Here is a 72089-nt window from a genome sequence, read left to right on the forward strand (position 1 = left end):
GTTGAGCTTGGCTTCTCAAGCTATAGCATAGTGCTCTTGCTTATGGCTCTCCCCTTTTGTGCTAGCTACACCCTCCTTTTATAGCAATTTTGAAGGCTAGGGTTACTCCTCTAACCATGGTTGGGTTAGATTTTCAACAATTTATCTAATTCTTTTGCTTGGAATTATCAAGAAGTTGGTGGGGAAAGAGAGAGGAGAGAAATGGAGGTGATAGGACTTTTCATAGTGGAGTGTTAGTAGAGTTAGTATTAATTTACAATTGGAATTGGATATTTACCATGGGAGTATCCATGTAGGATACAAATAAGGAAGAAAAACTCTTAAGAGGTAAGAAAAGGTGGATTTCTTACAAGGTTGATGCTCCAAGTGTTTTGAGTAGGGCCAATTTTGACGCTTGTTGACGGTCCACTAGCTTTGACGGTACATTTTTTCTCCACTCTTGACCTTCCTTGAGAGACAAGGTAATTGAAGCTGAGTAATCAACCACCATGATGCTGTCTTTTAAGAGAAGAGGCTGAATTTTGTGGTTTTTTTTATAGATATGGGTAATTTGGAGGAGGAAAAATGAGACTAGGTGGTCAATTTTGGAATGGAATTGTGTGTGGGAGGTATGAGTTCACCATGGCTTCTCTTATTCTTCAAGGTTGAGGAGAAGGTGAGTAGGGTGCAGAGAGGAGTGGTGAGAGAGGTGGGGATGATGAGTGGAGAAGTGTGTGTGAAAGAGGAAAATGATAAAGTGGAAGAGAGAGTGTGGCTGCATAACATGGGAAAACTGGGGTCCGCTAATAAAATCATAGCTCACAGCTCGTAGCTCAAAAAAATATGAAAAAATTTGAGGCAAAAGTTCAGCCCACGAGCTACAACTTTTGTTTGTATCACCTTTTCAAATTCGGAGACCAAGTGAACTTTAAAAATTCAGCAAAACCGACCGTTTTTTTCCACTGCACAAGATCCTTGTGGGGTCCTTCTTTGGATGATTCCTTTGAATACCTCCAAAAGTGAGCCCTCCATAGTGCATGTATGCATGCCACCTACCCTTGACCTTATTTGGTAGATCTATAATTGAAGATATTGTTGAGATCATGATATAAGTGAATAGTACAACTAAGAAAATCAAATATTGAGGGGTCTAAAAAATATGTACATGTCAAATATAAATAATATAAGTGGAAAAAATATAAAGGGGTCAAAAGAAATCTCTCTCATTATGATGCTATCATGAAAAGATAAATATTTTTGGTGTTCTAATTTTTTAGAAAAAAAACAAAATAGATGTAGGAAGGGAAAAATCACAATAGTGAAAAAATATACACATAAATAAAACTAGTTTTTTTGGATTTTTGTTGGGGTGGAGTTACACCAAATATAAGAGAAGCTTACATGAAAATATTTCTATATGGAATAAAGAGTATGAAAAATGGTAAGAAAAATTGTGGTAATGGTGAGGCAATGTACAGAGCATAAATAACACACACCTAGGTAGAAATATTTAAATAAATACCAAAATAATTATGAAAAAATGTTTTATTTAGGCCCTATATACAAAGAAATATTTACATATGCATGGGCCATAATATACTTATATTTTTTATTTTTTTGGCTCAACTAGCCCAATGACTAGCTAATTGAGGGTTTTTTATTTCAGTAAGGAGATATGGGAAAAGTCCCCTAACTCACACGCACCTATATACAGTGAAATGGTAGGGATAGCCATAGCGTTTGGGTGAATTTGGTAGGGTGGAGTAACTTACTATGGCAATTATGGAGAGCCGAAAAACGGCTATCACCATCTGTGTAAGAGAAGGTGCCTCCTTTTCCTCATGTTGTTTTATCTTCTCCTCAGCTTCGGTAAGCTTCTCAGCTAGGGATTTTTGCTCTCCTTCCCTGCGTGCTTTCATCCTAGTCTTTCTAGCTTTCCAACTATTTCGTTTGCCCTTGGTTTTTTGACTAGGTGCGCCGGTCTTTGGTCCATCATCTGTCTTTGGACTCGTGTCACTTTCCGTGTTCTTTGTCTCTGGATTCTCATTAGCTTTCTTTTGAGCTTGTGCTCTCGTAACTACTTGAACTGGTACGACATTTTCATCTTCTGAGCTACTAGGTAGCTGAACAATCCCTGATTCATTTGTCGTGATTTTCCTGATTTGGTTTGGTTTTTTCGGGCAATCGGGGATCAAGTGAGTGATGCCACACTCAAGACAATAGGCATTTACTTCAGTGATCTCCGTATGAGGACATTGTTTGACCAAGTGGTTGTCACGACTTTTGTGACAATTTGTCTCTGGTTGAGGAGATTCTTTTAGCATTTCCTCTTGGCTATAAGCAAGCTTTGACCTAGATAAGCCGCTATTTGCAATGAATCGCAATGTCCTTTCGTCCATTTCATACCTTCTTTCTGAAACCCAGGAGGTGGAGGTTGTACCGGCCTCATCACTCCCTGTTTTTCTCTCACATTTTGTTGCTCTGAAGGGTAGTACTCACTTTGGTTGCTATACCACATTGTAGCTGGTACTGGCGTTGGTTTATTTGATGCTTTCATCATTGGAATTTATCTCATGTCTACCGGAATTCTAGCAGCTGGCAGTGGAGGTTGTTGTCCTAAGACAAGCTGTGGCCTTAAAACTCCTACTGGTCTTGGCGCATTCCCCGTAATGTATCTAGGTGGAGTAGGTGCTTCTGGAACAGGTTGTACATACCTCTCCCTAGCATTTTCCATGCTATAATAGCACTCTTCCCCCGTATGGTTCGTCCATTTTCTCTCAATTTCACACCACTTTGGCTCTCCCGAATCAGACCTTACAAGAGGAATCAACCTCTTGACCAAGTCGTCGATAAGCTTTTCTTGATCAATAGGTGCCGTTGGCTTGGCAATGGACTCACTTATCTGTGAAACAATGTGCTGAGAGGATGTGTCATCTCCTTGACTCTTTAAGTCCTTTTCTTTGTATGCCTCACAATTATCCACTAGATAAAGAGCTTCTTTGATCAACTCGTTTAGCGTCATTCTCCTTATCATATGCAGATCCTTCTGAAGGCCCGCATGTCTCATTCCCTGGATAAAGATCAGCATTAGTCGTGCTTGCGTAGGTAATTCCGCTCTCGGACAGAGCTTAACATATCTCTTTGCGTACTGATTCATTCTCTTTCTGTTTGAATCTATGGATTTGCGAGACCGTGTTGTGAGCAATGCCTTTTGGCAAGAATTCTTCAATAAACTCCTCAAACAGCTCATCTAGGGTCTCAAAATCCCATTTTTCCACCGAGTCGAACCATGTAGCTACATCATCTTCTAGAGTCGATCCAAATCCCGCAAACTGTGTTGCAAAATCTGAAACTTCCTCTGCTCTAATCACTCTTCTAAAGCCGCTACGTGACCTCTCGGATCTTTATCTCCGGAGTATTTTCTGTTTACCCATTTCTAGACTTGGGATGGTCTAACTCGTCGATTGTCTACAAGTCTAACCAGAGACTCTCCCAATCCTTCTCTCGTTATCGCTCTTGAAGGGAATCCTGGTGGCTCTCTTCTTGGAACTCCTATAGGAATTCTCGTGTTTGGTGGAGGCATTTGTGGTCCTTCATTGACCAAATATCCACCCCTTTCTAGTACAGTCTGTGGATTTGTGCTTTCTACAACTCTATATTCTCGTCCATACTTGTTGACAACTATAGATCTCCATTGACAGTCCACTCCGTATGTGTAGACATATAAGAGCTTGTAATCCGTTATCTCTTCTAGGTATGGATCTGAGCACCTATAAAGATTGACCTCATTGTCGTCAATGTATCTATATAGTCCTTCACTCTCATGACCAATCATCCAAACCCTCTCAACAAGATGGGTCTTTATCAATTGCAAGTTTGGAAGATCCATTGTGGGAGGATATTCCTCTATCGTCGGGATCTCCACGCTTGTGTAAGCTGTGTTTGAATCTATGGTAGACATGATTTCTAGGCTTAAGAGCTTTTGCTTGGTTCAAGTAGACTTATTCCACTGTGTTCAAGTGCTTTGGTTAGGGAAAATCGAAACTATGTCCAAAACCGCAACCGTTTCGTCACAATTCTTGCAAATTGTTGCTTTTAGACACCCCTGACTTCCAGATGAATTTTGAGGCCTCAAACGATGTTTTTTTTCAAAGTTGAACCAAATGGTTGCCGTTAGCATACATTTAGTTCAAGTTTTGCTCTAAGATCTGTAGAGCCGCTCTCAGGCTACGTTTTGATATAAAAACTTTTCCGATCCGATACCGTTTGTGAAAGTTATGGCCAAAACAGTGAAATGCAGTTTGGACTGGTCAAAATGAGTCCAAATTCAATTTTGAAAAAGGATTTGGGATCTCTGTGACACTGTGAACACTCCTGTATGGTCAAAAGTATAGTTGGACCCTAAAACTGGCCTGGAGACATCCTACGCGTAGGATGTCTATATGCTCAGAATTTAACAAAATTTGGTCCAGAGACTCCCCTTGAGTCCAGCAACACAATGGTATGCTCAAAATTTCAATTGGACCTAAAAATGGCCTTGAGACATCCTATGCGTAGGATGTCTTTTTGCTCAGAATGACTTGAAATTTTCACCCCAGCTTCTCCTTGATGTGATGATCACAGTGGTGTGCTCATAGGTTGGTTTAGAGTCCTAAATCAAGCTTGAGACATCCTACACGTAGGATGTCTTTTTGCTCTGTTTCAACTCAAACTTGCACTGTAGCTTCCCCTTGATGTGCTTAACTCACAGCTATTTTTACTTTTTGATTCTGACACCTATAGGTTGGTCAAATGATCAAGAATCTGTTCCAAAAGCTTGATGTCTGTTCTGATGAATTCCCAAGTCAACTCAACTCCAAATTGGACCAAAATTGACTAGGAGGCTTGCCTAAGGCTATATGACAGCATGGTATGGTCAAAGTAGAATTTTGGTCTCAGAATTATGCCTTAGACATCCTACACGTAGGATGTCTAACTGCTCTGAATTGCCCCAAATTTGAACCACAGATCTCCTTATGGTGCTGATCACAGTGGTATGCTCAAAATTAAGTTTGGAGTGCAAAATCACACATATGACATCCTACGCGTAGGATGTCTCTTTGGCCTGTTTGACCCTAGACTTGTCCCACAGCTTCCCCTTGATGTCAGTAACCCAGTGGTATGCTTAGATTTGAGTTTGGATCTCAAAAGACCCCAAAACTAGCTATTCTTGCCTTTTTCAGTCAAAATGCTAAAGTCCGCTCAATCTTCCCTTTCACTGACCCAAATGAGATGAAATTTATCACATGCACTCAAAACATCATGTATAACATACACATGAAGTCACCCTATGGTTTGGTCTCAAAATTAGGCTTTGGACACAATTTGGGTAGGATGTCTGGCAATTCTCGTCTTTTGTCTTTGATCTGTCAAAATTTGGTCAAATTTCCACTTTCCATGTGAAAATAGGATAAAACCTACCTTCTGAACACACTGGTCAACTCAGAATTTCAAAATTTCCACCAGATCACCCTGTAGACATCCTACGCGTAGGATGTCTACTGCTGATTTTTTGAGACTAAAGTGTCCCTGATGCTTCCTTATGCTCTCAGCAAGTGCAAGTATGCTTCACAATTGCAAAAACATGCAAAAAACACTCAATTTAAGCCTTTTCTGAAATTTTACGTTTTCTGACTCCGCCTTTTGGCTTTTGGTCAACAAAAATAGGGAAAAACACCCAAGTCAATATGTTACTAGGGTAAAACCTACCCTCTGAACCCACTGGTGCACTCAAAATTTTCAAATTTGGTCTCCAGAACCCCCTTGAGACATCCTACGCGTAGGATGTCTATGTTTACAGAATTGCAGGTTTTCTTCACAGAACCCTTGCATATGCTGTTTTATATGCACAGCATCAGTCAGTCATACAAAAATATCCACAAAAGCTTGTTTAATGCATTTTTACCCTCAAAAGCACACTTTTCCGTGATTTCAAATGCAATCAAGCACTTTAGCAAATAATTCAATGATGAATAGCTCTAGATCAGAATCGGATCACTTACCTAAAGCTACTCCTACAAATCATATGGGGTTTTGCATCTATGAGTAGAAAAACGCTTCACTGTCACACACGGACTAGTAAACGCTTTTATCACCTCACAAATCACTCGACCACCAACAACTACTCTAATCCACATATCCTAACTAAACATATCTAGTCGCAGACCCTCGGCAAGACACACGCTTCCTGGCTATCCACTTGATCGCGGAATATCCTCTTCCGGATCCACTTAAGAAAAACGCTTTCTTTAGCCGAAACTAAATCAAGCAACCATCACACGAGTGTTAGTAGGAAACCTACTTAGGTCCTTGTGTCCCCGGCAACGGCGCCAATGTTGGACGGGAAGCGACTCACACACCCATGAAGTGCATGCAAACACTACCTAGATCAACATAATGTCAATCGAGGACACAGATGACACGATAGGCACACGGAGGAAATATCTTAAGCTTGTCAGGCTGAGACCATCCTACACATACAACACTCTGGAAGGCCAACTAAACCACAATCAAGAACCTCACTGCTCTCAACTACACCACCTAGCCACATACACACATACTAAAGGTAACTCGCCTAATCATGCCAGATTCGTACGAAACATAAGGAACACCATCCCCTCACTAGGATACACCTGTCCCTAAGCTTCTACACTCAAAACCCATCTGCGGAAAACGCGTAGGATGACAGAGCCGAATTTTGAAAGTGCCCGAAACTGAAATTTATGAGTACCTATGCGTAGCTTATGTCGCCACGATTCTATAAACTACTAGCACGCAGAAAACAGACATCGTTTGATACACTTACGACCACAATTAGCTCGTAGATGCGTGGGCGTGTGCGCTTCGTCTCGCGTGGAATGCTTGGCGTTGTCGCGTAGCTCTCCTCGAGACTACCGCAATGGTGCAGTCGGATCTCCAATGTGTTGAGCGAGCCGGGCGTAGCGAGAGGATGAAGCTCACGCTCACTCTCTTTCTCTCTCACACACAGTAGACGGCAGCGCTAAAACTTGATTATGAAAAAGTCTTCTTTACAAAATGACCTAGGTACCTTATATACTAAGGCTACCTTAGGTTTAACCAAAAATGGGGTTGAAAGGGTCAAATGGCTTTGTATTTACAATCAGGAAGTGCCATTGCACCCCGGCTTCTGAAACTAGAATAACTACTCATTACAAATGACGTTTATAGCCATAATCCACAGCATTTCATAACTCGCAAAAGATAAGACTTTGGTACGAAACTTGAGTTATGTTGTGTTGTTGACCCAGCGGTCAACATAACCATTGGTGAAACAACACTCGGATCCACACACCCAATCTCACTCGGCTCAAAAGTGAAAGCTTTACCATGTTTTTTGAGCATAACTTGAAAACATTTGATCTCCTCTTCATTGAGGAAACCATCTTCTCCAACCTTCTGCTGCTGTAGTGTCTCCTTAGTAAACTTATGGCCTATATTCTTTGGATCTCTGAGTATAGGCTGTCGAGAAGCCTCCTTGATCATCCCATCACTTCATTCTGGCAGCGATGTAGCCACTGGCCTCACTTTCTTTGCAACAGTCTTGTATTTTGTCTCTACCTACGCTTCAACAGTTTCACCTGAATCATCTTCAATATGCATGAGTGCTCCATATAAACTTAACTCATCATACATGTCCATTGAATGGACCTTGACCACTTCAGTTCCGCTTTGTAACCTGTTTTGCCTGATCTCTTCAAGCTTTGACATAGTATCTACATAAGATACCTCTTCAAAGACTCCTGAAATCGCATCATTAGATTCAAGCACTTCACAACCCTGCAATTCACTTTGGATACCTGAAACATACTGTTTTCCCCACTTTTGCAATCATTAAATTTTTTGAAAGAGACTCAACCTTTAGATGTTAACCCCGAAGAGAAAGCTTCTCTTTGCGAGAACTTCTCCTCACTTGTACCACCATAGTCCCGCTTTATAATGGCACTCCGAGAAAATCCTGTGCAAACCCTACGCCTTGTGTATCTTCGGCATTGGATGATCACGTAGACTGTCCTTATTCCTCGCATGGTCAACACATACAGTCAAGAATTGCACTGCTTTCTTACCATCTCGGCTTCAAACCCTGGCATAGGCCGAGCCATCATCCAGCACTTTGGTTTCCATTCGCACAGCCGTAATGTATGGTTTCCCTAGAATTAAAGAATAAGAGGAGTGCTCCTGTATAAAGAAGTTTTGCTCATAACAGACATCCCCTATAGTTACCTTAACATTGGCACATGCACCATAGAGGTCGCCTGGAAGCATATTGGCAGCTCGAATCCGCCAACCATGGTCCACATCAATAGGCCATTTCCCCTTTTTGTGCAAGCTTTTAGCCATCAAATTGATCTCCGATCCATGATCTATGAGTGCTAAGACTGGTTCTTCGATGTCGCCAAGCTTTACAACAGTTTCGGTCGTTGCTCTTGCCCAATGATTCCTTGAAAAGTGACTCCTTCATATGCTTTCACTATCTTCATCTTCATTGAAATGAACCCCTTACCTCAAGTACAGTTGGATTTGACACCACCACAGACCTCGACTCTTCTTCTTCTTCAAGATTCGCCAAATACTCTTCATAGTCGTCTAAAATTGCTTCAATGTGGCGTACCACCTGGCTCTTCACTGACTTCGACTCCTGTTCACTTGGTATCTGCCGCTTTCTTTTGATGATATCTATTATCTCCTCGTGAAACTCACGTTTGGCAATGCCCAAAATATCACCCAATGTGAGCTCCACTTTGCTATTCAGAATTCGCTCTTCAAAAAACTTCTTTAAATCTATAGCTAATTCAAGGTCAGACTTAAGCTTATATGAGGGTCCCCTGGGTTTACCTTGCTTTTTGTCCTTAGGTGCATCCTCCATCACCACTTCAGGAGCGGGCTTAGGAGCGGGACCTTCTTCATTTTTGCTATTGAATCTCGTTGTCCTTTTCAATGTCCCAAGAGCTTCTTCATCTCTTTTCCGCTTTTCCTCCACCATAGCCTCATTAGCTTGAGACTTTGCAATGAATGCATACACCGAGAGGGAATCCACTGGATCAGTCCACCCTGTGGTTTCTCAAATTGAATTCCCTACTTGCCGCAACTTCCCATAAGTTACTGTCATGTTTTTGTTGTCTTCAAAGCATAAGGCCATAATTGACCCTTGGTACGTGCACCATCATCATCACCCTTCCGCAGACTTGCAGCCCATATGTAGCTGCTTCCACAAGAGCAACATTATGCTAAATCTCTTCAACTATCTTCTTCATGCCACCTCTACCGAAGTTCAGGTGGAGCATCTCACCTGTTGCCCTAAGGTGTATCTTCTTGTCCTTCCAGAACACCACGTTCCTTTTATATGCTTCGTCAAAATCATCACATTCTTTAACGTACTTGTGGTCTTCATTATCACACCACATGCATCGGTCCCAGCCTTTGCGTGGTGGCTGTGTCTAGGCTCATATGTAGACCCCTTTGTAGCCAGTCCATCAAATTTAACAACTTTAACATTCAAATTCAATTCTTGAGTACCTTTCACCAATTCATCAAGAACTGGCTCCTCCACTCTGGGTATTGCCGAGGTTGTTTTCTCTTTAGGTTCCTCCTCTGCAACATCCATGATGTCAGCCACGATCAACTTATCGACTCTCATCTGTCGTTTCACGATCATGTTGACTGCTTCAGTGACTACCTTCCAGTCGGATGTTAAGCTTAATTCTCCTCTTGGATCCTCCAACAACTGCACTAAACTCTTCTGAAGTCGAGGATCAGCAGCCTGAATGAATAGCTCAACCTTCTGATCCCTCATTGAACGTTGCTCTGTTGAGGATAGTTGCTCGAATTTCTTCTCAAATTCTCACAATAACTCTCGTGCAGACAGATTTTTATTGTTCTTCTGCACCCACTTCAAAAACTTTGTCTGGTTACTCTTTGCGAATCCTCCAGAAGTATTCCTCCTGAAGCGCCTTCTTAAAATCCTGCCAATTCGGGCCTTGAACCACCTGAATTTCTTTAATTCGACTCCTAAGTTCCGGCTCTGCAATCAAATGGAACCCTTCCACTGCATTCTGATCATCAATTCCATTCTCTTCCATTGCCTGCTCATAGATACTATAAAATTTGCTAATATCCCAGCCTTCAAATCGATGCAATTTCTCAATAACCGTGTGCCGAGCTTTACAGATCCTCTCTTGCAAATTGTACTGCTGTTGAGCAACCTGTTGTTGTTGCATGTAAACAGCAAATTGCTGCATCATTTGCTGCATGGCAGCCTCTTGCGGTGTCGACATCCTTCTTCACCACACTGCTCACCCCGACTGGTTTCGCGATCGGGTTCACCAAGAATGTCGGGGGATAATTGTGCGAAAGGTGAGCCGGGAAGGCATTGGGCCCCTGGCTGTGAGAGGTGTGGGGAAAAAAGGTGTAGCAGACACAATTAACCACAACAGAGTTTAAAACAAGCAGTTTGCCTAATTCCAGTTAATCGACAGAATCCATGGTTAAACAATCACTATGGAGGCTTAAATGCTCTTTACCAGAAGAAACCTGGCTTACTCCAGGTGCTAAACAAGAAAGTGATGATGTTTTGCTTACTCTGCCTTCTGCTTCCCGATTCAAATGGTTAATGAGCTTCGAGTAGGCTTAGGATGGCTAATGGAAGTTAAGTTGCAGATTTTAATGGCTAATCAAGCTTGAAAGCTTTGTCTTGGCTTAAGTATTAGGATTCACTCGACTTATGAGAGCTTAAGACTCGGGTAATGAGAGCTTAGAAGCTTAGGCTTGGTTTACGTATTAGAATTAGCTTGATTAAGGACGAGGTTAGGCTATGAAGCTTGGCTTAAAAGGTTAAGAATCAAAGCTTGGGCTAAAGCAAGATTAATGGTCAAGCTTGGTTTTTAATACCTTCGATTAGGCTTGGCTTATGGAGATATAAACTCGATTAGGCTTGGCTTAGAGTAGGTTAAGAGAGGTTAAAGAGAGTTTATGAGCTTAAGCTTGAGGTTAATGAGAGCTCATGAGGTTAAGAGCCGTTTAAGAGAGCCTAAGAGCTTTTTCCTTCTTCTCCCGGATAGAGATAGCTTAATGAAAAATGAGGAGGAGAGAGCTTAATCATACGATTCCAATTTTTGTAGTGCCCCTCCTTTCCTTGCATGGCTTTCCCTTGCTAAAAAAGGCTAGGCACCCATTAGCAACGTCGCTAATGGGTCCTCCCTCTTGGTGACGTGGCAGGGCCGGATTTGACCAACACGAAAGCTCACGGGAGTAGCTCCGAAAATGATCGCAAGGCTGACCTGAGCATCTTTTGCTTCTGCAGCGGGCTCGTCCGAGCACCATAGCCCCCAGCGCAGCCTTTCTTCTTTTCCTGCGCCATCTACCTGCTGTTGAACGCCATGGACCCTTCTTCTTTTTTTCCTCTTCACACTAAAACCTCTTTTTTTTACCCTCATTGGGCGGGCGCCCTTTAGATGTATTGGGCGGGCGCCCTTTAGATGTATTGGGCGGCTTTTTTTTAATGGCCCTTAGGCTATGGCCTTTGGCCTTTGGGCGACCGGTTGAAATTGGTGGGCGGCCTTAATGGGCACCACATTTAGCACTCATATTGGCAAAGCATTGCCAGGCACCGCATTGCCGAGCACGACAACTTCCTTCAGCAGCATTGCCAAGCACGACAACTTTTTCAGTAGTCCTTGACTAATATTATTGACTTTGACGCCCGTATTATCTTCTCATATAATGCCACATGCCCTCAAGATGCTAGTTTCATTGATTATATTCGTGGAAAGTCATCTCCTTTGCAATCGAAAAAAAAACCAGTTCCTTGCCGAGCCGTCCGTAAAGATAGGCATGTAGAGATTTTTGAGTACTTCAACTTGGATTAATAAAACCCCAGCTATGACCACATTAAGCACACTCACTGTTTGGCATTACCAAGACATCTGTTGGTCCTTAGAGCCCCATCTGATACACTTTTAGCTTAAAAATTGGCTTGTTAGCAAGCCCTTATAACTGTTGAACAATCATACAGGATTCAAATACACCTGACCGGCATTCCTTTGCTTATTTTCTCGTCATGGGAGCGAAGCAGCACGACACCGGTCAGCTGCACTAAACAATAAAATATCAATTCCATTACATACCTCTCCATTAGCAAGCAACTATCCTCAGTTGCGAAGATAAAAAATCTGCAAACCATACTTGTCAAAAATAGTGATTAGTATTCTCTGTCAGAAATAGCACAATGAAAAGTTTATGAAACAAAACAACATTGCCTATGCCTGCCGTCATCCACATACTACCTATTATAGTGTCCGATACCACTAGAATAAGCAGTATATGTCATACCCTGATGAATCAGGATATCATTGATCACACTCATCATTCAATAATCAATCCTCATCAATCTCAAATTCAACACTATCGAGGTAGAGAAGCATCATATATCCATTCTAAATCCAAATCCAAACATCTACCAACATGTACCCATTTCAAATCCAAAATCCAAATATCCTTTATTCAGTATCCCTAGGGACAAAATCATACCAGTTACAGTGGTCGCCAACCACTGTAGCATGATTTTGTGATCAGTGTTGCCTAAACCGATGAATCTACACCTGACGTGCTACCTAAATCGACGAATCTGCACTAATGCTGCCTAAATAGGTGAATCTGTATTTGGTATTGTGTAAAAATCATGAATCTGTAATTTATCAATGTGTTGCCTAAATTAGCGAATCTACACCAAGATGAGCATTGACACACTGCCTAAATCGGCGAATCTGTGTGCCTGTGACCAATGGACTAGACATGGCATAAAAACATAAAAAATATACTACCTGGTTCATACCACATTGGAGTAAGGTTGAGTAACAAAATACTAAAAAATTGTTATTCATTAACTGAAGGTACCTCGGCTCATGTGAGTAGCCGCATAGCTCAACATGAAATGATCGCAATAGCAATTTCATGTAATACAAGTATTGGCACCATGTTAGATAATGTAGGTAAGTAAAAGAGCCATGCCTTCTTTCAAAAAAATAGATGGTAATCAAGCTAATAAGTAAGCCAGATGTGTTGAATTTATGTAACCGTGTTGTTCTTTGTGGAATGGTATTAGTAGATATGTGTAGGACTATAAGTATCATATATAAAATTTGAGAGAGTGCTATCAGTGTATGATTACTTGTGTTTTCGAGAAGATTTTTCAAAATAAAAAATAAAAAAATACGAAGAGAACTTACCTGTTTGCTCTCTGTAAATCATTAGACTCTGGATGATGTACTGCATCTGAAATATGTACCAGTTTGTGCGTGGGGAGAGAGGTACAAGTAGGAGACAAATATAACTAGCAAAAGTCGTTTACAATGATTAGCCTTGGATCGATTGGAAAGTGAGATGTAATTAATATATTGTTAATTTTTTTTGTTTGAATAAATGGAGCGGCCCCTTGATATCACAAATTTGTTATCTCTAAAGTGCTTAATACTGTATTAAAAAATGCAAATAAAATAAAATAAAATAAATTGTGTAAAGGGCATTGACTAGTGTTTAGTCATGATATCCCGAGCATACTAATGTTTAGTCATGGTATCACGAGCATACATCATGCAAAGGCCATACTATAAATAGTAGATTGATCCAATAAATAAAGAAAACAACGCGAAATTAATTTGACCGTAGCTGCTCTATCAAACATTTCCAGTTAGACGTCAAAGTATGTAAAAAGAATATGCATCAAGAAAATGCCTGGCAAGACCAAAAACTTAAGCTTCTCTTTTAAACTTGTACTAGGTACGTAGTATGAGAGTCTGCAGCGTGAACAAATTACGTAAACTAGGCTAAATAACTCCTTAAAAGTCAGATAATGCAAACCACACGAGGTAGAGCCTTGTTAGTCAAAATTAACGGAAGTAAATGTGTAATTAGTTGGAATAGAAGAATAAGGATCGCACAAGGAGGGATGCCAGTTTGCGCATTAACGAGACACTCATACAATAGGTGTGTTTGTGCGGTCACAAGTTATGGCCATGCATAGTGTGCCAAAAATACAATCAGGATAGATGGGACGCACTGTCAGTGCCGAGCTCGAAGGATGAATATGGTAAGATCATTGCTATTGACAAACCTTTATTGAGCATGGAATGGCCACAACCCGATGTTTGGTCACTCTTGTCTGTGAAGGAGAAGATGATTTTTTATATTTTCTCTTCATTAAAATTTGGGAAGGCTTCCAAATTAGTAGGGCTCATTTGGTGTTGCCCCGTGCGTGTTTTTGTACACTTGTTTAAGACATTGCCATTTAGTGTCACACTTACTATGTTTTGTAGCAAGAATGTTGTATATGAAGCACTAAAACTTGTATTTGGAGATAATTGGGGAATGGTTGGAGTGCACCAATGATATAAATACAAAATGTAAGGTGGGGGCTTCAAGTATCGGGATACAATATCTGAAAGTGCGCACTACTTTGTACTTACGCTTCCACTATGAGCGTTGGATGTGTAAGAGTAGAAAGTGGATACCCTTACAAACCAGTGTTGCTGATTTTGTGACATTTGACATGCCCATTACTTTGTTAAATGGTGTTTCTGAGATTGTGCAAGTCAGTACCACTGGACTCCCAAACGTACGAGAACACTTGATTATCTTGGGCTACGAAGATATCAAAGATGCTTACTTTCGTTTCAATCAGCATAAGGTCGGTTCAATTTTTGTGTTGTCTACATGTGTCCAATGTTAGTCTTATTAAAAGCTTTTATTTTGTTTTAGATTGGTCGACGGATGAAGCCAACCATGAAAGTGCAAGAGGAGCGGAGAGTTGCAACGCATTGTCTTTAAGGTGATCTGATAGAGCAATGTAACCGACTCTAATGCCATGTTGTAAAGCATTTTGTTTAATGGAAATTCAAAAAAAAATTGTCATTATAGTATCACCATCATTGATTAGGTTTTTTAAATTTTGTTTGGGTATTTGTGTGCGCATCCATGTGTGGTTGTGTGTATCTCAAAGAGCTTTGGGTTGGTATCTTTTTTGGTAACGGGTAGGGGGTGGAGGGGTATGTACAGGGGAGGGGGCTTCTTATTTGTCGATCAACACTAGAGAGAGACAGAGAGAAAGACACACATACACACACACATAGAGAGAGAGAGAGAGAGGGATCGCCATGGCAATTGCTAGCACATCCACCTCCCACACAGTAGCAACATCGAAAGAGTCACACATCCCCCTTTCACGGTTCCTTCTTTTTCTAGAGTACACCAAATATGTTGGACGCGATGATCTTCACGGCTTCTTCACCCGCACAATCGATTACAGAAAACCATACAACTCCACAATGACACTTTTCACGACATCATACAATATTTGCATGCGCATATACTCAAGTATGCAGTGAGCTTTGAAGACAACGCCATGCTGTGGTTGCCATCTGATCTGCTTTGCTACATCCACAAGGGGAACAATGCATTTTCAAAGAGATTAGCTCGCTTTGAGAAAATTGCAAAAGAGGCAAACCACTTCTACCAAGTGACAAAGGAAGTTACACTCCTTCAAGAAGCGCAAAATTGGGCAATAATTATTGTCCAACATTGCCACTCTCTATTTCCTTGTCAATGAGGAGCCCTCCTTGGAGGAGATGGAGATCCCGCATCTGGCAGTGGGTGGGGTGCTGTCGGATTGTAAAGATCCCAAACCCGTCCCTATAGATGTCCAAAGTGAGAAGACTGCAAAGCACCGAATATCCCCATGGCTTGGAAGAGGCAATTGTAGTGAGAGCAAATTGCGGACACCTCCGAGGTATCCGACCCCGACAATCGTGACCCAACTGCAATACCCGAAGTGGAGATCGGCCGCCTCAGCAACATAATTTTTGAAGATGGAGAGTATGTATTCTTGCACGATTTAGAAAAGGCTTTTGGTGTTCAGCTAGATGAGTGTCTTAGCCTCATATGCACCAAGATGGAGTTCCCCCTCGATCCTACACCAGAACCTACATATGACAACCTGCTTCCATTGGGGGAGTTTGTTGTTGACACAATTTCACTAGTGACAACAAACATTCTCGATGCAGAGCAGAGTCAAGTCACAGACGAGGAGTTTGTTGCAACACAAGCAAGGGTTGTTGCCAACCAATCTCCTATCCGTCTAGACTCGCCAAGTTCGCACATCCCCCGCAAAGTTGATGAAAGAAAATCCTCTATCAACCTTGAAGCTACACCTTCTTGACATCAAACCATATGAACAAATCCAACTGCTCTGAAAAACATCACATTATGAAACAATTGGAAATATTTACTCAGATTCACATACAAAGGTCCTATAAAGATTTAATAAGTGCTTTGAAGCTCTACAAAATACAAAACTTCAAATCAAAAGACTCAAAACTCTCTAGAATTGGTTTAATGAATCGCATTAACAAGTGTCCACATTGGAGTCTAACTGATTGCACAATCACGCAACATCGAATATCAAATGGTAACTCCATCAAGTTACTCATCCAAGTAAACCCACTTGCAAAACATCTCTAAGAGCCAATTTCCACCTCTTGCATATGCCATTGTGTACATGCAACTTGTGACCTTAAGTTATATATATTATATATATATACATATTATACATATATACATATATATATGTGTGTGTGTGTGTGTGTGTGTGTGTGTGTATATGGGCTTTATGTTCGTAGTTCCAATAAGGGCACCCATAGGACTTACAATTGGATAGCTTCTAAGTGCATAACTGATTGCTATGATATTCTAAAAAATTAAGGCAATAGCACAAAAAATAGCTATCCATATCTATCATTATAAACTAGACAACAATTTCAGTCCTTTGCCAGTTTGCAGCAATGTATGTCACATGACTAATCACTGTCGGTTGCATTCATATGAAAGAGTTGAATTGAGTAAGTCTAGTAAGCGCATTAGTGTGGTAGATGAGAAGATACTGAGAAAATTGTACTATGAACAATTATTGGATTAGAGAAGTGTACAAGTGCCCTTACTTATAAAAGGCAGTTCCTTATAATCCATTCTGCTGCTAATTTCCAGAACAATGAGATAGGTAATCTCTAAATATGTTGGCCTTCTGCGAGGAAAGTTCCTCGGTTCAATTAGAGATGTAGAAGGTCGAGAGTGTTCCCCATATTGAAGATATGTTATCGTTAATCTACTACTAATTCTGTTATAAATTCAAATCAAGTTATGGAGCTATCTCAGAGAGTTCACCATACGCATGCCTGATTACTTCGTTAGCAGATAGCTCCATAACTTGAATGATTTCGCTCATCAAAACTTATTGTGGGGCATTGCAATAGATGGCTTTTAAGGTCTCTTGCGATTGTTCCTCCGATGTTAAAGATATTGCCTTTACATACCATACGCAAGCTGATTGGCACCTCCTCGATGATTAGACAGTGACAGTCAGCTGGCCAAGAGATGTAACTCTAACAAACGACTCAATTAACAAAAATGCTTCAAATTGAGAAGTCAGTGTAATTTCCTCTACCGAAAAAGGGCTCCCAACTGTACAAGGTCAGCCAGTGAACTGACCTCAAGTCCATAACAAAAAACGAGTACGATCCTACATGAGCAACATCTCTTCTACTGACGACCATAATGGTGTTCAAATGTACTTGTCTGACATTAAGGGCCATAGATACCTACAGAGCGGCAATCAAACGGCGGTAGGATCCTCTTTCGCTATGGCAACAAAATTCACAGGAGCAGTTGGCCTTGTCTTATCCTTCTTATCCTTCCCTACACGGCCAGGAGTCAGGCCATTCTTTCTAGGTGCCTCAGACTGCAGCAATCCTCCTCCCAGTGACGCACGACGAATAGGTGTTCCATTCCCATTTGCACGCACACTCAACCCCTTCTTGGCACTTACCGGCTTAAGAGGACTTGGCTTTGCTCCAAACACTGCCTCCTGTTCTGTTGCCATCTGCTCTTGTAGCTTTCTCTGGTCCTGAAACCAACATAACAAACAGTAATTTCAATATAAAGCACAAAAGCCTGCCCTTCTCACTGGAAAAGGAAAGGTGATTTACACATCACACTTGCATACCCTCATTCTCTTCTTCTCGTGGTCTTTCTCTTTTCGTGCAATGTTTTGCTCTTCTAAAACATCTAAGAGACGCATCTGATGATCACCCACTGGTAGATGATTAGAAATTGACCATTTCTGAACTTCCTGTGTTAATAAGCATACCATTCTCAAAGATGCAAAGCCATACACTCCTCTAGGGCTCACCCCATTGAAAAGAAAGGTGCTCTTATGCTCCTCTTCCCAAGTCTTTGTCTTCTGTATCAGATTCTCAAGCATACCTATCATAACACTTCAGATTACATCATAATCTTCACGTATGAAATTGCAAACGAACAATCTTCAAAAACTAAAGCCTACTTGGCAGTTTCTGTATAGTGATTCTAGCTTTCTCAGCACGCTTCAAATTGATGTGTGCTCCCCTGCTTGCATTATACCTGTTTTCATCCTGGAATGCACACTTTGTTTAGCATAATACGGCACACATGAAGACTCCTTAGTGAATGCCATAATGCTCAGACAAACATAGAATCACAATTTTACCCTGTTATATTCTTCAAGCCAACATTCTTCCTCGCAAGCTGCAACCCATCTATCCATCTTCTCCATAATCTCTTTCCTACTGAGTGCTTCTTCCTTGGCAATAGCGATCTGCTGGTCAAAGCTTCCTAAGAGTTCCGATGCATCAAATACACCTGCAATTTGGACCAAATTTAACTATACGCAAACCTCTCAAAGTCCTCGTGGACCTTTGTAGCTGAAGTGGACTCCTCACCAGAATCAATTATAGCCAATATCTTTTCCTGAGAAGCATCTGGATCTGGCTCCATGTGTGCAGCCATAAGAATACTATTAAGCTCTGTTTGCTTTTTCACAACAAGCTCTTTCACTTTGGTCACTTTGAGCTTTTCCAACCTTTGCACTTCAGTCTCTGCCTGGTTATTGTTTGAGAGCTCACATTCAGAAAATAATGAATCAACTGTTACAAGAACTAAGAGCCTTGAATTCAGCATACCTGCTGGATGTATTTGAGAGAGAGATCCCCATGAGAGATCATGTCAGCCTCTGTGGTGCCGACCATATTCATAATGTGCAGATAATCATTTTGTTCTGCTTTTGGAGAATCCATTAGGTTCCAAAGTTCGATCAACGATGTTGCCAACTCTTGAAGCTGCCACCACTATGCTATTTAACTCTTCACTGAGGTGAGCAGCATATGACCGCTTCTAGAGATCCAAATTAAATAGTTTAACTAGGATTTACCTTATGCAGCCGTTTTGTCTTCTCAAGTCTCAAGGATTCAATGGTGCGCTTCAAAATATCCAAAATAGAGTCACTAATGACATCAGAACTTCCTACAGCTCCCATACATAAGCTTGGATTCACTTCCTTAACAATCTTCATTGAATCCATGGCCAAAATAGAGCAAAGCTCATGAATAACACTGACAGACTCTGACACTTTTTGAAGTCGTTCTTCCTGTCATACAATGTCTAACCCTTAACTCCTGAACAGAAAAATGCTAGCAATGTCTTTTTTTAGGAGTGGAATTCGACCAAATACCTTTTCTTTTTGCAGTGCCTGAAGATGCACTAGATATTCATCAAGTCTACCCAAAGACAAGTCTTTGTCTACAGATGAAGAAAAACTTGCAGCACTGCCAAGATCAGACGAACCTGAAATCGCTACCAAGATCTTCTGGATATGCTCTTTTGCCTCTGCAAACTGCTTCAAACGCTCTTCTTTTTTCTTCCTCAGCTCCTCCAACAGAGGATGAAGAGCTACAAGCTGCTCCTTGAGTGTGGGACCTCTTTTATCATCCTGCAAACAACAATTGATCAAGTTTTAGGTCAGAACAGAAATAGCTCACTGCTAGGAATAAGAATGACTGTAAATGACAATGCCCTCGCCAAGAATGACTGTAAATGACAATGCCCTCGCCAAATAAAGTTTTAGTTGACTTCTTGAATTGGAATGTTCCCAAATCTTGACAAGACGTAGGTTCTTACCCATAAAATGTCAGTAAAATTTAGCAATGAGGATATTTAGGAATCTTGACAGGACGTGGGTTCTTACCCATAAAACGTCAGTAAAATTTAGGAACTCTGATATTTGTTGTCCTGTGCATTAACACTATATTATGCCCAAACACCCTGCAGCCCTCTTTTCTATCAACATATGATTCACAAGATACATTTAAACAAATTCTGATTTGTTCAATAACAACCTCTGATCTTGCTCTCAAAGTCACACTATTTGAGAAAAAGGTAATTACCGTGCAGTACCAGGGCAAGGTATCTACAATGTGCGTGAAAAGGAGTGCAAGTATGAGAAGACAATAGCCTCATTGACAGAGGCACAATTTCTTCTCTGGAAGCTTTTGAATATTACTCTTATTGCACAGGTGAAACGTAGCTGAGAGCAACTTGTGCTGTTGCTAGACTTTTTAAACATTCACACCTTTCTACACAACCACAGAATTCTCATTCGAAATACCAGCACCTCCCTCACATTCAAGCATTGAAAAATGAGGTATCCCAATGCAGAGCATCTCTGCAGAACAGTCATAAAGGAGAATCCTCTTACCCTTACAACGATCCCATGTTCACCTAGCGCCGAAATAAGCAAAGCAATTTCTGCTTCAGCATCTGCAATTGCTTGATGCAGACGAGCCCTGGAATGGCTTGCTTGGTCAACTTTCTTTCGATATACCTCAAGGCATTCCTGTTCAAGCTGCAGCAACATCTTGTCTCTCTCCCCATCGCTTTCCCCAACTTCATCCCATATGTGCTGTCAAGGAGGCAATCCACAGCCTTAAATGTGTTGACATGATAGCAAGTAGTAAGCAGAAGGGAAGAGAGCCTTGCTGGAGTCATAACAGCATACTTGTTGCATGTGTGAGCATGTCAGATCACCCTACACTGGCATTGGGCTAAAACAACATTCAGCGTCAGGAAACAAAAGAGCATGTACCTGCAGCTCACGAAGCAGAGAGCCACACGTGGTATCAACGGGAATTTCCACAGAGTTCATGGCATTGACTAAGCTGGAACCAGATTAGCTGCGTTCAGAATTCTCTATTGCGGTAACACATGAGAGAAACCCTGGTGAAGGGTGACTGAAGCATTGGTAACGTTAACCAAAGGAGGTACCTAGCTGCGAGAAGAAGTAGACTATCTTCTAGAATCGAATACCTGGTGGTACAATCGCTCCTGCAGCAAAGCTTTTCGAGAAGGGAAGTCTGTTTAGCTGGCCATATCCTGACGATTGCAAGTTTTTGGAGAGCATGGGAGAAGGCAAAGAAAGGCCGCTGCGGGTTCTGCAGGCAGGCAGCTAAGACGTCTTCTAACTCTAGTAGATTCACTTGACCCTGGACTAATACGCCAACAGTTGAGGAGAAAAGGAAGAGCTTGGCTATGGAGACCTTGGTGAAGACAGTTGAAATGCTCCTAGCTCCTATCCCTGCTTTCTTTCTTAACTGCAAACTCAGATTTCAAAAATCAAGGGGTCTCATGAGAGCCAGACGCGGGACCGCAGTTCGAGAGGCAATTCAACTACCTTTTGATTTCAAAGCAACTGACCTCAAACGGTCCAATGAGATTTAAGAATGACGTGGCTTTCACGCTGGCATTTCCCTCCCTTTCTTTCAAATCCCCACTTCTAACTAAAGTGCTATTCTCGTAACATGGATCTAGAAAATTATAACACGGTAGAAAATCCTTGTGTGGGTGCGTAAAGACTCAGGTTCAATACCCAACAGCAACTTCCAAATTTCAAATGTACCTTTTGTCTGCTTAAGTGGAGAAGTTCATCTGCAAAATCTTTTCCTTTCAATTAAGTCCATGCAGGGTGCAAACACATTATGGGTGACACCCACGTATATCTGCCATGTTTGGATTGATATGTGAGTTGGGCTTTGATTAGTGTTGAAGCAATTTTGCATTTTGTTGCGTATTCTCCTTGTCGTCGCTACTTTTGGCAGCGAATATGGCTATTGGTGTTGCCTGTCTTTTTGGGAACTGAGCCTCTTTGGGTTGTTGACCTGTGATCTTGTCCTCAAGTTCCACTTCGATGCAAGTCCTTTGCAATATATCACCAAATTTGAAGCATTGTGTGAGTTCCTTACGATTGATGTTGAGAGATCTCTTGTTGAATTTGTCAGTGCTTTCAGTTGTTTTTGTATGCCTTCTTTGACTTGCCTTTGTTTTATGGAGCTTTGTTGTTGTCCTTGAAGATAAGAGTTGCTCTCGACAAGCATAGTTGAGACTTGCAATTGTTGCTCTTATTCTTTGACGAATAAATTGGGTAGCCGTTTCCTTATTGTTGGTGTAGAGGGAACATATCCAAGAGGATAGTGATAAGTGTTTCTAGATTCGGGTCTAAAACCTCGATGACCAAAGGAAAAAAATCCAGTGGGAAAAAAGTGCCTTTGGTATACGCTCTTAATGGGTAGTTGGACTTGAAGTACCTGCTCATGCAAGGTGAGTGCTTGGGAAAAACAAAGGAAGAGTGTCAATTAATGGGACACTCTATATGCGTACGAGAAGATTGACAAAAGAAAAGCATGCACTGTGAAAGATGGAGTTGATGCGTCGGGACAAGGGTAGGACCAGGCACGGCCAAGGGCCAGGATGCTCATGCAGTCAAGGGGGTCCCTATATTTAGCAGGCCAAGGGCCTATATAGGGCATGGCTAGGTGGAGATTAGCATGTTCCAGTCCCCTTGCCCTTTCATTGGTATCAAAGCAAGGTGGAGAGAAAGGAGAAGGTGGAGCCATGGCGGAGGAGAAGGCATGGATTTCTCTCCCTCTAAGCATGTATTTCTCTCTCTCTCTCCCTCTCTCGCGGAATCTCTCTCCCAAGGAGGAGGGCGTGTTTTTTGTTTCTTCGGTTTTTGGGCAACACAACCCAAGAGGACGCAAGACGGCAGGCAAGGAGGATTGCATGGAAGCATGCATGGCTTACATGGCTTCTTGGATGAAAGACAACGTATGTGCTACTGCACCAAGTTGGGGAGGAAGACCGAAGCCCACAGACCGAGGAAGATCGAAGCCCACAGGTCGCGGGTAGCCACCCAAAGTCGGGGAAAAGGGCGACTTTGGATAGGAGCAAAACTGAACCAGATCGGGCTCATTGGGTTCGCAGCACGAAGCTAGGACACGTTTGACACTGTAGCGCCCTCTGATTCGACTCATAGCTCACATGGCGATCACTTCTTGCCTGGCGCAGAATCACCACCGCAGGTCTGAGTTTTTTTAGGTTTTTTTTTTTTGGTTTTAATTTACACCAACGTTTCTTGGCCGCCAAGTGGCCGCCCATGGGGTGCCAAAGGGGAATTCCCTAGGGTCTTGCCCCACCAAGGGCCGACTGCCGGGCAAGCCAAGGATGCATGCGAGGCTTGAAGGGGCGGCATGGCCACTCAAGGACGCCCTGTCCAATTTTCCAGGATGCATGCGAGCCTCGAAGAAAGGCAAATGTTATTTTTCCAAAGTATGCATGTTGGGCCATGCATGCTCATGCACGAGCTTGGGCAAAGGAGCCATGGCTGCACGGCATGCTCAGCACAATCGAGAGGAAGTGAAGCAAAGTGCTTCGCATCTTTGGAAAGCGATTTCCCAGGGTGTTTTTGTCCCAAAATCACCGATGATTTCACTTCGATCAAGGATTGCCCTCGTGGCTAAAAGCTTTCGAGAGCAAAAGCAATGCCAGCAAGGATTGATGAAGGCAGTCAAGATGTTTGGCATGCTCGTCTAAGAGCAGGAACCTTTCAGTATTGTGCTGACTTCGCGGATTTTTGACATGATTACAGGTATGGGCAAGGCAATGATATGATCTCAGTATTCAAGCAAGGCTTTGACTCAAGATTCGACATGGTTCGAGGTACAAGGATGCTCGAAAATGCAGGCACTCTGGCCAATACGACAAAGTGCTCGAGGGCATTTAGCAGGTAAACAATAAGAGGTAAATAAATGTTTTCAATACCGCTTTGTTTTCCTCAAGAACATGTTGCATCAATACACGAGAAAGAATTGTGCAAAGTGTGTATTTGCTTGCACGCATAGCTTATCCAAGGCATAAAAACCCCGCACGGTTGGATCATGCCAAAGACCAATGACTGGTTTGACGACCAAACTCAAGCAAGGCTTGAGTAGGTGTGCGCTCCTTGCCGCACTGTCGAAGCAAGGGACTTGCCTAACACTATGTGCGAGCCACAGACGGCTCCAAGCACACAACTAGCTTAACTAGTAAGCTCAAAAGAGGGCAATGGTGTGTCACTCACCGCTCTATGCTCCTGCCGTGGAGGATTCCTCGCCGCGAAGAAGAAGGAGACGCCGCTACGTCGCGCTCAACCTCTTCACCGCCTTCGTGCCGCCGCAATGCTCGATCACACACGCACACTCTCTCTCTCAAGTACACACACACACACACACACTAGTACACAAGGAGATGGAGAAGAAGATGGAGCAAGAGTACTCTTCTTACATTGCAAAAATGAGAGAATAAGTGAATTTTAGGTTTAGTTGGCTTTTATATGAGCTCACCCCATTCACACTTGGGCGCCCATGCTTAGCCAACTAATCCCTTGAATGTCCCAGTTAGAGTGCGCCTCTCATCGGCGATCACTCTTACCCATTTCCTATTGGATCGACAAGCCCGGTACCTGACTCTACCAAATAAATAATACAATGTCCACCGTAGGTTACAACGTCCGTCTCGTAGGTGATAGGGTGTCCGTGAGCCGTGAGGGTTAACAGTAGGACATGCTCTCGTTTCACAGCAAGGCTTCCATCCATGCCTGCCAAAAGTTAGGGCATGGTAGTGCTAGAGAATCTTATGGAGATCGGCACGGTCTGTTGCTAATCTAGATGAAGGCGGCAGCAGGTGCTCGATAGGACCAACCATTAACGACCATTTCAAGAAACTGTCACGCAAATTGTTAGGGCTTGTTTTCTCGACATCACTGGAGCAAGGCTTCGTCTCCGTGATCAAGCCGAGCAGGACATTTGTCTATGAGCAAGAGTATTTGTAACTCTGAGGCATGGTAGCATCCAAAAAGTGGGTCTACTGAAAAGTATCATGCAAAGACAAGACTTCCATGTTCGGCCTATGCTATGAGCATACACACATAGAATGGGCTTGACAATATGCCAGTAGGTTATTTCATGAGAAACAGACGGGCGTATATGATACAAGGGACAGATCCCACTCATGCAGCAGATATGGCTATGCGCCATTTTCAAGCGAGTTTTCTTCCACGCAATATCGGACCAACTGGTTACAGCAACGACCAGGTTTGCCAAGTTTAAGTTTTTCTTGTTTTTTCCTATTTACACTTTACTTAGCAATTACTGTCATTGTGCAAAGCAAAGTGCTTAGCAATCTTAGGAAGCACGGCTTCAGGGAACTGGCAAAATAGGGAATATCAGCTCACAGAATCCCTACCAGTCTAAATTGTGCAAGGTACTTATAGTTTTGGTTCTCACGGTTGAGGCCATCACTCTCCGCAAGGGATTACAAATTTGCATGCAAGGCATGCTAGCGAGCATGATTCAATTCTACCGCTTCATGCATTATGCTTCCACTAACACACTCGCAACTTTGTCAAGGATAGACTCAGGATGGATTGTTTAATATGATTGTTGGTTGCTATCACTACACAACACCACTAAAAAGAACCTAAAATTTTGACTAAATTCACCGGCAAAGTGGCCTATTCAAGTCATCCTCATACAGTCACGACCCATACACGGTAGATGGCCAAGATTTGACTTGTGTTTTTTGTTGCCTCTCTCGAGGAGAGCGTCATACAAACAGATTGTTGTATGCTTATATGATAAGCTGTAAATCAGGCATAAGATGCCTAAGAGCACACATTCTAGGCACACACTCTACAAATTTAAGGAAAGTTCCTCAGCCCAGCATGCTCTTCTTCTCTCTCTTTTTCTTATTTCTCTCAAGAATAATGAAAACTTTCTAAGAAGCTTTTGATACATGTTTTGTTTGGGAGTCAGCATGAGCCAAGGTGCTCTAACTCTCATCTAGAAATGGGCCAAGATTCCATTCACATTAGTTTTCATCGGTTTATCAATTGAACACTAATTCTCGTAAGAGATAGGAGCCACACACAGGCTAGCTAAGAACCATTGTCAGATTTTGGGTAGGACCCAATTATTGGCATTCCTTGGGTGATTGTTCTTATGATCGAACAGATCTGCCCAGTGGAGTACACATCGAATACATCGACGTTAATGGACGAGCAAGAGCCTTGTCATTTTGGAGGATTAGGGTGTCCTTTTTGCACTATATGTTTCTAGTGCGACGCTCAAGTTGAGTTTTTGATACTCTTGCACTTACATCAGCTGATCTATACCATGGAGTCTAGAGGCAACAAACAGTTGAGACAGCATGGCTGTTGATACGAGCTAGGCATCTCACTTGTGTGGATTTCTTGCTCTCTCTATAGCACTACGAGTGTCTATGGACGCACTGTTCTGGGGTAAGACCCCGTGGGTGCTTACTAAATCACCCCATAGGCACTGAGGATCACAGTTTGATCTATTCCCATTGTACTTTCAAGGAAATAATTCCGCAATCTACCACGCGATAGCGGAAAAATTTATCTTTTTAAGTTGACTCTCATCATTCTGCACATGGTTAACTATGTTGGTTACCGTTACCTACTAGTTGAGCAGTTTCTACAAAGGGTCTTACCAAGCGGTTTGACTACGTAGATTCTAACCAATGGGTTTGGATTGTGAAGGCAACACCCAGGGTTTCTAGTGCAATACTGCTTGGTTTTTTTTCACAGGTGGGAGATGTACTCCTGTGCATTTGAATATGGGTAACTGAACTTTCAGTTCAATCCCAAGGGCCATGCCAAGGGCATGTTGACGCAAGTATTCTCGGACGTAGTGTCCAAAGTACATTATGCTGTATGAATCCACTTGTCGGATTCGATTTGGCACATGTTGTCACATGGGATACAACATGGTCTAGGAACTCAAGGAGTTTGGTTTAGCCAGTGTGGAGCAATGAATGAGGGTCCTCTCACTCTTGTCGTAGAGTGTTTAGAGTGACCACCACACACAAGTACATCTTGTACTTGAAGGATGTTATTTTTTCAGATATCCTTAGTTGAGACATATTCCACATGTGGCGAATATGAGTCTGTGGGACTCACACTGGCGCCCCCTATTTCAAATATGTGTCACAACAAAGTCCCTAGGTGCTGATCAAATCTGTTTTCTATACCATTTTCAGCACGACGTATCAGGAGCAATTTCAGTGGCCAGAAATTGTCGGATACTTCAAATGACTTGTTCAGCTACAAGTATTGCTAAACAACATTACAGATGGTTGTTTATACATATAGCAATACTTGTTCAGCTACAAGTATTGCTAAACAACATTACAGATGGTTGTTTATACATATAGCAAGGCTATAAGTTGTTAATGAAAAAGTTTCATTGTCTATACCTAGAAGTGATCAATGTTTCACCTTCTATTGTGATTCAGACGTTTCAGCAAGGCTTGCAAAAAATTGCAACTGAAAGTATTTAGTTTTTTTCTAGAACTATTTACATTCCTTTTTAATGTGTGCTAGGCACATCACATTTGCCATAAGTATTGGCAAGGATCACCATGGATATACAGATTCGGGTCCGTTTTTTGCTAAATGCATGCACACTAGGTGTTATGGGCCCTAGTGTTTAGCAAAGGCTGATTTGGAACGGCATGCATATTCCTCAAGTTATTGCTTATGAAGCATTTTTGCACTCTATGTGCAGTATCTCTATGAGATTACTTTAGGGTCTACTAATTCCCAATAGAGGTCATGGCTCGGTTTGGGTGTTTGTGGATTTCTCAAGTTAACCACGATGGTTATTCCGGACATTGTTGATTCCTCAACAATGTTACACGATATTGTGATTCACATTTACCAGTCATTTGGGACGACTGTCTGTAAATCGTGAGGTAACACGCCTCAGCACTGTCAGTTATTCAAGGGGATAGGCAGATTACAAAGTGTGAGGGAATACACCTCAATACTGTCAGTTATCCAAGGGGATAGGCAGATTACAAAGTGTAATCTGGTGGTGAAGGATATGCAAAGTGCGTACGTTAGCACCATGCGATCCAATTAGTAAACATTTATTGCTCTTCTTGGAGTTTGCTTATAAAGTTAAAGCATGATTGTGACTAGGTGTAGTCTCTTCATGTATAAATCAAGTTATCAACCTTGAACACTAGTGATGGTGGGGCTGTTTACTGCTGAAATTGGAAAACAAGTCAAGGACTTAAACTTGACTGATGAGTCATGTTAGCAAGTTACTTTCATGGAAAGTGAAAAGATGTACTCTTTAGGGTACATCTTTGTGTGATAGCTCGTTTAGCATACTCATGTGTGTTCTAAATGGAGTCTACACACTATGATAGGAATCGACAACACAAGACGGTTGCAAATGGACAACAATGTGAAAAATCAAGATGTTACTCTTGATGAACCGTGTTTCGGTCGAGCAAACAGTTGGATCCATGAAGGATGCCACTATAGAAAAACATTAGTGTATCATCACTCTTGTTTTCGAGGACAAAAACGCTTCTCCAAGGGGGGAGTAATGTCAGGACAAGGGTAGGACCAGGCACGGCCAAGGTCCAGGATGGACATGCAATCAAGGGGGTCCCTATATTTGGCAGGCCAAGGGCCTATATAGGGCATGGTTGGGTGAAGATTAGCATGTTCTAGTCCCCTTGCCCTTTCATGATGGGTGATTCAAGGAACAAATGTGTAAGCACATGTGACATCAAAAGATGTCGCAATAGCTTTCATATTTCCAAGAAGGGTTTTTAGTGTATAAGCTTCTCTAGTCATACCTCACTATGCTCAGTGTGTGAGTATCTTTTGGACTTCTTTCTTCATTTCACCAGACTTAAAATACATAGACTTTGACTCTTATGCTCACCTATGCCAGCATGAGCGACACAACATAAATATGCTCAACTCTTCCACCTTGAGCACTACCTAATATATATATATATATATAAGACTCTTAGACCACAGAGAATGTTACTTGAAAATTTGGGACTAACATCTCGCTCATTTAGTGGCTTAACTGTCCGACTCTAACTCTTATGCCATTTATTTTTAATGACGACTTGGATGTACATGTTCAAACCCAGAAACCCAATTCCAAAGGTTCTTGAGATTTAGGCCTCTTTCATTGTTTTGGCCTTTAATGCCAACATTTTGTCCTATAGGTTGGTAAACTTTTGCTCCTCTTGATTTGTTTGTCGTGTGTTGGTATTGCTTCGTAAAAGAGGTTCTACGGAGTAGTAGGGACTGATGGAGCCTTTGCTTTGTCTCTCATGAGAAGCGGTTGTAGATGTTTGTGGGTTCTCTATGATTGAGTTTCCAATATCAATTTGAAATCCACCTTGTTTGTGGTCTCCGTGTGACCCTTGTCTCTTGATAGACACTAGGATTTGGTATCCATATCTGATCATTACTGTTGTAAAAGAATAGCTTTTGTAGTAGAATACAAGGTATCTATCTGGAGGTTGTATCAACCTTGGTTGTGATTGGCTTCTGTTGGCTCTTGGTTGTAATTGTTTGCCTTTGGATGGAGGCTTGTGCTGCATGATTGATCTCAATTGTTTTAGGTTTAGCTACCACTTTTGATAACCGTATTTGAGAATTCCTCTATAGGTGTTTGTGATATCTCTATAGCTATGGTTTTTCACACCGATCCTTGTCGTAACCTCTTTGTGCCTCAAGTACGTGTGATAGTAGCCCCAATCTTGTATCATTTTAAGTTGTTTCATGAATAAATGTTCCAAAATGATATCAAAAGTGTTGCTCTTACATAAATCCCACTATTGCAAAGGTATGTTTATACTCTATCCCACAACAGGTTACTATGATATGTTCCAACATGCCAATCGGTCTCTCAACATAACCATCGGCAACTTGCAGTTTCATTCTGGTTTTTCTACGAGCCATCTTTTTCTATGTTTTCTAAATTTCTTTGGTGGCTATGGCTACTCCAATCCCACTATCAAGTATAACAATCATTTTCATGCCATTGTGTTATAGTGGCATAGTGGTATTTCCTTCTTCACCTTCACAATAATCTCCTACCTTGTTTACATGTATTGGTTTTGCCTTGGGTTTGTTTTGTCCATTGTTACATGTTTGATCATCTAAGGGGGAGTCTTTAAAATAAATTTTTAAACCCCTCCTCTCTAGATTTTCGTCCACTAATTCTCCTCATAGATGTGGTTTGAGTTTTAGCAACTCCGAGTAATCGTGCATTGTATATGAGTAGCCATCAATTGGTGCAAGCATTTAGTATCCATCATCCTTGGAATTGTCTTCCATTAAGAAGGCACTACCTTGATCTCCAATTTGGCTTCATGCTCTCTTGTACATGATGATAGAGTCTATAGAGAGTATGGTTTGCTCTCTTCAGATGCTATAGACACAGCGTCACTATTGACGGCCAAACACTAAAGGAGCTTTTTCCAACTTTTTGTATCATTATTTTTGAAGCAGAGTGACATTTTTTGTAATATTTGAGCGGCCATAATTCTTTGTGGAAACAAGCCTCTAAGGAGGAATTATATATAAGCCAATTTTGTAACCATAAGCCAACTTTTGAATTAATCAAATCCCAAGTTTATTGTGCACTGTTTCTGAGAGAGAGAGAGAGAGAGAGAGAGAGAGAGAGAGAGAGAGAGAGAGAGAGAGAGAGATTTCTTCTCTTCTCTATGCGCTCTATGGAACCTCCATTGCGAAAGAGACATCACCAACACTATAGCAACATCTAGGGCTTCAATCCAACGCCAAGCTTGCACGATTCCTGTGTCGTCACGAAGCGAGCTCCTACGAGCTTCTGGGTGAGTTTTCTTGCAAACCGTGTGTGCATTTGGTGATTTCTTTATACCTATGGGTTCATGGCGAGTAGAGCTACGGATTAGGACCATACAAAACAAAAAGTGGTGACCTGCATTTTGCTGCTTGTCTTTATATATGATTGTTGCACAAGATGGTTTGAGGTAGGATATCAAGTCAAAGTCCATAGGGTAATGATCTTTTGATGAGGAGAGCGTTTCCTATGAGTTTCATGACTTTTCGAATGCATTTGGTCAAGTTTTGGATAGCATGAGCATCGTAGGTAGAGTTGCTTTCACTGGTGCATAGAACATTAGATTTGATTTCCTTGAGTAGAGATTGTTTTAGAAGGTCAAGAAGGTGATTGACATTCATCTTCTTGTTTCCATGCGCCTATGGGTTAAGCTTCCTCCTTGGCTGGCATAGAGTTGTTGGTTTTGTTCTCGCTATGCTAGTGTCTGCTTGCGTATCCGTCGACATTGGTGCAACTGTTGGGGACGAGAGCCCTAGGTAGGTGACCTTAGACTAATCCTATAAGGTGAGAGTCCCTCTGGTTTTCCAGAGTATTCTTTATATCTTAGTTTAGCTAGGATCCATAGAGAGGTGCTAGGGAGCATGTGTCTTGCCTTGTTCACCCGTGTAGAACTTATCTTCTCCGCTAACCGTAAAACCAATCAAGCAATGGTGAGCTAAGTCTCAGAGGACTTCACCACACCATACAACACCAAGAAAACCAAGATACAAATGGCAAGAAAAAGCTCGACAACGGTCAAAAGTGCTAGCAACAACTCAAGCAATCAGCGTGCTGAAGCATCCTAATGGTACAATCAAACAGAGATCACACAAGCTACAAGATTTGCTCTTTGGAAGACAGCATCAGAAAACCTCGACATCAGAAACCCTTGAGTTCATTACTCAAGACCCAAATCTTGTACAACATAGTGGTTTGAATTGCATTGATCCTCAAAGCATGGTAGAGCCAACCATGGCTATGCATAGACACAATTGTTCAACCCATGCGCACAGTCGTCCCGGAGTACGCCATCTAGGAGGGGTGGAAGGGCACTAAGTACTAAGTAATTAAGGGCAATGTTTGAAGAGGGAGGAAAAAGTTCGATGTTAACTTGTGATTTTTGCAAAATTACCTAATAATGCCCTTATAATTCATCATCAAGGGAAAATTCGCTGATAATAAATTCCCGATGAGTGTAAATAGTCCTTTTTCGTTATTTTTCATCATTTTTATCGATAGTGAGACTTAAAAATAGAAAAATCCAACAAAAAACAATAAAGCTGCGTTTTTCAATGGATTTTCTTAATTATTGGATTTTCACTTTACTTTTTTAGAGCATTTTGTTATTTTCTTTGATTTTTCTAATAAACATGTCAAAAATTAATAATAAATATCAAGGAAGTTCATATGGAAAAATGGAAGACATGATGGTGATAAAAAAGACAAGACACACAAGCACAAAAATTTTCAACGAAGTCAGAAGATGAAAGCGAGAAGCCTAAATTAGGCGGCCATACCTACTTTTGCAAGATTCTTGCAAAATGAGCTACATGAATCCGATCAACGAAATTTTTGAGTTTAACATAGATTTCACGGCTCAGTAAGACTAAGGGGGAATCTGAGGAAAAATGGTTCGGGAAGTCCGGGTATAGATATCCAAGGTAAGCTAAAACCACATCATTTCCACTTGTGGCCTTTGCAGAGAGAGCTTTTTGACCTCTTTCCGGAGTCTACAATTGTCTGATTTCAGCGCCGTCTCACACGAGACATGAGGGGTATGTTCTTTACTCATGAATGATCCATTTTGTACTGCCGATAGCTAGTCTAAACACCTAGAAAAAACCCTAGAAACCGAGCAGTGCACGAAGAACTACGACCAAACACTGACCATAGCCGCCTATCAGCTCCACCACATCAGATGGGATTTGAATTGTAGCATTCCCTAACATAATAGAACCTCTCTATATCATCAGTTGACCATTCGGTAGGGATTGAGGGGGAACCCAATAGAAAAGGTAGGTCTTTGGCAGATGCTAGAATTTCGATCTAACTCCACAGACAGCTTGCCTACGAGGTTGATATACATTGTATAAGATTGGTTTAGTGAAATCAATCAGGAAAATCCCTCGAAAAGCCAAAAATGGCTCAAAGGCTAGAAAGCGTCAAATTCGATATATGGGGTCAAACTGACTCCAAATGAGCCAAAATTGGATGAGTTGCTTCATGACTATGTTGTAGACAAGTCCAAAGCCTCAAAATTGACTGACCAACTCAACAGGTAGTGTAGTCATAGAAATCGGTGATTTCCGAGTCAACAAAGCATAAAGTGATGACTAAATTCAAGTTATAACTTGCTTTAAATGTATAGAATGTGTTTAGGTCAAAATTTGTAACTTTTGCAAAAAATTGTGATTGTAGTAAATAATCGTGATTATTTACTTTTGCACTATTTTTGCTTGGAAATTGTATCATCACCTCACCTATCATGTACACACACCTATTACATGCCAAAAATCAAGTATGAGCCAAAATGAGCACCTGTAACTTGGAAAATTGCCAAAAAATGCAAAGAAGTCTCTACAAGCCAGTTTTTGGGTTATGGACCACATATCTTGATCCAAATCACCTCATATCACATACAGAGGGTCTATACAATGCCTAGAACCAATTTGTACCAAAAAATGTTGATTTTGGTAAAAATGTTAATAATCACGATTATTTACTTTATAGCCAAAATTGGGAAATGTTGATATTTTGTCGTCATACATACAAAGTACATGATGTGTAAATCCCACTAGCCAAGTTTGAACAAATTTGGAGCTCAAAATCTCAAATTTCCATTCTATTTACTATTTTAGAGACCTAAAGCCAAAATGTGGTATCATTTTCACCCTATACATCCAAATGAGCCCATATTTCATTCAGAGCCTATGATGCCAAGTTTGCAAAATGTTGGAAAAATACTCAGCTGTAAATAATTGCGATTATTTACTTTGAGTGCAAAAATTTGTTTGGACTTTAAAATTTTATTCCTTGCATGTTTTTATGCATCTATGCTTATTCAAAAACTAATTTAAAGCAAATTGGACCAAAATTGTCAGTATTTCAAACTCAAGGACATTTCAGAGAAAAATCCGACAAAACTGCTAACTTTGACACTCTATTCACTGAACAAGATCCATGCAAGGAGTAGAGAGGGCCAAGAATAAGCTCAAACAAAAATAAAGTTGCAGGAGTTGCCCGCATATCAACTGGATCTAGATTCAGTCAAATCCGCGAAGGCAGCCTATCTTTCAAAAGAACAGCTAGAAGAGCATCACACCACAACGTTCACAGATAGATTCAAAAGTGAGGAGGGACATCAGGTAGAGTTGCAACTTCTACCAAAAGAAGTGTATGATGTCACCGCAAAGCCTGAGACCAAAGAAGCCAACCGCAGGCTAGGACTCAGAGATTTCTATGAACAGGAGCCGTGCGATGTAGATTTCCAAAAAGCTTACAAGCTTTTATCCACGATCAATGAAGATGGAACTGCCGAGATTTCTAACCCTCAGGGGAACAAAGTTGAAGTGGTGATAACAAAGGAAATAGTGACAGAAGCACTCAGACTATCCACGAAAGGAGTGACGATGAGGGCAAGGGACATAAAATATCAAGTACTTTCACCAAAGAGACCACCGTAGCCACCTTTGCAGACCTAATTCACAAGCAGGTGGAAGAGCGAGCCAGGTTATACCACCAACACTTCCACTTCCTGGCTAAGAGGCCACCAAGGTATACCACGCCAAATCATGCGATTGCCACCACTTTGACGCAAGTCCTCAAGTCAACAACCAGGCAACTAGTGGACCACCCACAATATGTCTTGACCACTCTGAAAGGCACAAAGAAAGAAGGAAAGATTACTTGAGTGGGTGCACCAGAGGTATTGACTAGGATTGCATACCATGCTATCAGCATGGCCGAAAACCTACCACCTATCAGCTCAACCATCTCCTTGAGCTACAAGATTGGCCAAGAGATCCTACAAATCTTATGAAGAGCCGGCTGAAAGCTCGTCAAAAAGGCACCGCAGTGAAAGCTCAGATAATGAAGAGAGAAGAGCACGCATAGAAGAAATGAAGAAAAAGCCATGGCAACACACCAGGAAGAGTCTGTGAAAAAGCAAGCCCGGTTTGAAAGAGAGAAACACGCATACCAATGCAGCTGACAAGCACAATGAAAGTACCCGAAAAAATTGGTGCCTATTGAGCTTAAGGGACCAAGGACCAAGCATCACACCAGGAAGTAGGCTGAAGAACCCTCTGAAGCACTGGAACCTACTACCAAGAAACAGAAGCTTTAAATCTAAAGGAAGCCGAAGAAGCGGCAAGGAAAGCAAAAGAGGCGGAGGACCAAAGACAAGCCGAGGAAATGGCAAAGGAAGAGGCACAACACAACCAAGGTCATGAGCCTCCTCGACACACTTCACCACCTACGAAACAACAGGATAACCCTATTCCAAGCTCACCACCATCACCAACAACGAAAGCCACAGAAGATGAGCCCACAAAAGAGATAGAATTTAATTCAAAAGAAGCACAATAATCTGCACAAGAGGATACTTCTACACAAGAGCAACTAAAAGAGAAAGAACCCAAGCCAAAAATGGAAACAAGTACTGCACAAGAGGACACAACAAAGTCCAATATAACACCTTCTAGCTCAACACAACAAGAAAAGGCCAAGGCATCCACGAAGCCTCAAGATGACAAAGGAGAAGAAGACCAACCACAACCCCAAGCACAACAAAAACCAGCCACAACGCAACCAGAGGTTACACAATAGAATGCAAAAACATCGAGGCAACTAGCCCTAAAGGAAGATTGGCAATCGAATGACAAAGTCATCCTCCACGTTAACAAATATGATAAGGAAATGCAGGAGATGACTAAAAGACTTTGCTCATCAGCACTTGGCCGTAGCTCAAGGGCCAAAGAGTTAGAGATGGCCATCGACACACTCCAAGGGGAGTTAGATAACAGACTTAATGTCATCGCCGATCTTCAAAGGCAAGTGCAAGAACTGAGAACAGAAGATGGACAACATTAGCTCTCTAGAGATAAGAAACAAAAAGAAATGGAAGAGCTGGGTGAGTTGCTTACAAAACTGTCGGATGCATGTAAACTTGCCAAGGATGATCAGCTGACGGAAGTTACAAATGAACTTCTCACTACCACCCTCTAAGCTCAAAAAATCCGGGTATAGTTAGATGTAGCTAATGCCTCTCTACAATACTCAGAACAAAGAATCAATGATCATGCAACTTTCTTGTGGCAAATACGAGAAAATTCAGCCGTCCCCTCGATCAAAGAAACAGATGAGGTCTACAAAGCATTGGAGAAAAGGAACAAGGACCTCGAGCTGGAGCTAAAGTTAGAGCAATCTCAGCGCAGAGACCTGGCCTTGATGCGGGTCCAAAGAGAAGATGAACTGCTAAAGGAGATAGTTGAACTCATAAGAGTCAACCAGATACTGAGAGAGGGAAAGTGTTGGAATTAGGGTTGCAGAGAAACACACACAGCTTGGAGAAGACGAAGGAAGCTCAAGGCACACAATAGAGAGTGTATTCCTTAGTGTGCAATGGAAAGATAGATAGCCCTAGAGTGATGGGCGTATATACGATGCACGGGGGAAAAAACCTCCTAAAGAGGGAAAAAATGCCACGGCGGTCCTAGTGTGTTCACACACATCACTACCACATGTATATGGTAACAAATCCCCCCTGGAGTGATGCGGTGAACGAGAGCTGGCACATGAGTAAAGGGAAGTGCCATGCCCTGAGGACAGGATCAGTCCACAAAGGGGAGTAAGCCCAAAGCTTTGCGGAAAGCTTCAAGCTTCTCACGAGACAATGCCTTTGTGAAAAGATCTGCAAGGTTGTCCTGTATTGGCACATAAGCCAAGCTGATCTCTCCTGCTGAGAGCCTCTCCCTGACATAGTGGTAATGCACCTCAATGTGCTTTGTGCGAGCATGAAAAACTGGGTTCCTCGCAACTGCCAATGCGCTCTGACTGTCAGTGTAGATAGTGTTGGCAGTGTCCTGTCCAACACCCAAGTCAGCCATAAGGCGTCTGAGCCATACACACTCAACCATAGCTGTGAAGACTGCCCTGTACTCAGCCTCACAACTCGAAGTGGCCACAGTAGGTTGCTTCTTGCTCAACCATGATATACATGAACTGCCAAGCATGAAACAAAAACCACTTGTGGACACTCGCGTGTCAAAACAACCAGCCCAATCTGAGTCCGAAAAAGCATGTAAGTCTGGCGGCAATGATCCCCCCTTGGGATAAAACAAGCCAAGATGTAAAGTGCCACTAAGGTAGCGGAAAATCCTCTTGACAGCCTGCCAATGCTTAGACCCTGGGCTATGCATAAATCTGCTGACCTGCGAGACTGCAAACTGAATATCTGGCCTCGTGTTGCATACATAAATGAGGCAGCCAACAGCAGTTTGGTAAAGAGTGACATCAGCAGGATCGCCAGCATCATGTAGACTCAACTTCAAACCTGTTTCCATGGGAGTGGCAATAGGTTTGCAATCCTCAAGTCCAAACTTACATAGCAATGTCTCTATGTAACTTTTCTGACACAAGGCAATACCACCATCACACTGCTTAAACTGTATACCCAAGTAATGATGCAACAGCCCCAAATCTTTCATCTTGAAAGTAGCATTCAAATCAGCCTTAAATTCAGCAATATGTCTCTCATTTGGTCCAGTGATCAGCAAATCATCAACATAAAGAACCACAATGAGAAATACATCAAAAATACATTTGACAGCCTTATCATCCAATTTTCTGCGCTGCACTTGTGGCACCAAAGCATATGCCAAACAGCCAAAAACACGCATGTGCTCAATAGAAGGTTTTCTATCATGCCATGCTTCATATGGAGTAATAGACTGCAAAGCTTTCGTAGGACACCTGTTAAGTACATAAGTGGCACACATGATGGCCTCAAGCCAAAAAGAATGCGGCAAAGCTTGACTTTTGACCATACATCGTGCCATTTCCGTTAGTGACCTGTTTTTCCTCTCAGCAACACCATTTTGCTGAGGTGTATAAGGCACTGTACATTGGTGTTTTATCCCACGACTAGCCAGAAATGCATTAAATTCATGAGACATATACTCCCCCCCTCGATCGGAACGGAGGGTGCCCATAGTACATTTTGAGACATTTTCAGCCATAACCAAAAATTGTTTGAAGCACATAAAAACTTCGGACTTCGCTTTAAGCGGAAATACCCACGCATGCCTAGAGTAATCATCAATGAAAGTCACGAAGTACAGGTAATTGCCCAAGGACGGAGTTTGCATGAGCCCACAAACGTCACTATGCACAAGCTGCAACCTGCATGTGGCCCTAACTGAACCATCCTTTGGAAACTTAGAACGCTGCATTTTACCCAGAATACAGCCTTCACAAACATGTTTGATAGGTGCTTCAAGAGGCGGCAAAGAAGCAACCATATCAGATTTCTGCAAACGCAGCAAACTGGCAAAATTCAGATGACCAAAACGTGCATGCCAAAGTTTTGCATCTGAAATAGCCCTTGAATCTGCAACAGCATTTGCAAAATTTTGTCCACACTTGTCATACAAAGTGAGCTTATACAGCCCACGGCACAAAAGCCCAGATGCAACAATTTCATCACCAAAACTGAGATCATGAACTGTACATCTGTCATCCACAAATTTGACTACAAGTCCAAGTCTAGCAAGTGCGGATACAGACAATAGATTCTTCTTGATCCCAGGTACATAAAGTGCATCAACAAGTGTGAAGGAACTGCCATTAGCAGCAGTGAGCACAATCTTTCCAACTCCCTGAACTGGATAAGAGGCGTTGTTGGCACAAGTGACTGAATTCCCATGAGGGACAGACTCGAGAGAGGTAAACAATTCACGATGTGAGGTAATGTGCTTTGTAGCACCACTGTCGAAATACCACACATGTGAATCTGCAGCAACTGACAAGCATGCATCATGGACAGCAGGATTGTAAGTGCACTCTGCGCTAAAAGCCCATTCTGCATCAACATCAGCATCACAATCTCCTTTCACAGAAGACTCAACAATGGCTGCATTTGTAGTGGAACCAGCATTTGCAGTGGAACCACCCTCTTTCTTCTTAGCCTCTTTGGCCTTCAACTTAGGACACGACTTGATCAAGTGATCATTGGCTTTACAATAATAGCAACGCATCTTCTTTTTGCCCTTATCACCAGAATTGCCAGACGAAGTGCTGCCAGCAAAAGCATTAGGAACAGAATTTTTGCCACTCGCAGCAGAACCATAAGAAGTGGCTGCATTACTGTTACCACCCTTTCTTTGAGAAGCAATAAAAGCCTGTTCAACTGCACGCTGCCTAGTCCTGTTTTTTCTAGAAAGTGACTCTTGCAACAGTAATGTGCATAATGCATCAAACTTGACAACTTCAGGATTTCCTTGGGTCATCAGTCTCCAAGTACTAGCAAAAGTCTGGTAGGAATCTGGTAAGGCATCAAGAACAGTCTGCACAAGGGAACTGTCAGAAATGACTTCACCTGCAGAAATGAGTTGCTCATTGATATCCTTGACACTAGCAAGGAAAGTGTCCATATCATCTTCCTCATGCATAATCTTCGACTCTAGCTCTTTACGCAGCAAAGCAATTTTAGCCTCATTGCGGCTTGCATAAAGACCTGCTAGAATATCCCAAGCCTGTTTTGCAGATTTTGCTGAACGGATGTGAGGAATAATGGTGCGCTTCACAGACAACGCAATCAATGCATGAGCCTGCGCATCCTTAACATCCCAACGAGCTTGTTCTGCTGTAGGCAAAACAACTCTAACAGCTGCAATCCTTGCAGCAAGACCTGCAACATCCTCAATATCTCCTACATCTTCAGAACCAGGACGTACATCAATGCCCTGCACAATGTTCCAGACACCTTTTGACACAAGAACGTGTTGCATCATATAAGCCCACATAGGGTAGTTGTCCCCATCCAACCTGTCCTCAGCAGCAAACATCTTGAACACATCTGTGTTGTTGTTGTCAGCCATGGTAAATGCTGCACCTGATGTGAAAACTGCCCGAAAATAGGAGAAATGGAGCGGGAACAACTTGTGCTATATAGCACAAACCGTAGAAGACTATAAGGCACCTGTTATGCAGAAAACGGCACTGACAGAAAATCTGCACAAAATGACGAAATAACCTGTGCAGTACTGCCCGTAGTGGAAACGGAGGCCGAAATGAGCCCAAATCAAAATTCTGAGCAGACCGAGCTCTTCGACCTCTCCCAAAATATTTGTCGACCTGCGAACGCTTGCCAAAGCTCACTGAAATCGGAGAAAGTGAGCAGGCGTGTGCTGGAGCAGCTGGCGACTAAGCCCGGGAGGACGTGACCTGCTCTGATACCAATTGTTGGAATTAGGGTTGCAGAGAAACACACACAGCTTGGAGAAGACGAAGGAAGCTCAAGGCACACAATAGAGAGTGTATTCCTTAGTGTGCAATGGAAAGATAGATAGCCCTAGAGTGATGGGCGTATATACGATGCACGGGGGAAAAAACCTCCTAAAGAGGGAAAAAATGCCACGGCGGTCCTAGTGTGTTCACACACATCACTACCACATGTATATGGTAACAGAAAGCAGGAAACACAAGAAGAGGTACTCACTTCGGAGCAGCCTCAAATAGAAATACCCTCAGTATCATTTGCTGAATTGGAGACACAGTCCACAGTAGAGTTGAGTGGCGAGGTAGATTTTCATATAAATATTACTGAAGAATACATAGTGCCCATGGTCCAGCTCTCAAAGGCTTAAGAAGATGCACTAAAATAAAAGATTGTACAAGAGGTATATGAGCAGTGGAAAGGTAGCAATGGATTGAAAGTTGAGAGTTCTTCACTCCGTCAATGTTACACAAATCACTCCCAATCAAATCAATGCACAATGGAACCAACAGTCCCTACCCTACCCTCTGATAAAAGTTGAGTTACTACAAGTAAAAGAAAGGCTTTATGCAGACATGCAAGTCGTGGGCACAGATAAAGACCACCCAAAGTGGAGGTTGATTTGGCTAAATAAAAATCCAAGGTACTTGATTTTGTTCACGTGAGCACCTGCTGCCCTGAAAAAAGATTCGACTTTTTGTCCTATACCAAGAGTAAGGACCTGGATAACACATGAGGCACTACTCAAGAAGCGGCCAACCTGGCTAAAGTACCCCAGATAACCTGCTCCAGAAAAGGGACCAGGGACTGAAGAATACATGGTGGAAACCCTAAAGGGTGCCATATCATTCTTTAAAAGTCTACCAGATTTGTAATGCGCTATGCTATATAAGATCTACCAAATGCTGCTCACATGCATCAAAGTATTCAATGAGCTAGAGAAAGCAGACACCCCTTGGATGTCATTCCTTGAGAGTAATCAAGGTTTGTGCTATGATCTCAATGACCAACCTTCCAAAGAAGTCCTCTATGGTTTCTATGCCAGATGCATGTTTCTACCTTCACACAATATGCTGGCGTTTGAGGAAGCATCCTACACAGGATTTTTCACTTGGCGAACGAAGATATTTGTGCCAATTGATCAACAACCTCACATCAAGGTTTGTAGGCTACTCAGCCATGGAGCTCAAGAACATAGTAATTATGCAGTTTTTGCAAGTGCCAGATAAAGAGAAGAAGATCAAATACCAAAAGGCACTGAATGCGCTTAAAGACCGTCTCACCAGTCGCCAATCTGAAGACTACTTCATCCCATAAAGCTGTGTCAAGGGATGACACAGGTGAGGAGGGGGGGAATGTTAGCAGACAGCAAGCTAACACGGATACCATTTTTCAGAGTTCTCATTGTAAAACACTTATTATTTTGATAAATCAAGAATATTGTAGCTCGATGCATGTCACCTGGTCAAGGATGCATCGATCGACTCTTAAGTTAATGAGGCCTTCTTACAATGCCAATGTATCACGGCTTGGGAGAAATCTGGAGGTTCTCGCTTCAGCAATTACACCACACACATTGTCCCAAACGACAAATCTCTCTTTTTATCCAAACGCGGTAACCAAACCCATCTCTATATCCTTGAGCCCATCCCATTTGAGTGCGATCCGCACCATCGCCTCCATTCGTCTTAGCTCCCATTCTCTACGATGCGAGACAGGACGTTGGGGCACTGGCAAGGAGTTTCATTGAAGTTGCACCTTATGCCCTCGTCAAGTGCGAGAGAGTGAGTACCATACACTATTTGAGTTCTCAGCTTTTGACCACATTAGGTCCTCTTTTCTCCATATATTCAACCATGAGCTCTCCCTACATACGTTCCTTCTCAACCACGATGTCGACACTCTATTGCAACGGTCATTGCAGCCAATTTTGAGCATTGAGAGTAACTTATGACCTCCACTCACACCCCCGGGGAGTTCACCTAAAAGAAAACGTAACCTATCACATGAGTTCAACAGAAGAGTATTTAAAGTTCTTAAAACTTACATAAATATATACACAAAACGGTAATATTTTTCAAATTTGAAAAAACTTACATATTTTAAAAGAAAAGGGTACATTATATTCTTAATAAAATTCATAAACAATGGGTTTTGCAAACATGTCTTGAACGCACTTGATATGGGTGTTTTACACATAGTGAACCTCCCGAGTTCACACCACGTGACATCTTCATTTGGTCCCATATATCATATTTGACCTCTGAGGATGATAATAGAACTATCTATCTTTCTATCTCTCTATTTTCTCTCTCCATCTCTTTCTCTCTATCTCTCTCTCTCCCTCCCTCTCCATTCTCTCTCTATCTATCTCTTTCTCTATTCTCTCTCTCCCCCTCTCCCCCCCCCCTCTCTCTCTCTCTCATACACACACACACACACACACACACACAGATTGCCAAAGGGCTTGACACCATCACTCCCTCTCTTTCCCTTCCTCTCTCCCTCTCTTCTCTCTTCTCTCTCTCTCTCTCTCTCTCTCTCTCTCTCTTTCTCCATTTAACTCACTCTAATTATATCTCTCTCTTCCCCCCCCCTCTCTCTCTCTCTCTATCTATCTATCTATCTATCTATCTATCTATATATATATATATATATATATATATATATATATATATATATATACACACACACACACCTCTCTCTCTCTCTCTCTCTCTCTCTCTCTCTCTCTCTCTCTCTCTCTCTCTCCCCCCCCCCCCTAGTGGAACCATTTTTTGACCTAGTAGACAGCAGGTCACTCTTTTCATCATAACTTCTTCATCGAAACTTTGATTTGGGTGATCTATAGCTCCAATCAAAGAGCACGATGCCCTTTATGCATTGATGTAAAGATAGATATTTCTAGAGTCATGGAAGACATTTTTTTAGCAGTATTCTTGAAGTGATCAGGTTTAGGAAAGTTGACTGTCATCTCTTGTTTTACATACAATGTCTTTCGGTACTCGCAAGGGCTCTTCTTCTTCAAGAAGGTCCACAACCATTGTGGAAAATGATCCAAAACCTCCTATGTGTGGAGATACCAACACAATCACCCAACCAACGACACCAAAAACCATGATCTTCAATTGGCATTCAAGGATAAGAAGCCAGGATGGAAAGTAGTCACAGGTTTGGTTTGGAGGTCAATCTCCAAGTGGGAGATTGTTAAGTATGGAGCCTGATTTACCCTTGTAATTTTTTGTGTTAAAAACGCACATTTATAAGGCCCCCATTATGAGGAGAATCCATCATGCGTGAAGAAAAATAACTGGTCCAAAAATAAAGCAACTGGCCGGAATATTTCTTTTCGCCGGAATATTATGGCTGGGCGGCGGTGGTTGGAAATCAGCCGGTCGGTTGGCTGGTGGCTAGTGGTCGGAAGTCAATGGCCAGTGGCCGATTTCAGAGGAGGACTTGTCTTCTTAAGGGCGGCCACACATGGGTGGATTAGAGGGTCCGATTTGGACTTATTTACACAAGGGAGGCTACACATGGCTACCTCTCATGAGAGAGGGTAGCCCTTTTGGCCTATAAAAGGAGGCTATTTCTACACACATTTCATAGTGTGAAGTTGATGCAACAAGGTGGGTGTGATAATCCCATTTCCACACACATTTCATAGTGTGAAGTTGATGCAACAAGGTGGGTGTGATAATCCCTTTGTAACCTACTTCTTGTTTTGAAGTACGAAAGCCATTGAGTGGCTGCTTTCCCATGGATGTAGCCCACATTGGGTGAACCACGTATATCGTGTGTACTCTCTCTCACTCTACTCTATAATCTCTCCTGTGTGAAAATTATCTCTCTCCATTAAGTAATCTACTCAATTATCTACTTAGCTACGTCATATTTCCTAACACATTGCTTATTTTAAAGACGAAGGTGATGTTATTGTATTTGGAGATATGAATTCTCGCACAAAAACATTGCAACATGATAATCAACAATTTGATATGCCATACATTTCAAGGGAGTTGGAGGAAGTTCACGTGTATGATCGTACTTCAATGGATGCAAAAGAGCCGGATCACTATGGAACGTTACTTTTGCACATGTGTAATAGCACATGTATGCTCATTTCCAATGGTGTATCTTTGTGGAGTGGAACCAATGTATTTACATGTAGGAAACATAATGGGGATAGTGTGATTGACTATATACTACTCTCCCAAGCCATCATATATTGTATAAATAGTTTTATGTTTGGCCAATGGACCTCAGAATCCAACCATTGGACTTTATGTATTGAACTTTCATGTGGAGAAGCAACTAAGCATGATAATCTCAACCAAAAGAAAGAGAAAGTATCACTATGTATGGATATCAAACAGGTACCAATGTACATTGAAATGGTTGAGCAAAAGTTATGGATGACAAAGCTTCAATATGATGCACCATTGTAAATTAAATGGGAAATTTTTAAGAAAGCTATTTGTTCGTGTTCCGAAGATACATCACACAAAAGGTGGTGTGATAAATAATGTCAAGATGCTTGAAAGCCCTTCATTATGATGCACCATAAATAATGTCAAGATGCTTGAAGTCCTTCAATAGTGCATCATACCATGTTGATGTTTTCCATGGTATCAACAAAGATAGATCACGCAAAAGGTGGTGTGATAAATAATGTAAAGATGCTTGAAAGTCCTTGACAAAGCTTAATGCAACTATGGACAAAGAAAACTATCAAAGTAATTTTCATACATACAAGGCATTACTTCAAAAGAAGAGAAGAAGATGGGAAGTAAAGTAGCAACTTTTTAAAGTCCAAGAAACGGCACATACATGTGGAAGGTTTTGGAGAAATTTGAGGGGCAAGCGGGTTGAAATTTTTGGTAACTTGAGTCTCGTGGATATGTACACGTATTGTAGGTATTATATGAGCAAGCAAATGCTGAAAAAATGCCAGTTTATGGTTCACTCCCACATATGCCGTCTTTTTTACTATTGAGAATGTATGCGGTGGGCTTGAAAAGTTGGCCACTCGCAAAGCAGGAGATCTTCAAGGTATCAAGCCGGAGATGATCAAATGGAAGGGATATTTTACCCATGAGTGGATGTGTGATATGTTCGACCTTGCACTTCAACATGGTATGACTTATGATTGGAGAACTAATTGGGTTAAGCCTTTGCATAAAAGAGGGGATGTAAAGAATGTAAACAACTATCAGACGTGATGTTTCTGGCATTACATATATTCTCAAATGCATAATATGCTCTCTTTCCCGCTTCCAAATGATGCATAGCACATTCATGGCACTTGTGATTGGACGAAACCTCAAGGCCAAGGTACTTAAAGTTCTCAACAACTTCAAGTGTCTCATTGTTGTACACAATGCATGGCTTCTCCTTATGGTTGGTTTTCACAAGCGTAACCTTTGTTTTGGACTCATTCACAATCAGCCCACTATGCAAGAAAAAGTTCCCAAGGACAACCATAAACTTTTGTGCATCTTCTAAAATGTGTGCTAGAAGCACTACATCATCTGTATACAACAAAATCATGATTACCACATTGCAAATAGTGACCTCTTCAATTTCTTCTTCTTGCATAAAGTCAAGAACCATTTGTTCCAATTGATCGATGCATAGACCAAAAAGAGTTGGTGACAATGAACATACTTGTTTAACCCCAATAATGCTTATAAAAATTTCTAAATTTTCTCTTCCCAGAAAAATCACCTTCTCATATATTCGAGAAACCGCAAGCATAAACTCAGTTGGCACTTGGAATTCTTCCATCCTTCTCCACAAATTGTTGTGTGGAACCATATCAAAGGCTTCCTTAAAGTCCACAAAACAACAATACAATTGCTTGCCTTTCAACCGACTTTCCTCCATGAGAGCACGAAGAGTAACAAGATGATCAATGGTGCTATGGGATCAATGAGAACCCGCTTGTCCTTTTGCACGCTCATCATTCTCTTCAACCCAATCACTCAATATTATCTCCAATATGCACCCAAATAACTTTTCCATAAGGAATCCAAAAGTAGCTTTTTGATGCGTTGGTGACACCGGTTCTTCTTTATGAAGTTGAAGTGTGGGGCAGGAGCATATCAAAGTCTACTTGGAAAGAGTTTGAGAATGTCCAAAATCTTTTTCTTACAAACTTTCTCCAAGTTAAGACACAAATACCATATATGCTCCTACTTCTTGAGTCTGGATCTCTTCCAATTGAGGTTATGGGCATAGAAAGGGTTGTGGAGTACATGATAAAGATACATCAAAATCCCTCACATTGACTTCCTACAATTGCATGGGAAGCAAGCATAAAAGTTCAAAAGACGCATAAAAGCAAGATCTTGAGCACAGGATGGATGCAAGACATAAAGAAGCGATTTGGGAGATGGGATGGATTACACTTGCTACATGATGCTTCAATTGACTCCCAAGTGAATGAAGCTTTTCTACAATGCCAATATATTACGGCTTGGGAGAAATCCGGTGGGTCATGCTTCATACATTACACCACCCATATTTCTCCAAACTACAAAATCATGTTCTTTGCTGAAAGAGGAAACCATACTCACACTTACATGCTTGAGCCACCAATCCCCTTGTCCGCGATACGCACTATCACAACCATTTGGCTTGGCTCCCATTTCCTTCGATGCGAGACAGGGCGTTGGGCCAATGGAGAAGAGTCAAATCAATTGTGCACACTATGCTCACTCTACGCCTTAGGGCAGAAATCTGAATTCAAATAAAGTAGCGGTTTTTCTTGTTTGAATTCAAAAGCTATCCTTTGATTGCTTTCTTAATAAAGAGGCCGTGGAGACTCCGTTCTCTTCTAAATGAAGTTCGAGAGTCTGATTACCACGCACTACTAGAGTGCTCAACTTTTGGTCATATCCGAACTTGCTTCTCTCACATTTTTAGCCATGACTTAGACCTACACACTTTCCTCTCCTAGCCACAGTGTGGGCTCTCCATTGTGACTCTCATCACCATAATTTTGGAGCATAGAGAGTCACTCATTAACCATACACATACTACATCATATGTAACTTTGGTCCCATATGTCATATTTGACCTGTGAGCATTATAATTAAATCTATGTATTCTATCTCTCTCTCTCTCTCTCTCTATCTATCTCTCTATTCTCTCTCTCCCTCTCTTGCGCTATTCTCTCTTTTTCTTCCTCTCTCCCTCTCTCCCTATCTATCTCTATCTCCCTTTCTCTCCTCTCTCCCTCTTTCTATCTCTTTATTCTCTCTCTCTCTCTCTCTCTCTCTCTCTCTCTCTCTCTCTCTCTCTCTCTCTCTCTCTCTCTCTCTCTCTCTCTCTCTCTCTCTCTCTCTCTCTCTCTCAGGCAGTGCTCGGTAGGGGACAGACCTGCAGATCACGAAATAGGTTGAGCCTCTCGATAGGGTTGCGACCCTGACAAGCAACGGGCCAAGGCAAGTACAAGCATACTGGTCACAAAAGGGGCTGCCTTTTCCCACAATGAAGCTCATTTACCCCTAGCTGTGCGGGCTCCACTGTAGTCGGCCGTCAACAAAGAGTCTGCTTTGAGGGCACATGAAGTTTTTCAGCATTTTCAAAGGTTGAAGTTTTGAGCAATCTCAAAGGTTTTTCCTTTGTAATTTTCAAATGAGTGAGTGGTTTCTTTCTACCTCCTCAAGCACAGGGATGACTACCCCAAAGACCCCTGCCAAAACAAGACCGAGTTTTGCAACACTACTGGCAGTGCCTAGCAAACTCGATCGCATCACGCAGTTGCAAGAAACTCTTGATCAAGTCTTGGAAGAAAACTTTGAACTCAAATCTTGCCTCAACAAATTAGAATAAAAATTCAATTCTGTGGTTGACCTCACCACCGACAAGGTAAAGGAGGTTGAGGCTAAGGTTAGCCAAGCTCACCCAACAACCATCACCCAAGTGAAGACGTGTGTAACAAAGGAAATCTCCGAACAAAAATTTCAAGAAGATAATGCCCTCAAGTACACATCGGTGGGCTCCCCTTGCAGTGGTGCACTATTGAGGACACCCTTGAAGAGGCAATCATCAAACTCAGCAACATTATTGAGGTAGTCAACATCAATCCAGAGAATGTCTCTTGGATCAATGATACACATCGCCATGTGCGTTCGAAGCATTGTGTTAACCCTCGTGGCTCACGGACACCCTATCGCCTACGACGGACACTGTAACCGTATTATTTATTTAAGTAGAGTCAGGCACCGGGCTTGTCGGTCCAATAGGGAAAGGTAGAGTGATCGCCAATGAGAGGCGCACTCTAACACGAACATGCTAGGGTTAGTTGGCTAAGCATGGGCGCCCAAGTGTGAATGGGGTGAGCTCACATAAAAGCCAATTAAACCTAAAATTGAGTCATTCTCTCATTGTGCAATAGAAGCTGCTCTTGCTCCATCTCCACCTTCTCCTTCACCATCTCCTTGTGTGTGTGCATGTGAGAGAGAGAGAGAGAGAGAGAGAGAGAGAGAGAGAGAGAGAGAGAGAGAGAGAGAGAGAGAGAGAGAGAGAGAGTGTGTGTGCGATCGAGCGTTGCGGCGGCACGACGGCGGCGAGGCGGTTGAGCGCGGCGTAGCGGCGTCTCCCTCTTCTTCGCGGCGAGGAATCCTCTACGGCAGGAGCATAAGGCGGTGAGTGACACACCATTGCCCTCTTTGAGCTTACTAGTTAAACTAGTTGTGTGCTTGGAGCCGTCTGCGGCTCGTGCACGGTGTATCAGCAAGTCCCTTGCTTCGATAGTGCGGCAAGGAGCGCACATTTTTGGCGCCGCTGCCGGGGAATAGCCCTGCACTAAGCCCAAGAGGCACTTTGTGCTTCTTGTATGAGTGGTTTGCAGTAGGAAAGAAGAGGGAGAGGAAGGCGTATTTTTTCTGCAAGTTGTTAATTCTGTTTTTCTGTTGCGCACAGTTTGCATTTTCTGTGTTTTCTGCTGCGTACATTTAGTATTAGTTAGACAATTAGCAAAATTCTGTTTTTCTATTTACACACAGTTAGCATTTCTTGCTTTTTTTTGCATTTTCTGTGTTTTCACTGCACAGTTCTGTCAAGTTTCAATTTCTGCATTTTCTGTGTTTTCTGTGTTTTTTGGTTTGTGCACAGTTAGGCGCACAGTTAGTTAATTAAGTAGGTTAGTAATTAGGTGAACCACTGATTAGCAGGTCAGTAGGTAGGTGGGACAGTAAATAGTTAGGTGAGGTCAAACGCGTACCAAATAATATCTCAAAAAAATAAAAATAAAAAAAATAAAAAAAAATAATTGAAAAAAAAAATCGAAAAATAAAAACGTGAGCAAGGGGGAGGTTAGATTTTCGAAAATAAAAAACGTGAGTTATAAAAACGGACGGGTTGGGTTGTATAAAAGTTAGATCGGGATCATTTCCCGAAGCCCAAGCCCAAGCCCAAGCCCAAGCCCAAGCCTCAGTCCTCAGTCTTATGATATATACTAGACTCACTCTTATATATATACCCTACCTCCTCAAGAGAGAATGAGAGCATGTGGGACAAATCCTCCACTCTCCTCCCTTCTCTTCCCACTTGCACCCTTAGACTTTCTAGTTTGGGCCTAGTTCCCTACTGGAAATTGACAGTTTTAGGGATTCCGAGGGCATAGAGTGACCAAACGGAGGGCTGTAAAGCACGGCACGACCCTCTGACCGATACGCTCGTTTCGAGCTATCACACGGCCCATTCCACGACACGCTCTAAAAAATCTAGCAAAAAAACAAACAAAAAACACGCTAAAAACTAGTCACAAGGCCTCCTAGAGCAGCTTTTTGACACCTTAGGGTATCAAAAGCACATGCACTTACGCTCTGGGCGGGTGCTAGAACACGAGCATATTGAGGGTGCCTCTGTTCATACGGACACCCATTACCCATCCACGATAGGATCTAGACCCTCAGCGGGGACACAAGGTAGCACCACCCAAGACCCTAAAATAGCCGCTAGTGATTCCTCCTCCGACTCAGAAATCATGGAAGCATACCCTACCCAAAACACTGAGAGAGAAGGCCATGCACCTCCCGAAGCTCCACAGCCTAGTACTAGTATGTTTAGCCGTTTCATGGAAACATTAGGTAGAGCTACTCGCTCGGAACCTGATGCAAATGAAGCACACGAAGGGGGTGGGGAAGTGGACTCTCCTTTCACATCGCACGTGGACCCCACACCCCCAAAGAGTGTCCATGTGGATATCCTGCCAACTTCTTACCAAGAAGGCCCTGTTGAGCTGCCTCCTTCAGAAGTTCCCTCTAGAGTACCGTTGGTGACAAGTAAAACCACGGGGAGCAACATTGCTTCTACCTCACAAGAAACCGTTAACACGTCGACTCTAGAAGGATTGTTCATTAATGATCATTGGACATACGACCTCCACACTGAGGTGTTGACGGATCTACACTCTGGCCACGCCTACCATGTAGGATGGATAGAGATTGTACAATCCCCCTCTAGTGCCACGAGCATCGAAGATCAACAGAAAATGATCTGTAATGTTATCCATGGCATTATTCAATCAGAAAGGCAAAACCGAGGGGTAAATATACTCTCAACTGGCCCCATGAGATTTCTGGATACGAGCAAGGCTCAACAGCCTACTCTATCACAAATGGAGACTCCTCTAATGAGCCCCATGGACCCATCTTACGTCATTTCACCTGGGGTCTCTATGCAATCTGAGCCTCCGAGCGACAACTTTAGCTTCCCTAACTTGGCTCAACCCTCTATTAAGGAAAACACAGTGCTCACTCCAGGGATAAGCCTGACAAAGAATGTACCGATGATATCTACGGTTAGCGCAGTGCCACTACCTAGTGTCGTAGTACCTAATATGGGGTCTCGACCGTATGTGCCTCTAGCCCCTTATGCACACATGGCCCCCACACCTCCAATTGTACCACTTGTTTATGCTCCTCGAGTGCCGCTCCCTAGCCCTTATCCGAGTGGACCTATGCCGGTTATGTTCCATATCCTGCATCATCCACACATATGCCAAGACCGGTACCCGTCCCTCTCCCACATATGATTCCAAGAGTACCTCCACCGGCCCTGCCTCCTCACATAGGTGACTTGGCAGCGTTTGCTCAAACCATAGGTCGATCTATCGCGGAAAATATGCGTCATGCATTTGATAGAGAGCCTAGAAGTAAGGCAGTACAAATTGCCAAACTCACGCAAAAATTCAATGGGGACGAAGATGCTAGGAAACACATTGAAGTGTTTGAACAAGTATGTGATTCCTTAGGGGAACGCAACGAACTACATAAGTGCAATGCCTTAAGCTTGACATTAAGTGGGAAGGCTGGAGATTGGTACAGGACCCTAAGGGTGGACGAGAAAACAATCTACCCTACCCTTCGAAGGTTGTTTCTAAAGGAGTACATACAAGAAGGTGTGCTTTGGGGTGTAGCATCTCAGCTACAGAAGGCCGAACGTAAGGAAGGAGAGTCAATAAGGGACTTCATTAGTCGTCTAAAGCACTTAAACTCTCGCTGCCCTGTAAATGAGCGCTTCAACAATAACCAACTGCTTGATCGATTCATTCGAGGGTTGAGGAATGAAGGAATCTATAATGGACTAGTGATTAGAGGTATCACAACCTGGGAAGATGTCACTGCCAATGCAATCCAATTAGAGGACAACTTGATGATAGCAGGCATGAGGGTGTCTACTGACACGAGATCCACTAGCTCACAAGCCATTGAGTATGAACCCATGACTGCAAAGCCCATTGCCAATGAGCCAAAGGTATTTGAGACATTCTTGACAGACCTCACCAAGGCAATCCAAGAGTCTCTTAAGGATAATCGACCCCCTCAAAATAGTCACATGTATCCAAGAAGGGAGCAACAATGGTGTTCCATTTGCTTAGGTCCACATAGCACTAGTGAGTGCCCTACGTTTAGAGTAAAATTTAATGGAACTTGCAACGCATGTGGTAGGTATGGTCACCAAGCTAAGGATTGTTTAATGATCAAACGCATTATGGAAAATAGACCACCTGTAGCCTGGACGGATGCACCTCGAGCTCCTGTATTGATGCCTGCTCCACCTGTTGAGCAACTACCGCAACACATGGTCCCTAGACCTCAAAATGTTGTACAAGCTACACCGCTACCACCTCCTGTGCTAGGACCGCAGCCCCCGCATCCGAGAGTCGCCCCTATGAACCAAGTGGGTTGCGAGCCATCAAATGCTTATGCAGATGGCTGTGAGGAGGAAATAGACACTAGTATTGCCTACGGACTTGATACATTGGAAGAGTGTCCTATATACTACATGGAAGATTGTTGGGGGCAAGTCAAGCCGGTTTATCAAGCTGCTGCTCTCGCATCCAGAGGTCAAAATATCAACACCCAGGCTAGGAGGCCACCTCTTCAATGCTACGAGTGTGGTGGACCACATCGGGCAGCGGAGTGCCCTATTAGGCTGCAAAAGAATGCTGCACAGATGCAAATGAATCAAGGGAGCACGTCTGCAATGCCAATACTCACATGTAATCATTGTGGCATAGATCACTTGATTGCCCAATGCCCCTATAACCCAAATGCGCCTAAAATCACACCCCTAAATTTGGTCAAAATTGCTACTATGACATCGCCAATACCACCCGTCGCACCCGCTTATGCGATTACACGGTCCATGCTTCAAGGGCCAGGCCATATCCTCGAAGAGAGAGATACTGCGTCAGTTATCCAAGCAAAGAAAAAGAAGACGCGAAGGAAGAGGTCGCAGAATACGGGAAATTCAAAGCCAAGTTCCAAAACAAACATAGGAATAGGAGATGACCCCGTGTATATGAATGACCTCGAGGATGATTCAGATTCAATCGAGACAATGGAGACTAGAACCAATACCACAAAGGGAAAGACCGACAAAGAAAATCGTAACATGGAACCAAATGAAAACCGAATAAGAGAAAACCATAAAGAGCCTCTGAAAACACCACAAGTGTTTCCAAATCCAATCCAAGATCCCCAAGATAATCCGCAGGGGCAAAAAGGGAAGAATCGTAAAAAGAAGATTGGGACGTATCCAAACCCAGTAGACGAGATTGAGCAGGTGAAACATCTAAGAGGTTTAGTGGAGGAGACTCAAAGGAAACTAGAACCAGAACCCATGCATGTCAAAATTCATGACACAGTGTTTCCCACGCAAGTTCATCCAGCCCACATGAACCATAGACCGTTAGCCATATCTAGTATCATCCAAGAAGGGAGTGAGGACGGGGCATCAGAAAGTGAGCATACACCTTTCTTGTTGGAAAGGATGTTTAACGAAGGAATACCTGATCCCATTGAGGAATATGAGATTCCATCCTCACCAGTTCCTAGTCAAGGACCTACACCCTGCAAAATGCCAATGAATGTTGCCAAACTAGTGGACTTCATGTCTTCTGAGGTCCGAACCACGATCATAGCAAAGCTGTATGGAGATCCTGAGTTATTCCTTGCACTTCGAGCATTCCTTAACGGAGAGCTACGAACGGGATTACCGCAGTTTGCGCAACCAAATAGGCCTGACTCGATTATGATTGATGAGGAAAATCATGTGCAATCACTTGACTTAGATGGACACGAGTCTGTGATCGAGGTACCCATTAACGAATTAGGGCAGTATTTTGAAGGCGATGAGTCTAATGCGACCCTACCCATCACTACCAAGGGATTAACTATAAAGGGAATTCTTGATGGTGGTGCGGGAGTTAGCATCGTTACAAAAGATTGTTGGGAATCCATGGGAAAACCCTGCCTCAATGTTACTAACATTGTGGTAAAGATGGCAAATGGTACCATAGCCAAACCTATGGGGATGCTCAAGGATGTTAAGATCAAAGTTCTAGGACACAAGGTACGACATACGTTCATTGTAATGGATTTCTCTAAACACCTTATGTCATATGAAATGATTTTAGGACGACCATTCATGAGGGAAGCACAAATGGTTCATGATTGGTCTAAAAATCATGTCTATTTGCAATTCCAAGATTCTGTCCTTAGAGTGGATTTGGTGACTGGTAAGGTACACCCCTTAGGGAGTAAAACCATTATTGATCATCGCTCTGACACCACAGTTCACTCGGCCCCACTACAATATTGTTACACTTGTAAGAAGGATATAGACATTGGCCAAGATTCTCCTTACATGGATGTGTTACCGGGTATGACGGAATCAGACAACGTAGACTGCGTACACCTAGCTGCGACCATAGATACATGGGGAAATAGAGGAACCACTTGGGTCACACCAGAGGGGGAAGAGGTACCACAAATTGCACCTCTGAACATGATAAGTGCCATACATGCATCTTCTAAGGGCAAGGCAATTGTGGACCAATCTGACAGTGACACTGATAGCTCAATAGAAGACTTTGACCAACACGACTTGGACACTGACTCCCAGAGTGAAACGGATTCTGAATCTCATGAATTAGAGAGTGGAGCAAGTTCAGAGTCAAAACATTCGGAAGGACCGAGCACATCAACCGATGATAGCTCCCCCGAGAGTGAAGAGGACACCGACGAGGACTCCTTTAGTGAGCCAGATCTAAATGCAAATCAAAAGCAGGTCTCAAATAAGAAAAAGAAAAACCTTAAGAGGCGTCGATATCGAGCCAATGTACGTGCTAGGATAAAAAAGAAGAGATCCTCAGCAGAATGGCTCAGTTATATAGGGGCATGTGATGCTCATCGAAAATTGGTAGACAATTGGGGTGAATATCTCCAAAATGTTATGTGGTGTAGACCACGACCCCATGACATAGCCCAATTAGAGATCATAGACAAGCCAAAGTTGAGCCGCACTGCAAGGAGGCGTCAAAACCAAGAGTTAGCTCGACAACACAAGAAAGCAGAAATGGAAGCACAAACCAAAGCACAACCAGAATCCACAGACTTGCATCCTGCACCAGAACATTTCAAATCTTACACCACAGGGGAAGCAAAGGTTGTGTACACAAAAGCCCAAAGAATACCTATCGATGGGAATAATGGAATCTATGATGGTCCGGCAATAGTTAAAGAAATAGAATTAGCTGACCCCGGTGAAGAATCAAAACCTGTTTTTATTGCCCAAGACCTCACAGAAGTTGAAGAGGCGGTCCTCAAAGAGCTTCTCAAGGAATTCAAGGACGTATTCGCTTGGACATACCATGATATGAAAGGTGTTCCACCTTCTGTGTCCAACATACAATCCCTATGATTAGCACTGCGAAGCCCGTACAACAAAGACCCTACCCGATGAATCCTAAGTACGCAAAGATCATTCAAGAAGAACTAGAAAATCTTATCAAATGTGGGTTCATATATCCTATTGAACACTCTGAATGGGTGTCTCCAATAGTTATCGTGCCAAAAAAGAATGGGAAACTCAGGGTGTGCGTGGACCTCAAAAAAGTTAATGCAGCTACTAGAAGAGACCATTACCCCCTGCCATATTCCGAACATGTACTCGAAAGAGTTACAGGCAAGGAAGCTTATAGCTTTCTAGATGGGTACTCAGGCTACAACCAAATCACGATAGCGCTAGAGGACCAAGCTAAAACTGCCTTCATCATAGAATTTGGCATGTTTGCATTTCGTGTGATGGCTTTTGGCTTAACAAATGCCCCTGCTACATTCCAACGATTAATAAACACTGCTTTTAAAGAATATTTGAGAGAGTTTTGTGAAGCTTTCTTAGACGACCTTTGTGTTTACTCTTCTTGGAAAGAACATCTATCATGTTTGCGGAAGGTGTTTGAAAAGTGTAGGTTATATCGTATCTCATTGAACCCGTTCAAATGCCAATTTTGGGTCAAGCATGGAGTTATTTTAGGGCATATAGTATCCAAGAATGGTATCTCAACCGATGAGAGCAAAATTAAAGTGATTCTAAAGTTACCACCACCAACCAATTACAAGGGAGTTCAAAGGTTCATGGGACACGTGGGTTATTATCGACGGTTTATTTTATTTTTCGCTGAGATAGCACGTCCTTTGTACAAGCTTCTCATTGAATTTAAATGGACTGAAGAGTGTGACCAGGCCTATGAACAATTGAAGAAAACACTAGCAAGTGCTCTGATTTTAAGGACACCTAACTGGGATGTCATTTTCCATGTGCATATTGATGCATCAAACTTTGCTATTGGGTGTGTTCTCACTCAACCAGGAGAACATAACTTGGACTATCCCATTAGCTTTGCAAGCCGTCAATTGAACGATGCTGAAAGGAACTACACCACTACAGAGCGAGAAGGTTTGGCAATGGTTTATGCAGTAAAGAAATTTCGCTACTACCTTCTGGCAAACAAGTTTGTATTTTATGTGGACCATCAAGCGTTGCTGTATCTGGTAAACAAGCCATGCTCCACAGGAAGAATCACACGATGGTTGTTAATTCTTCTGGAGTTTGATTTCACGATTGTAGTGAGACCCGGTAAAAGGCACGTCATGGCTGATCATTTGTCTCGCATACCCAATGGTGAAGCCCCTACAGGAGTTGATGATGAATTACCCGATACTTCCCTATTCATAGTTGAGACTATGCCTGAATGGAGTGAGAACATTGTTAACTTTTTAGTTAATGGTTTTCCACCCAAGGAACTTCGTAAGGATATCGCTCGAAGGCTAGTAAAAGAATGTGAACCCTATTGTTTGATTGCCGGAACTCTGTATAGATTAGGCAAGGATGATATTCTTAGGCGTTGTGCTCGAGAGGATGAATATTTGTATATCTTGCAAGAAGCACATATGGGCATAGCAGGAGGACATTTTTCAGGAGACCTGACTGCTAGAAAGGTGCTGCAATCAGGCTATTGGTGGCCAACTTTATTTAAGAATGCATCACTTTTTGCAAAAGGGTGTGATGAGTGCCAACGTTACAAGACCACACAGCACAAAGACAGAATGCCCTTACATCCTATTAAAGTAACCCAACCATTTGAAAAATGGGGCTTAGACTTTGTAGGTCCAATTAGTCTCGCAGCTCGCAGCTCGCAACACTCAATCTCGATATATTCTAGTTGCTACGGACTATGTAACAAAGTGGGCTGAAGCTAAGGCTTCACAAAAAGCTGACGCGAGGACAACAGCTAAGTTTCTTTTTGAGAACATTATCACAAGATTTGGTTGCCCTTTTGAAATTGTTAGTGATAATGGTACCCATTTTATAAATGAGGTAATAAGAGAGCTTACCACGACCTTTATGATATCCCACCATAAGTCTACACCTTATTACCCGCAAGCTAATGGACAAGCCGAGAGCACCAACAAGACTCTAATCTCTATTTTAACCAAGACGGTAGAAGCTCATCACACTGATTGGGATTTGAAGTTGACATCTGCTCTATGGGCTTATCGTACTGCTTATAAAGTGGCAATTAATTGTACGCCATTCAAAATGGTATACGGCCAAGAAGCGGTTATGCCTTGGGAGTTTGTCATTCCTAGTCTTAGGGTAGCTTCGCAAGAAGGATGGAATGGTAACCCCTTAACCGAGCGTTTGTATATCTTAGAAAAACTAGACGAAGAGAGACAGTTGGCTGTGCAAAATGCTCTTGTGGAAAAGGATAGGAGAAAGAAGTGGTTTGATCGCCATGTGAAGGACAAGGACATCAAAGTTGGTGATAAAGTCCTTATGTATGGAGTACGTAAAGAGAAGAAAAAGTTGAAATATGTTGGTAAAGGACCATATAGAGTATGTGAAATTACCCCACAAGGTACCCTTCGTGTGGAAACTCTTGATGGAGTTGAAACCATTGGATTCCTCAATGGGAGTAAATTCAAAAGATATTATGATCCTTTAAGCCAAGAAGAACTACAGGCCATTCATCAAAAGAAGGCCGCCAAAGCACAAACTGAGTTAAACAAGATACAAGCTCAGGCTGAGGCTAAGGAGCGACAACAACGTATAAGACAAAAACGAGAGGCTAACCTTGGAGTCACAAATGCATTCCACGTGGAAATCGAAGAGGATGGGTTGGACTCTGACACACCTCTACGATACCCCATTGAGTTAAATAGTGCCTATGGAAAAGTGCTATATAACGCCTTATTGGACACGGGTGCTAAATATAACGCCTTATTGGACACGGGTGCTAAATATAATCTGCTATCCTATGGGGTGTGGTGTCCGTTAGGGAAGCCACCTCTATCTGAGAGTATTATCCAAGTCAAGGGTGTCAACAAGAAAAAAACTACGGTTTTTGGAATCTGGCACACTTTTGTCAGTTATGACAATGGGATTGTAGCTCAAGACTTTTTGGTCATGCCTACTGGAACTATGGAGGGTAATATAAACCTAGGCCGCACGTGGATGATAGCCACCAAATGCACTATTGATTGGGGGACTGGGGGTGTTACAACGCAAAAACCAACTCTTAGCCCTACCACTCAAGCCATAGTCCCTGAGATATTGCCTAAGGAAATAAAACCCAAGACATCGCATGTCCAGGAGGTTGAACCATACGTCCCCATAGCCCAACTCTCTAGAGCTTCAACTGATGTAGTTGAAAGAAAGCTTGAGACACACAAGAACCATCCTAATATAACACAGAAAACATACAAGTGGGTCCCTAAAGCCTCTGTAGTGAGCATGGTTGATGCAAAAAAATGAAAACCTAGTAAGAAACGTCCCACTCACTCCGAGAAATGTAAAGAAACGTTGCGTTGGATTCCTAAACGACTATTGGAAGCCCAAGGATACTATGAAGGAAATGATCAAATCTGGGTGCCCAAACGTAAAGTGTACTCTTACCTGTCACCTGGCCCATGTAAACCCAATCCTGTGGCTCCAAAACAAATTGAAAATCGCGAAAAAGAAAAAATCATGGAATGTTACACACCCGATCTAGAGCTAGTTTGGGTACCAAAGAAAGAACGATTTGTTCCACCTAGCTTAGGAACAGGGAAATCAAATGAAGCTTCTTGCACTTCATGTAGTTCCTATACGCAAATAGAAGCTTCGACACAACCTCCACCTACCACTGTACATATCCCTACAAGCACGAAAGAGTTTGCACCTCCCGGGGTAAGTTCACCACCTACAACAACGTTGCCAATAAAATCATGGGAGAGTACCTTACCACCCTTGCAACTAGATGAAATGCATAGGGCGGTCGAAAACTATTGGTTAAAACCTTCACCCATAACAACTTGGAACAATTGGTTTCAAAAGGTGACGACCTCCTTCCAAAAGGTATGATCTACCCAAGGAAGGGGGGAGTGTTTGCTAACATCAATCATTCACTCGCTCCCCTCTCAACCTTCCTCCCTGACCTCTCAATTCCAATCTTAGGGAATGTATATATATAGCCTTATACTCACAAAAAACAAAAATAGTAAAGAGCAAGAGCGACTAGCAACGAGAGAGCACCCTATCAGATCTTACATATAAGTCCAAATTCACCGTGTCAATTCAAGCAACACACAAAAACAACTCTTATGTTTTAAAGGCCTAACCAAATCTATCTGTCTTGTCAAAAATGGCTACTTCACCAGAGGCATGCACTTCTATTTTTGATGAAAGGTACCCTTTGTCTTTTCCTCAAGTGTTCTACGTATGCTACCCTATACTTTCTTGCGAATGGGATTTGATAGAGAGCCTTGCATGTGAGAGAAATTTTGAGGAGTTAGAATGGCTGATACGTCTATGGCTAACTAGTGATCCCTACCCAGTAGCGAATGTGTCTCCAATGGCACATGCTTATTCTTTTGCACAAGATGAGTATCCACGCATCGCGAGGTTCTTGATTAGCATGCTTGCACAAGAGGATGATGAAGAGGAACTAATAGAGTCCGAGGAAGACTATGGCCTCACGGACAACGATTTTATTTATCTAGATGATGAGGATAGAGGTCTAGCCTTAGGGTGGCCACCCGGTTTATATAATATCTTCTTTCCTTGATTCTAAAAGGGGTGACAAATAGGTAGGTTAGGGGTCTAGATTGTGTTTTGAGTTTGTTTTTTAGGAGTTTTAATTTTTCACACTGACATGCCTCCTAGAGGTATAGTGCCTGTTTTTGGATGTGTTAGGTAGGACTTATATGGATCTCCATCCACATGGTTGAGGACATCTGCTTCAACGAAATGAGCCACTCCATACCTCCAGGTGTACTACTTTCCATGATTCATGTTGGTGGATATGTGTAATTGCTAATAATGATTTTTCATTCTTTGTTTGAGTGCAATAGTTATGATGCTATCTGCCATTATAGATGTATAAATTTGTCTTTGCTTAAGTTGATTGAACTCCAGTTTAATCTTATGGATGAGCCTGGAGATTAGGAGACCGTGACTTTAGGTTAACTCATTTACTTGACCACTAGGCCTAGCTAATAAAATTATCCGAGTAGTTGAGACCTTAGGAATGTTTTAGGCAGAAAAGGCTTGCTCACTCAAACAACAAAAAACACTAGTGCGAATACCAAGGAAATGGAAGCAAAAAAAAAAAAACACATAAGTGCCACAAATGAAAAATCTTACGCTGGAAGAGAAATCCTGGCTTGAATTGGTACTTCACTTACATGTATTGTCTATGGTACTAGAGCCCTAGAGGTTCCCAGTGTGGGCGCTTTTCCTTGAGAAGCAAAAAACCCCGGACATACAAAATAAGCACACACGTCACATGATTGTGACCCAAAGTAAAAAAATTTAAAAAAAATAAAAAAATTTTTAAAAAAATTAAAAGACTTCCATTGAGCTTACAGTTAACATTTCAAGCTTTTGTTTGCAGTTGTGAGAGCGAGTTGGCTAATCAAAGCTGAAAAGCATAATTAGGGAATCTTGCATTTAGATAATCTTCTTAGCTTAGCTAGTACTAGAGTAGTTGTTTTAACCTTAGTCATAGCTAACTAATTGATAGACTCACCCATAAGCTCAAAACTCTTCATTAATTAATTTCACTCAAAGTGCAATTTATTTGTCCTTAATGGCAGTCCAACATTTCATAAATCTTGCATTTCCTCATTTCCACATGTACTTTACATTCCCCTCATGATTTATGGCAATATAATTCCGCTTGTTAAAACAGTGACTTTGCCTTGCAGATTCAAATCTAGATGCTCTACAACATGGACATACCAAGCTTCAACTCAATAGCTTCCGAGGATGGAATCTACATCAGGAAGGGGGGCAATGTTAACCCTCGTGGCTCACGGACACCCTATCGCCTACGACGGACACTGTAACCGTATTATTTATTTAAGTAGAGTCAGGCATCGGGCTTGTCGGTCCAATAGGGAAAGGTAGAGTGATCGCCGATGAGAGGCGCACTCTAACACGAACATGCTAGGGTTAGTTGGCTAAGCATGGGCGCCCAAGTGTGAATGGGGTGAGCTCACATAAAAGCCAATTAAACCTAAAATTGAGTCATTCTCTCATTGTGCAATAGAAGCTGCTCTTGCTCCATCTCCACCTTCTCCTTCACCATCTCCTTGTGTGTGTGCGTGCGTGTGTGTGTGTGTGTGTGTGTGTGTGTGTGTGTGAGAGAGAGAGAGAGAGAGAGAGAGAGAGAGAGAGAGAGAGAGAGAGTGAGAGTGTGTGTGCGATCGAGCGTTGCGGCGGCACGACGGCGGCGAGGCGGTTGAGCGCGGCGTAGCGGCGTCTCCCTCTTCTTCGCGGCGAGGAATCCTCTACGGCAGGAGCATAAGGCGGTGAGTGACACACCATTGCCCTCTTTGAGCTTACTAGTTAAACTAGTTGTGTGCTTGGAGCCGCCGTCTGCGGCTCGTGCACGGTGTATCGCCAAGTCCCTTGCTTCGACAGTGCGGCAAGGAGCGCACACATTGTGTGCTTACTTTCAAGATAAAAGAGGAGCAGGTGAAGCTTCTACGTCAATCCCGCCTTCTCAAAGAAACCAAGCTTTGGATTTCAGAAGAATTGACCATGAATCAACTCAAGAGTAAAGCAAGCAAGCTTAAGAAGGTGCATGAAGCAGGTAATCAAGGCAAATGGGTAGTCTACCAAGGTGGCAAAGCTATCATCCAGGAATTTTGAAATCCCAAACCGGCTCTCCCCTCAACCGACCCTTAGGTTTTTGTTTTCTCTTTTTTTATACTCTACCCTCTTGACGGACCCTCAATCCTTCACTGATATGTATCATCCCACACTGAGAATGAATCGTTGTAATGTTGTGTTTTTGGTCCCATAGGTCATATATGACGTCCATGGACGATAATCCAATCTATCTATCTATCTCTCTCTCTCTCTCTCTCTATTCTCTCTCTCTCTTCTTCTCTCCCTCTATTTCTCTCTAAAGCTCTTTCTATGTCTCTCCCTCTCTTTCTCTCTATTCTCTCTCTTCCCATTGAGGTCTTGGGCATGCAAAGGGTGTGAAGTACATGTTTAAGACACAATGTAGCTCTTTGTATCAACTTCCTAGAATCGCATATGAAGCAAGTCTAAAGGTCTAAAAGACATGCAAGATGTTTGACATCAAGAAATGTTTTGGAAGATGGGATGCATGTCACTTGGTCAAGCATGCATCGATGGACTCCCAAGTTAATGACGCCTTCTTACAATGCCAATGTATCATGGCTTGGGAGAAATCTGGAGGTTCTTGCTTTAGACATTGCATCACACACGTTGTCCCAAACTAAAAATCTCTCTTCTTCTGAGAACAAGTTAACCGAACCCATCCCTACATCCTTGATCCCATCCCGTTGAGTGTGCGATCCGCACCATTGCCTCCATTCCTCTTAGCTCCCACTCTTAGGATGTTGGGGCACTGGCGAGGAGTCTCATCGACTTTGCACCTTATGCCCTCTTCAAGTGCGAGAGAGTGACGGTATCACACACTACTTGAGTGCTCACCTTTTGACCACATTAGGTCCTCATTTCCCAATATATTCATCCATGAGCTCTCCCTACATACCTTCCTCTCCCAGCCACGATGTGGACTCTCTATTGTGACACTCATTTCAATCAATTTTGAGCTTTGAGAGTCACTTATGACCTCCACTCACACCACGTGACATGTTCATTTGGTCCCATAGGTCATATTCGACCTCCAAGGACGATAGTAGAACTATCTCTCTCTCTCTCTCTCTCTCTCTCTCTCTCTCTCTCTCTTTCCCTATCTCTCTCTCTTTTCCTCTTGCTATCTCTTTTTCTTTCTCCTCTCTCCTCTCCTTCATCTCTCTCTCTAACTTACACCATTCTGACACTATTCAAACATTCCACATTTCTCCTCTCTCTACAGTAGGACTTATTTAACAATAACCATCAAGTCATTCCTAATCTCTCTCTCTCTCTCTCTCTCTTTCCCTATCTCTCTCTCTCTCTTTTCCTCTTGCTATCTCTTTTTCTCTCTCCTCTCTCCTCTCCTTCATCTCTCTCTCTCTAACTTACACCATTCTGACACTATTCTAACATTCCACATTTCTCCTCTCTCTACAGTAGGACTTATTTAAAAATAACCATCAAGTCATTCCTAATCTATCTCTCTCTCTCTCTCTCTCTCTCTCTCTCTCTCTCTCTCTCTCTCTCTCTCTCTCTCTCTCTCTCTCTCTCTCTCTCTCTCTAAAAATGCAGTCGTTTTTTGACCTAGTAGACAGCACTCCACTCTTTTGATCATAACTTCTTCATCCGAACTCCGATTTGGGTGATCTATAGCCTCAATCGAAGAGCACGAAGTCCTCTACGCATTGATGTAAAGACAAAAATTTTCAGAGTTATGGAAGGCATTTCTGTAGCCGCATTTCCGAAGTGAACAGGTTCAACAAAATTGATTCTCATCTCCTATTTTACATACAATGTCTTCCGGCACTCGCAAGGGTTCTTCTTCTTCAACAAGGTCCACAACCATTGTGGAAAATGATCCAAAATCTCCTAAGTGTGGAGATAGCAACATAACCACCCAACCAATGACATCGGAAACCATGATCATGGTGTACTTGGTATCATTGCAAGAGACCGTAAACAAACAAGGCGAAGACTTATGAGCACTTGCAATGGAGAATGGCACACTAAGGGTACTTGTGGTTGAGAATGAGAATCTCAAGAGGACACTTGAGATGCAAACAACACGTTTGATGCAACTTGAAGAGGAAGTCAAGGAATGTAAACGCTCTCTTGTGGACTTGAATGCTTTGAAGGAGCGGATGAGCAAAGTAGAGCATGACCATGTATTGAAAGAGGAGAAATTTGACACTATGAGCCGGGATGTATGCGACATGAAAAATGTATGCACAAACAAGTCTTGGGCTGATGTATGTGGTAGCAATGTGGTTTCTAATTCCTCACTCATGCAAGCTATGGTTCAAACAAAGAATGTTGAGAATGTGGATGTGGAGGAGTTGAAGGAACGGGAGCGATGTTACAAGAACATTGTTATTCGTGGAATTCCCAAAGAGAAGTTAGAGACACCTCCTTCTCTTGCCATTGTTATTGAAGATTTCTTCAAAACCCACTTTGGCATGTCCGGAGTTATGGTCTATGGAGCACATAGAGTGGGGAAGCAAGGAGCTCCTCGCTCGGGAGAACGGCCAATTGTATGCACCATGTCGGATGACACCAAGCGAAAGATTATCCTTGATAATAGTTGGATCTATTTGAGGGATACAAAATGTTTTGTATGTGAAGACCGCACTATTAAGCAACAAAATATGCGTCGCAAGGCATATGAGGAAAAGAATAATAAAAACAAGGAGATCTCTCATGAAGAAAATGTGCCCAAGGAGGAGGCAAGTTTCTCAAGCAAATAGGGATGCGTGACCTATGAGACCGAGTTACAATTGAAAATATGCTTTTGGAATTGTAATGGATACCCATGGAATGCGGAGGTTGGCATTGATGAACTAACAAGCAAAGCCGATGTTGTACTTCTTGTTGAAACTTGGGAGCATGATACACAAAGGATTAACGGCTTGGAGGATTACAATGTACATTCATTGATGTGGTCAAAGAATCTCAAGCAACGAAGAGGACAAGGAGGGTTAGCATGTATGGTTAAGAAAGGATTGGAAGATTTTGTATCAATTGTGAAAGATGACAAGTACAAACGTTATGTATGGCTGAAAATTATGACACCAAAAAGAGCACCCATTTTTGTAGCCGGTTGCTACATTCCTCATCATGATTCTCCCTTTTATGCTTGCATGGATATAGATCAACCATTTTCTGATTTGGAAGAGGACATTGCTTATTTCAAAGGTGAAGGTGATGTTATTGTATTTGGGGATATGAATGCTCGCACAAAAACATTGCAACATGATACTCAACAATTTGATATGCCATACATTTCAAGGGAGTTGGAGGAAGTTCACTTGTATGATCGTACTTCAATGGATGAGAAAGAGCCGGATCACTATGGAAAGTTACTTTTACACATGTGTAATAGCACGGGTATGCTCATTGCCAATGGTGTATCTTTGTGGAGTGGAACCAATGGATTTACATGTAGGAGACATAATGGGGATAGTGTGATTGACTATATGCTACTCTCTGAAGCCATCATGTATCGCATAAAGAGTTTTATGTTTGGTCAATGGACCCCGGAATCCGACCATCGCACCTTATGTATTGACCTTTCATGTGGAGAAGCAACTAAGCATGATAATCTCAGCCAAAAGAAAGAGAAGTTATCACTATGTATGGATTTCAAACGGGCACCACTGTACATTGAAATGGTTGAGCAAAAATTATGGATGACAAAGCTTCAATGTGATGCACCATTGGAAACTAAATGGGAAGCTTTCAAGAAAGCTATTTGTTCTTGTGCGGAAGAATGCTTTGCCATAAAGCATCTCCATGGTATCAACAAAGATAGATCACGCAAAAGGTGGTTTGATAAAGAATGCCAAGATGCTCGAAAGTCCTTGATAAAGCTTGATGCAACTATGGACAAAGACAACTATCAAAGTCATTTGCATACATACAAGGCATTGATTGAAAAGAAGAGAGGAAGATGGGAAGTAAATCAACAAGAATTTCAAGTCCAAGAAAAGGCACATGCATGTGGAAGATTTTGGAGAAACTTGAGAGGCAAGCGGGTTGAGAATTTTGGTAACTTGACTCTAGTGGATATGTACACACATTGTAAGCAATTATATGAGCAAGCAAATACTGAAAAAATGCCATTTTATGGTTCACTCCCATGTATGCTGTCTTTTTTTACTATTGAGGATATATGCGGTGGGCTTGAAAAGTTGGCCACTCGCAAAGTGGGAGATCTTCAAGGTATCAAGCCAGAGATGATCAAATGGACGGGAGATTTTACCCATGAGTGGATGTGTGATATGTTCAACCTTGCACTTCAACATGGTATGCCTTATGATTGGAGTACTAATTGGGTTAAGCCTTTGCATAAAGGAAGGGATGTAAAGAATGTAAGCAACTACCGGACTATAATGATTGGGTCTCTTATGGCAAAGTTGTTTGGGTGCATAATGGAGATGAAATTGAGTGATTGGGCTGAAGAGAATGACAAGAGTGCAAAGCGACAAGCGGGTTTTCGTCGATGCCATAGCACCATTGATCATCTTGTCACTCTTCGTGTTCTCATGGAGGAAAGTCGGTTGAAAGGCAAGCGATTGTATTGTTGTTTTGTGGACTTTAAGAAAGCCTTTGATATGATTCCACGTAAAATTTTTTGGAGAAGGATGGAAGAACTCCAAGTGCCAAGTGAGTTTATGTTTGCGGTTTCTCGAATCTATGAGAAGGTGATTTGTCAATTGCGCATGGGAAGAGAAATTTCAGAAATTTTTGTAAGCACTATTGGGGTTAAACAAGGATGTCCATTGTCACCAACTCTCTTTGGTCTATGCATCGATCAATTGGAACAAATGGTACTTGATTTATGCAAGAAGAAGGCATTGAAGAGGTCACTATTTGCAATGCGGTAATCATGCTTTTGTTGTATGCGGATGATGTAGTGCTTCTAGCACACACTTTAGAAGATGCACAAAAGCTTATGGTTGTCCTTGAGAACTTTTGCTTGCATAGTGCGCTGATTGTAAATGAATCCAAAACAAAGGTTATGCTTGTGAAAACCAACCATAAGGAGAAGCCATGCATTGTGTACAACAACGAGACACTTGAAGTTATTGAGAGCTTTAAGTACCTTGGCCTCGAGGTTCCATCCAATCACAAGTGGCATGAATGTGCTATGCGTCGTTTGGAAGCGGGAAAGAGAGCATATTATGCATTTGAGAACATGTGTAATGCGGAAAACATCAAGTGTTGGGTTCTCAAGAAGTATCTTTTTGATGCATTGGTGACACCGGTTCTTCTTTATGGAGTTGAAGTGTGGGGCGGGAGCATCTCAAAGTCTACTTGGAAAGAGTTTGAGAATGTCCAAAAGCGTTTTCTTACAAACTTTCTCCAAGTTAAGACACAAACACCATATATGCTCCTACTTCTTGAGTCGGGATCTCTTCCAATTGAGGTTATGGGCATGGAAAGGGTTGTGGAGTACATGATAAAGATGCGTCAAAACCCCTCACATCGACTTCCTACAATTGCATGGGAAGCAACCAAAAAAGTTCAAAAGACGCATAAAAGCAAGATCTTGAGCACGGGATGGATGCAAGACATAAAGAAGTGGTTTGGGAGATGGGATGCATTACACTTGCTACATGATGCTTCAATTGACTCTCAAGTGAATGAAGCTTTTCTACAACGCCAATGTATTACGGCTTGGGAGAAATCCGGTGGGTCACGCTTCATACATTAGACCACCTATATTGCCCCGAACTACAAAACCATGTTCTTCGCTGAGAGAGGAAACCATACTCACACTTACATGCTTGAGCCTATTCCCTTGTCTGCGATACGCACTATCGCAGCAATTCGGCTTAGCTCCCATTTCCTTCGATGCGAGATAGGGCGTTGGGGCAATGGAGAAGCGTCAAATCGATTGTGCACATTATGCTCACTGCAAGTTCGAGAGTCTGAGTACCACACACTACTAGAGTGCTCAGCTTTTGATCACATCTGAACTTGCTTCTCTCACATTTTCATCCATAACTTAGACCTACACACTTTCCTCTCCCAGCCAAAGTGTGGGCTCTCCATTGCGACTCTCATCACTACAATTTTGGAGCATCGAGAGTCACTCATCAGCCATACACATACTACATCACATTTTACTTTGGTCCCATAGGTCATATTTGACCTCCGAGGACGATAATAAAATCTATCTATCTATCTATCTATCTCTTTTCCTCTTGCTATCTCTTTTTCTCTCTCCTCTCTCCTCTCCTTCATCTCTCTCTCTAACTTACACCATTCTGACACTATTCTAACATTCCACATTTCTCCTCTCTCTACAGTAGGACTTATTTAACAATAACCATCAAGTCATTCCTAATCTATGTCTCTCTCTCTCTCTCTCTCTCTCTCTCTCTCTCTCTCTCTCTCTCTCTCTCTCTCTCTCTCTCTCTCTCTCCATCCAATCATAGATAGAAGGATTGCGCAATGCGTCGCTTGGAAGCCAAAAAGAGGGCTTATCATGCATTTGAGAACATGTGCAATGCTGGAGAGATCAAGTGTTGGGCTCTCAAAAAATACCTCTTTGACACATTGGTGACACCGGTGCTTCTTTACGGAGTGGAGGTGTGGAGTGGTAGCATCGGGAAGTCTACTTGGAAAGAGTTTGTGAATGTCTAAAAGCGTTTTCTCACCAACTTTCTCCTAGTCAAGACACAAACACCCTATATGCTCTTACTTCTTGAGCCCGGATTGCTTCCCATTGAGGTTTTCGGCATGCAAAGGGTTGTGGAGTATATGCTTAAGACACAACATAGCTCTTTGTATCGACTTCCTAGAATCGCATATGAAGCAAGTCAAAAGGTCCAAAAGACATGCAAGAGAAGAATACTAAGTACGGGGTGGATGCTTGACATCAAGAAATGGTTTAGAAAATGGGATGCATGTCACTTGGTCAAGGATGCATCAATCGACTCCCAAGTTAATGAGGCCTTCTTACAACACCAATGTATCACGGCTTGAGAGAAATCCGGAGGTTCTTTCTTCAGCCATTACACCACACACATTGCCCCAAACTACAAATCTCTCTTCTTCTCCGAGCGGGGTAACCGAACCCATCCCTACATCCTTGAGCCCATCCCATTGAGTGCGATCCGCACCATTGCCTCCATTTGTCTTAGCTCCCATTCTATATCCAGTGAGACACGACGTTGGGGCACTCAAGAGGAGTCTCATCAACTTTGCACCTTATGCCCTCGTCAAGTGCAAAAGAGTGAGTATCACACACTACTTGAGTGCTCAGTTTTTTACCACATTAGGTCCTCTTTCCCCCCTTATATTCAGCCATGAGCTCTCCCTACATACCTTCCTCTCCCAACCATGATGTGGACTCTCTATTACGACGCTCATTTCAGCCATTTTTGAGCATCGAGAGTCACTTATGACCTCCACTCACACCATGTGACATGTTCATTTGGTCCCATAGGTCATATTTGACCTTCAAGGACGATAATAGAACTATCTATCTATCTTTCTCTCTCTCTCTCTCTCTCTCTCTCTCTCTCTCTCTCTCTCTCTTCCCATTGAGGTCTTGGGCATGCAAAGGGTTATGGAGTACATGCTTAAGACACAACCTAGCTCTTTGTAACAACTTCCTCAAAACGCATATGAAGCAAGTCAAAAGGTCCAAAAGACATGCAAGAGAAAAATACTAAGTTTGGGATGGATGCTTGACATCAAGCCTTCTTACAACGCCAATGTATTACGGATTGGGAGAAATCCAGAGGTTCTTGCTTTAGCCATTATACCACACACATTGCCCCAAACTACTAATCTCTCTTCTTCTTTGAACGAGTTAACCGAGCCCATCCCAACATCCTTGAGCCCATCCCGTTCAGTGCGATCTGCACCATTGCCTCCATTTGTCTTAGCTCCCATTCTCTAAGCTGTGAGACAGGACGCTGGGGCACTCACGAGGAGTCTCATTGACCTTGCACCTTATGCCCTCGTCAAGAGCAAGAGAGTGAGTACCACACACTACTTGAGTGCTCCGGTTTTGACCACATAAGGTCCTCTTTTTCCCATATATTCAGCCATGAGCTGTCCCTACATATCTTCCTCTCCCAACCATGATGTGGACTCTCTATTGGGACGCTCATTGCAGCCAATTTTGAGCATCGAGCGTCACTTATGATCTCCACTCACACCATGTGACATGTTCATTTGGTCCCATAGGTCATATTTGACCTCCAAGGAGGATAATAGAACTCTCTCTCTCTCTCTCTCTCTCTCTAACTTACATTATTTTGACACTACTCTAACATTCCACATTTCTCCTCTCTCTACATTAGGACTTATTTAGAAATAACCATTCAGTCATTCCTAATCTCTCTCTCTCTCTCTCTCTCTCTCTCTCTCTCTCTCTCTCTCTCTCTCTCTCTCTCTCTCTCTCTCTCTCTCTGGCGCATTGCTTTTGGAGCATGTGGAGAAAAAAGGGCTTTGGCATCCTCAAAAAAACCTCAGAGAGATGAGAGTGTCACTCACCTCTCCCTTGAGGAGGTGCCCCATTGGTCAGTGTTTGGTGGTGGTGCACTAGTGAACAAGGCCGAACAACAGAGAAAAGAGCTATTAGACAAATTGGGTGCATCACATGGTGACCCTCCCACTAGCTCCACTTCAACAGTTCCTCCTCTAGTGTCTCAATTGCACTTTGAGGTAGAGGATGATCACATGTTCAATATGTGTGATGATTTATTGGCTCATGAACGTGATGTGTGCAAGGAGGATTCCCAGCTATGCACTCAACGGACCGAGGCAATGGAGGAAAGATTGCTAACAGGTTCTCCAACACCTCTTTACAAGGGTGCACAGTACTCGATTTTTTAGGCATCGTTGGAAGTCATCAAATTGCAAGTGAAATTTGGTTGAAACTTAAAGCTTAGGCCAAGTTTGACCAAGCCTAAAATAGAGGGCAAAAAGACCTATGCTAAGTTTTTAAAAAAAGACATTTCCATATTTTTAATTTGAAAATAGTCTATTTAGTAACCAAAAAGAGAGGTGGATAAATGAATTTTCAAATGTCCTTTTCCCACCCCTCTTCTCTCTCTAACATATAAAACACACTCTCTCTCTCACTTAGAACTCAGTAAAGAAGGCACTTTTCAGCCCCCCTCCAAAAAAGCAGATTTTTCACATTCTCTCATTGCATTCTCTCTCTAAAAAAATGAACCAAGTCTCTCTCTTTCTTCACCTCCCTTTTCTCTCTTGTCACTTCCCCTCCCAATCATTAAAGAACATTCTTGGCTGCCTCTGTCTGACACAGTGTAGATCCTCAAAGGTTGGAGATCTACCCTCTCTCCCACTCTCTCTTCCTTTATTGTCTTTCTATCTCCCACTCCCTATCATAAAAACTAATATTTAATACTCTCAAATGATTTTCTCATGTTAAACTGATCATTTGTTATGGGGAAGTACAAGGGGAGTAAAAGCTAGAATATTGGTACGGCTGTTAGATCGGTCTCTGTTAGGGATCCAAAGGGGGACAGCTTGCAAAAGAACAATGTGCTTCAATGAGTCTTAAAAGACCTAAGGTTCAACTCCATTAATACTTCCATAGGCTAAGGTTCCAAAAATTAGATCTTTTATCCAATGGCCAAAGCAAGGGGAAATTGGATGGTCATGGGAAGACTAAAAAATCTTCC

The 72089-nt window shown here is 42.3% G+C and overlaps 1 protein-coding gene across 5 annotated transcripts; it reads right to left on the bottom strand.

The window, feature by feature from the left end:
* Positions 1–17478: 17478 nt before the first annotated feature.
* Positions 17479–21545, bottom strand: LOC147430513 (65-kDa microtubule-associated protein 1-like). 5 transcript variants are annotated; one of them, XM_086493135.1, is made up of 12 exons: positions 21256–21545; positions 21035–21107; positions 20648–20851; positions 19625–19882; positions 19325–19540; positions 19077–19232; positions 18837–18996; positions 18605–18756; positions 18422–18509; positions 18269–18342; positions 18083–18157; positions 17479–17983 (listed from the first exon to the last, which is right to left on the bottom strand). In XM_086493135.1, the coding sequence occupies exons 2-12, from the start codon at positions 21092–21094 to the stop codon at positions 17693–17695; spliced, it is 1734 nt and encodes a 577-aa protein (XP_086349261.1). In that variant the 5' UTR covers positions 21095–21107; positions 21256–21545; the 3' UTR covers positions 17479–17692. The 5 variants fall into 5 exon arrangements, with proteins under 5 accessions (XP_086349261.1, XP_086349260.1, XP_086349256.1 ...); XM_086493134.1 differs by having other exon boundaries at positions 18227–18342; XM_086493130.1 differs by having other exon boundaries at positions 18227–18342; positions 21035–21165; positions 21256–21396.
* Between the last annotated feature and the right edge of the window lie 50544 nt (positions 21546–72089).

This window comes from Adiantum capillus-veneris, chromosome 21 (genome assembly GCF_014529385.1).
Source record: "Adiantum capillus-veneris isolate H3 chromosome 21, ASM1452938v2, whole genome shotgun sequence".
NCBI lineage: Eukaryota > Viridiplantae > Streptophyta > Polypodiopsida > Polypodiales > Pteridaceae > Adiantum > Adiantum capillus-veneris.

Bases quoted from the DNA above. Each gene is read 5' to 3' on its own strand.
- LOC147430513 (XM_086493134.1), bottom strand. From the start codon at position 21,094: ATGAACTCTGTGGAAATTCCCGTTGATACCACGTGTGGCTCTCTGCTT. The intron at 20,852-21,034 runs GTACATGCTCTT...CCTCCTTGACAG, and splicing joins CTCTGCTTCGTGAGCTGCAG to CACATATGGGATGAAGTTGG. The intron at 19,233-19,324 runs GTAAATCCTAGT...TAGTGGTGGCAG, and splicing joins AGACAAAACGGCTGCATAAG to CTTCAAGAGTTGGCAACATC.